The 70,544-nt window shown below is 48.9% G+C and overlaps 2 protein-coding genes and 1 long non-coding RNA gene across 3 annotated transcripts; 2 read left to right on the plus strand and 1 right to left on the minus strand.

The window, feature by feature from the left end:
• Positions 1-7,094: 7,094 nt before the first annotated feature.
• On the plus strand, positions 7,095-13,233 carry PTMS (parathymosin). The gene is made up of 5 exons (XM_074983604.1): positions 7,095-7,401; positions 10,396-10,467; positions 11,298-11,376; positions 11,522-11,592; positions 12,235-13,233. The coding sequence occupies exons 1-5, from the start codon at positions 7,354-7,356 to the stop codon at positions 12,283-12,285; spliced, it is 321 nt and encodes a 106-aa protein (XP_074839705.1). The 5' UTR covers positions 7,095-7,353; the 3' UTR covers positions 12,286-13,233.
• Positions 13,234-32,892: 19,659 nt separating this feature from the next.
• On the plus strand, positions 32,893-44,042 carry LAG3 (lymphocyte activating 3). The gene is made up of 8 exons (XM_074983605.1): positions 32,893-33,028; positions 33,293-33,446; positions 33,672-33,904; positions 34,211-34,468; positions 34,712-35,005; positions 35,417-35,707; positions 35,955-36,076; positions 43,853-44,042. Exons 1-8 carry the CDS (start codon positions 32,953-32,955, stop codon positions 43,961-43,963), a joined length of 1,539 nt encoding a protein of 512 aa, XP_074839706.1. The 5' UTR covers positions 32,893-32,952; the 3' UTR covers positions 43,964-44,042.
• On the minus strand, positions 32,968-36,149 carry LOC142007077 (uncharacterized). Its single transcript, XR_012643890.1, has 3 exons — positions 35,972-36,149; positions 34,097-34,236; positions 32,968-33,934 (listed from the first exon to the last, which is right to left on the minus strand). It is a non-coding gene; the product is annotated as an uncharacterized LOC142007077 (long non-coding RNA).
• Positions 44,043-70,544: the final 26,502 nt, after the last annotated feature.

Raw genomic sequence — 70,544 nt, forward strand, 5'->3', positions numbered from 1 at the left:
GCGGCAATTGAATCTCTCCTGAGCCGCTGCACGAGTGCGCAGCTCACAGGGGACACTGGGGTGAGCAGCTGGACCCGCATCAGCTACAGGAGATCAGGCTAAGCTGGACCCAGCCAGTGCTGCTCTTGCAGTTCCCGCGCCCCTCTGCTCTGAGGTCTGTTTGCCGCCTTTTCAAAGCCCTTGAGGCCGAGGGACCGCCAGAGCTTGGAGCACTCACTTTTGCTTCTGCCTCTTAGCCGTTCTCACATCTGGTGAAGGGCGGGTTGCGCACAATTACATTCATTTAACCTCTTCCCCAGCCTCTCACCCACCCAGAGCTACCGCAAGCCACATGTCCCGTCTCACAATTGCTGCTGTCTTCGCTCCACGTCTCGCCTCCTTTTGAATTGTGGACACCAGAGTTGGACACACTGTTGCAGTAATGGTTGTACAAGCCCGAAATACAGAGATAAGATAACCTGTCTGCTCCTACCGGAGATTTCCATTTGTGTTCTCTAACTGCCATTCTGCTATTCTCCATATGGGGCTGGCATGAACCCTGACTGCAACCCAACAATCCCGCCCTTCTTCCCCAATTCTTCGACCTTTCTCCCTACAATTAGCTGAATGTGACACACAGAAATGCACAAATATGTGTCCATTACCATACTTGACACATGCATATGTATATATGCCTATATCTACACATGCACACACAATACAGATGTAGGCAGGCAGGAAATACATGATACACATGCAAATACTCTGGCCCCAAAACGCACAGACAAAATACATGAAACAACACACATGCAACAAATGCACTTGTCCCCACTCAAACACACACATATCTATTAGAACTGTCAATTAATCGCAGTTAACTCATGCGATTAACTAAAAAAATTAATCACTATTTTAAAAAATTAAATTTGATTAATCAGTTTTATCACATTGCTACATAGACTACCAATTGAAATTTATTAAATATTTGTGGATTCTTTTTGCATTTTCAAATATATTGATTTCAAGTATAACACAGAATATAAAGAGTACACTGCTTACATTGTATTATAATTTAAATAGAAATATTTGCATTGTAAAATGATGAAAGACGTCACATTTTTCAAGTCACCCTCATACAAGTACTGTAGTGCAATCTCTTTTTCATGAAGGTACAACTTATAAATGTAGATATTTTTCTTACATAACTGCACCCAAAATGAAAACAAGGCAAAACTTCAGATGCCACAAGTGAACTCAGTCCTATTTCTTGTTCAGCCAAGTGCTTAGACAAATAAGTTTGCAACTTTTTGAGACAGCACTGCAAGGTATTTACATGCCAATATGTTAAACATTTGTATGCCCCTTCTTGCTTCTGCCACCATTCCAGAGAACATGCTTCCAGGCTGAGGATGCTTGTTAAATATAATGCATAAAATTTGTAACTAAACTCTTTGTCAGAAGACTTGTGTCTCTGGCTCTGTTTTACATGCGTTCTGCTGCATAGTTCACGTTAGAGTAATCTGGGATGATAACTCAGCACATCTTCATTTTAAGAACATGTTTGCTGCAGATTTGACAAAACAGAAAGAAGGTACCAATGTGAGCTTTTTAAAGGTACTTATAGCATTTGACCCAAAGTTTAAGGATCTGAAGAGTCATCCCAAATTTGAGAGAAATGAGGTGTGACGCATGCTTTCAATAGTTTTAAAGGAGCAACATGCCTTTTGAATTGTGGACACAGAAGTGGGCATCTTATTGCAGCAACAAAAAATTGACCTAAGTCCCTTAACTTTGAATTTATTCCCTAGTGTAGACCAGGCCTCACCATTGTCAACTACAAAGATAAAAACCATGAGAAATCCTGTAGCACCTTATTTTTGCTGAAACATACTAACATGGCTACTGCTTTGACACTTGTCACGATGAGTGGTAAAATAACCTCTTTTCTTACTTGAGATTCCCATTTATGTATCCAACTGTGCACTAGCCCTTTTGACCACAGTATTATACTGGGGGCTCCTGTTCAGCTGATTAACAACTACAACTCCCAAATCTTGTTCAGAGTCACTACTTCCCCGAAGTCCTGCATTGTTTGAGTGTGGCCCATAGTATTTGTTCCTGAAGATATACTTTTACATTTAGCCATTATAAAACACACTGTTTGCTTGCATCCAATTTATGAAGTGATTCCAGATCACTCTTTGAGTGACCTGTTTTCTTCATTATTTACAACTTCTCTTAATTTTTGTGTCACTTCAAACTTTATTGGTGATGATATTATGTCTGCCTCTAGGTTATTAATAAAAACGTTAAATAGTGGAGAGCCAAGAACTAACTGATCTTTGGGGGACCCCACTAGAAACACATGCGCTTGATGGTGATTCCTCATTTACAATTTTTTTATATTGATCAACTAGCCAGTTTTTAATCCATTTAATATTGGAGGTTTTGAATCAAAATGTCAAGCTGTACCAAGTCAAATGCCTTACAGAAATGTGTTATACCAGCACTATTACTCTGTCACACTTGTAATCTCATCAAAAATATATCAAGTTACTTTGACAAGGTTTAGTTTCCATAAACTCATATTGATTGACTTTAATTATATAATTGTCTTTTAATTCTTTGTTAATTGAGTCCCATATCACCTGCTCCATTATCTTGTCTGGGATCAATGTCAGACTAATAGGGTTAATTAGCCAGCTCATTCTCTTTATTTTTTTTAATATTAGCACATTAGCTTTCTTTCCCAGTGTTCCACAACTGATTGAAAATCAAAAATATTTTTCAGTTAGCTCCTCAGACAGCTCTTTTAAAACTCTTGAATAGAAGTTGCTCTGGACCTGCTAATTTAAAAATGACAAATTTTAGTAGTTTCTGTTTAACACCCTCCTGGTATACTAAGAGAATGGAAAGAGTGCTATACCGGATGACTACATCATCATTTTTTCCCCTCAATGCAGAACAAATATTGAACACATGTTTTGTTTTTCCATTACCATGGGCACTATCTCTGTGGGTGCTCCACAGCTGGTGCACCCATGGAAAAAATGTAGCAGATGCTTAGCACCCACGGGCAGCCAAGCACCCCTCTGCTTCTCTTCCTCACTGGCAGTCCCCAACAGTCAACTCCTTCCCCTCACTCTCATTGCCTCCTGCACACCATGAAATAGCAAGTGGGGGGAGGAGCAGGGATGGAGTACACTTATGGGGAGGGTGCAAGAGGATGTAAGGAAGTAGTGGGGATGGGAAGAGGTAGGACAGGGTGGGGCCTATGGGGAAGAGGTGGAGATGAAGCTGGTGGTGGAGCACGTGGAAGCATGCTGGGGGTGGAAGATGTGAGATGGGATGGGAGCTTGGGGAAGAGGTGGAATTGGAGAAGGGCCTGTGCTGACTACTACTGATAATTCCACCATTTCCATCTAATAACAGAGAAGTATCTTTGCATGGATTCTTTTTGTTCCTGGTATACTTAAAACTCATTTTTATTCTGAACACAGATTTCTCCACGTATTCCTTTGCTTCTTTTGTCAAATTTCTACAGTTCCTACCATCTGATTTATATTCATTGCTATCAACTTCCCCTTTCTTCCAATATTATTTTTCAAGCTGCCTTCCCTTCTCTGAGCCAGGTGAATTTTTTTAACCGATAAAGCCTTCTTCCCAGATTGGGGGAGTTTGTATTTGGAGCATTTAATAAAGTATTTTTTTAAAAATTCCCAAATATAATTCAAATTTTCTGGTGAAATTCTTCCACTTTATCTGATTCTTAAAGTGTTTTCAACTTTGTGGCATATACCTTTTACAAATGCTAAATATCTATATCATTGGTCTGGATTTCAATCTGTTTGCACATTATTAAGTCACAAGAATTCATACCCAAGTTACCATTAATTTTCAGTTCTTTAATTCCTCTTCATCTGTCAAGATGGTCTAGTTTACAATTCCCGCATATTGGGTATAACACTTCTTGAGACAGAGAATAAGGCATCCATTTTTAACGGTGAGGTTAATTAGCCATTTGAACACTTTACCTAGAGTCTTAGTGGGTTATCCATTAGTAACGACTTTAAAATCAAGATTGGATTTAAAAAAAATAAAACTATAGGATATATTTTGGGGAAAGTTCTGTGTCCTGAGTTATACAGGAAGTCAGACTAGATGATAACAGATGTTTCTTCTGGCCTGGGAATCTCTGAATGTGTGTGCAAGTGCATTCTGTTCATGCTTATGGGTGCACATGAATTTGTAGGCGTGTTTGGGGAACATGTGCATATGGTCTTGTGTGCTAGGCAATATGTGTGAGCATCCTCCAGCATGGGAAAGTGCACTGTTTGTGGCCACTCATCTTGCTTGATGAGAAAAGCAAACAAGGTCAAGTATAGCAATAGGGACATGTATTTCATGAGGAAGGCTCAGAAACCTCTCTCAGAGAAGCCCCCAAACTATAATCTTGGGACGACTTTCACTGAAGAGGGTTAGACTAAAGCCCTAGAAAGGAAAGGCTCCGTATCATCTTTGACCTAGTCTCTAGCGCCTTTCAGTGCACATTTGTTTTTCCATCTGTATCTGCAAACATGGTCCTGGCATGCCCACAGTTGTGGAGGGCTCTCACCTGAAACAGAGTCTCCTTGCCTGAGATTAGATTGAAACCACAGCCCTCAAAGTGCAAGATTCTGTATCTCAATCCCCAACACTACCCTTGAGCTGGGACCAAAATGGAACCGACACCCTGAGGCAACCAGCTCCCGGGAGGTCCGACATTTCTACTTCTGCTCTACCGGTTGGAAGGCCGCCAGCAAGTGTAACAAGCTCTGAGAGACAGCAGATGTCAGTGCTGCACACCTTATCCATGCTTGAGGAAATGTGTCTTTGACCACGAAAGCTTATGCTCCAAAATGTTAGTCTATAAGGTGCCACAGGACTTCTTGTTGTTTTTGAAGATACAGACTAACTCGGCTGATATTTGTCACCTTATCCAGACTCTTGCTGACGCTGTACCGTTTCATGCCTGCTTTCAGATCACTTCCAGCTCTGTTTTTTTTCCTTTTAAATTCTGCCCTTTAATGAACCACAAATATGATTGACCTGAATTTTCCACCTAGTCCCAGGTTCAGTGCCGTGCTGCTGCCTTTGGTAGCAAATAAATAGCGAACGCCATTCTGGCTTCACTGGGAGCAAGAAACTGGTCTGCCCCGCTGCAAATTGCATCAGAAATGAGACTGCTGAACTCCTTCTTCCAGCCACTGTCTGGCTTCATGTCTGTACAATGCCCCGCCAGCACGATGGGGCTGCACTTCAGACGGCTGTCACAGCAGGTGTGGTAAAGCTGAACTGGGGGGCTGTGAGTTCTAAGCCCCCCAATCCACAGTGGGGAGACACTGTATTGTCGCACCCCCTACTTCAACCCTGGTACGGCAGTAATAGGGCACACGCCCTTTCCCTTCCATCTCCACCCTGCACACCAGATGTCGGAGAACGACTGCCTGCGACCTCCCAGCTCTCCTCCCCTTACGCAGGCGGGGCCCTCACCGCCCCGGAAAGCCGAACCCCTCCCTAGTTGCCATAGTAACGCCCTCCCCCTCCGGCGGCCTCTTTCTCATACTCTTCTCCTTGACGCCTTTTCCCCATTGCCCAGAATTGTTTCCCGCAGCCAATGCGAAGCCTGTTGCCAGGCGAAGAGCTCATTTGAATTAGCCAATCAGAGGCCTGCCCATTTGTCCCTCCTTATATGGGGTGTTAGGCGCCTCGGCTCCCCTCCCCCACCCCGAGAACGCGGGAAAAACACCCCTTGCTCCGCTTGGTTCCCGCGCAGGAGGGCCGCTGCCCGGCTCCTCCCTGCCTGGACCCGGGCGGCGGGGGCGGAGCGAGCAGGGAAAGGGCTGGAAGGCCTGGGAATGGCGCCAGGGGGCGGGGCGGGGCGGCCGGAGAGCGCGGGCTGCTGGAGTGGAAAATTCCAGGCTGGAAGGGCGCGCTGCGTTAGCGCCCCGCCCCACCAGGCACGTCGCCCCCCTACCCCACGGAGCGCCTCCTGGTAGCCCGCCTCGCGCTCTTGCCCCCCTCCCCCCGCCAGCGCGCGGCCCGGCCCCGCCCCGTTCCCTGCACGGCCGCGTGGGAATGGCACACTGAGCCTGCAGGGCGGGGCGCCTGGTGTGAAGCGCCGGCTCGCGGCCGGGCCCGGGCAGCTGACTGGCCAGCGAGGGCGGCTTCGCCGTGGTGCGCTGGGCAGCCTCAGGCCCGGCTGTGGGTTGGGGTCATCGGGCAGATGTAAGAGAGAAGGCGGGAAAGCGAGTTCGGCCTCTGCGTGCGCCGACCACCATCTTCCCTTCCCCCAGCGCCCGCGGGCAGCCCCCCCGCCCGTGGGGCAGGCCGGGCGGGAGTGGTGGGCGGTGAGGCCATGTGTGCTGCGCAGATAGGGGCGGGGGCGAGACAGGGCCGGAGCGAGGCGCCTTGGACGCGCCCCTTGTAAGAACAATTTCAAAGAGCCGCGGGAGAAGTCTCTGCCTGCGACTTCAGGCAACCCTCGACCCCCTGCGCCTGCTCCAGCCGCGGCATCCGGGGGGCTACCCTGCGACAGAGTCTAGGGCCACGACGCCTGCGCTCTCCAGCTCTGGAGGCGGTGGGGTCCAGTGGTTAGAAAGCAGCGCGGCCCGGGCTTCGGGCTCTCCGCTTTGACTTGTGTCTTTCCCGCGCTGGGCCTCCAGCTGGCCCCCGCAAGGGGCGCGGAGCGGTGTTGCTCCGAGTGCCGTGGCGGCCCCGGCCCCGAGCCCTGCCCGCACCCAGCACGGCTCGTGCACCATCGCGCACTGAACACAAGTGACAAGGCGTCAGTCCCGCTGCAACGCCCGCGGGCAGCTCCAGCCGAACGGGGCCGTCCCTGAAAGCCACCCCGGGAGGCAGGGTCTCTGTCCCGCAGAGCACAGGGCGGGAGGCAGTCGCCCACAAGGGCACTGCGCGAGCGCGACCTGGCCCCGGGCTCCTAGCGCCTTCCCGCGCCCCGGGCTGGTGCCCCGGCTTGTGCGGGATCCGTTGGCAAAAGGGCGCGCACGTCGCTCCAAGGCTCGCCCCTCCAGCCTGGCTCGCTCTGCGGCGTGCCTCCCTCTCCTCTCCTCTCCCTCCCAGTCCTCTCCTCTCCCCTCCCCTCCCTTCCCCAGGTCCCTCCTTCCGTCGTCACCGAGCGGTGTATAAATCCCCTTCTCTGGCATATCCCTCAGCACGGCGGGACGGGAGACCCTGGCACTTTGGCCCCCGGGGCAAGAGCTGCAGCCACCGGCCTTTGGCTCGCAGGGACTTTGAGCTCCGCCGCCCGCTTGCTCCCCCAGGGCCCCCGGCCGTTTCGTGGTGGGCGACCCCGCTGCTGCTGCGCGAGCCAGGATGTCGGAGAAACGTGCGGAAGAGGCGCCGGCAGAAGTGGGAGCCAAGGTGAGCGTTCCTCCCTACCCCCGCGGGGTCGCTCGCCCCCCGTCCTCCTCAGGCAGCGCGGTGGAGCGGCCGGACCTCCTCGCTGGGCAGTGCCAGGCTGGCTGCTCGCTGCCCCCGACCCCGCTTCTCTCGCCTCCGCTGCGGGGCGCCGGGCCCCGCCAGTTCTTCGCGCTGGATCCGCCGCCGCGGGGAGCAGCGCGCAGCCCGGAGGGCAATGCCCACGTGAGAGCGGCGGGAGCATTGGTGGGACCGCTCGGCTCGGCTCGGCTCGGCTCGCTTTGTCTCACCCGCGCGCTGAGCGCCTCCCGGGCCGGTACCTGCCCCGCGCGCAGGCGGCGCCCCGGCGCCTTTCTTAGAAAGCCCCGGGATTCCCTTCCAGCCGCGGCAGCCGCATGCTTGGCAAGCGGCACTGACCTCCCGATCGCCCGCGGCTGTGCCAGTCTGTCTGGCCGGCTTGGTGCCCGCTGCGGAGGGGGCAAGTTCCGAGCCAGCGGGGGAGGGGGGCTCCGGGCTTTGTTATACTGACAAAGGTACAGCAGTGGACCAGGAGGCGGTGGGAGTACGGGAGTGAGTGCCTGTGCGGGCGCTTGCTGGCTGTGCACGAGTGGGTGCGGGTAGGCGGTGTGCTAATGCTAGCGCAGAGCTCCAGTGGCTCTGTTTATTTCTTGAGTGCCGTGGTACGGAGCATTGTTTGCTCTGACTGGTGTTTGCCTGCGCTGCGTTTGCGTGGTTGGAGCCTGGGACGTGCTGTGAGCGGGTTGGAAAGGGGCTCTTTGTACTGGAGGTGCCGGGGGCTGGACTATTGAGAGGGTTGTGTGTGCGTTAAGGATCTGAATATTTGCGTGATGTGGGGCACAGGGTGGTGGTGAAAAAGTCGCAGGCGCTGCATCCAAAACGTGGGCACGGAGACCTGTTTCTCTCCCTCCCACCCCACCCCGTCCAGCGCTGTAGCCTAAGCCAGGGGATCACTTTTAAAGGGTCCAGGGGCCAAAGCTGTTGTTTTAGAAATGTTTTTGCTCCTTTAGCTGATAATGGTTAATAGAGTTATGGAAGAAGAGGACTGAGGAAGAGTCAAGGAGGGAAGGTGAACAGAGAGAAGAGTGAGGCAGTGTGTAGGGAACAGATGGCATCACTATGACTTATTAGTCCTTGGGCAAATATAAACTCTCATTACCAGTTTGAACAAAGACAAGTCCCAAGTGGTAAAAGAATAAAATGCCCCTGAACCGGCCTTTCCACTGCTGCATTGTAGCGCTGGGTAGCACATTCAGCTACCCACACTTAGGGCAAAGCTAGACGGAACAGCTTTGGTGAGGTAAAGTGGAAAAGATCCTAAACAACATTTGGCGTATGGCACTGGGGCTTGCCCAACTGTTATATCATTTATTTATTTATTTATTTAACTAGCTGAGTGAGCTGAATACTGTGTTTCTCCGACCGCCTCCCAAATTCCCAGTTGCAGTTGGGGACATGGAGGTAAAGGTTAATGCTACAGGGACCAGTCTTTTCTCCTGTGGCTTCTTTTCATTATATGGAATAAGAATAAGATAAATACCTTTTAAAAAGTAGACATCAGAGCTCAGAAGAAAACCGCATCACCTCCCCCACTATATAAGGAAGGATTTTTCCCCTCACTCCAGTCCCAGGATGCCTAGCTTCCAGTTCAGCAGGGGCCAGGCATGTGAGTAGTGCCACTCAGGGTTTTAGTTCCCAGTGACCAGAGTAATGGGGTTCTTCCAGCCACTACTTTGGGGCAGTGGCTCCCTGGGTTCCCAGATCCGTGGGCACGGAGGGATGGTCACTGAACCATGGCTCAATCTCACTTCTTTCCCCTTAAACAATCCCCATCCAGGGTTCGTGCCCTTGAGGCACTAGCAGACAGTTGTCAGTCTCCCATTAGTTGTTGCTGAATGACTGAGATCTTTAAATTTCAACCCCTTCTGACCAGTCCTTAGGAACTGCTGTAGAGCATTGAGAGGCTGGTGAGTCTCGAGGGTCATTTTACCAAGGGCCCGGTCTCCTTTTGTTCAAGACATTGGGAACAAGGAGCCCCAGTGTACGGTCTGGAGGAAGTGATCTAGCTCTTGGGTCAGTGAGGATGGCTGTAGCTCTCCTGCCGGCGTTGTCTACACTGGAGCTTGTGTTGGTGTTAGGACACTCAGGGGATGGTTTATTCACACCCCTGCATGACATAGGTTATGCTGACATAAGACATACGGTAGATATAGCCTGAGACATCTTTTCCTGTCTTCAGTCATGGGTTGGAAGGACACTTTACAGCCATCCTCCTCCCAATCCTATATTAGGTAATATTAATAGAGTCCCAGCCTCTCCTGGGGAGAAGGGACTTCTGCAAATTTGTAACTGGAGTGAGGTTTTGTTCCTAGGGAGGAGGGGGTTGTTACTCTGCTAATGACAGACACTAGGATGACATAGAAATAGTCACTCTGGATCTGACCCAGGGTCCATCTAATCCCATATCCTGTCTCTGACGGTGGCCTGCACCAGCTGCCTCAGAGAAAGACTCAAGAAACCCCCTAGTGGACAATTATAGTACATACAAATTATACATGGGAAGTTTCTTTTTTAAATCATCTCAGTTAGTGGCTGGCTTATGCCTCCAGCATGAGGGTTTATCCCACTTACTTAAAAAGAATATTTCTTCCTGTCTTGTGTAGCTCTGGATCTTTTTCATTGTCCACATAAATGTGTAATCCCATTTTGAAATTTGCTAAACCTCAGATACCACGTGGCAGAGTTCTACATGCCAGTTGTGTGTTATGTGAAAAATATTTCCTTTTATGTTGAGCTTTGCTGCCTTTGTGAATTGAATTGACTATCCCTTTGAACTGAATGTCCCATTGTATAATTACCTGTTCTACCCCATTCATCATTTTGTCATGTCTTGTCTTATCCTTTTTCATTTAAACTATCCTAGTTATGTCATTCTCTCTGATGTGGGTCTCAGAATTATTTTTCTCATCCCATATCTAGGAACTGAAAGAAAAGAAGGAAAAACTGGAGGAGAAGAGTGTCTGCAAAGAAAAGAAGAAGGAGATAATTGAGGTGCGACCAAAGATATTCACCCTCCAGACAGGTTTAGAGGGGGTTAGGAGTGTTTTTGGCAATGGGAGAAGCCGTTGGCCTTGGGAATGCAGGTTGAGACAGAGAGAGGGAATCTGGGAGGTGGGACAGATGAGGAGTGCCTCCCAGTGGAGCCCATCAGGGAGTCAGGTGGCGGAATGTGAGATAGGGCCCAGGGGGAGGGAATTGTGAAGGTGAGCGGGATGGGAAGCTCAAGTCAGATAAGAGTGAGCCCCCTGGGAGGCAGACAGCACGGGGAACATGAGCCAGAGAGCAGTGAGAACACAGCTGGCAATGGAAAGTGAAGACCAGAGAAAATGGAATAAGCGGTCCGTGGTGGGGATTGGTGCATGGTGGAGGCAAGTGGCATAGGGTAAATCAATAGACGTGCACTTCTGGGAATACTGAAGGTGTGGGTGGTATAGGGAGTTGTGTGGGGGATTAAGGAGGTGGATGGCTGGGGAGGGGCTCAGTGTAGTGAGGAAAGGGTGGGATTGGGGTAGCAGATCTAGTGGGGGTAGACACAGACTAGGGTACTAGGCGAGGCAGGCATCATGAAGAGCACAGTCTAGAGGGTCATGTGGGTGACATGAGGAGCAGAGTCCAAGGGGAGTCTTGGAGGGTTTCTGGTGGAAGGAGGAGGCAGGTAGGGTGGGGCTGCTGTCTGGGGGAGTGGATGGAGATTGAGTTGTGTGGTACTAAGGTTGGAGCACAGGCTGGATGGGATGGGCCTAGTTTCTCGTAGCAGGAGCGGTGGGTGGCATGAAAAAGCAGGCCAGAGCTGATTGCTTCTGTGTGTTTGTCATACTCAGGATGAGGAGAATGGTGCAGAGGAGGAAGAGGAGAATCCTGATGATGTGGATGAAGAAGAGGCAGGAGAAGAGGATGAAGGTGGGAATGTGTGTGGGGAAGTTGTGGGAGCCAGGATTGCATTGCCATGGAAACTGAATCCCTGTGCGGGGCATCCCCAGCCGGGGCAGGCTCCCGTGAGCATTGCCTTTATTAACATGTGACTCGCTGTTTTGCTTCTGTCTAGATGGAGATGAAAATGGTCAGGAGCAGGATGGACATGCAGCAAAACGATCTGCAGAGGAAGAAGAGGAGGAGGTGGGTGACAGCATTGGGAGCTGAGGGAGTGACAGGGTACTGTCCTGCCTGTCTGGGAGTTGATGGATTCTATCACTTAGCAGTAACATCACCACCGTAGATCCTGTGTGACTGATGCGTACATCTGTGTAGCGAAGGGAAAAGAAATCCCTGTGGAGGCTGTGTATTACTGATCCAGATCCTTCCTCTTACCTATTACATGTAGGGGTCTTGAGATTGTATGGGGTCACACACATCTGCTATTTCTGTGACTTACAGAGGAGACTGGATACAGTGTGAAGTTGAGGTTTTTAATGCAGTCACTGGGGTCCAGTTTTGAGGGTGGATTAAAGGAGCCTGACTTGTGTTAGTGTGGATCCATGTGGCGTTTATGTATTGGAAATAATAGTGTTAATATCACATGGACAGATCTTTCCAGGTTTTTATGCCATGCCCATCACTGGCCTGTTTGAGCACCAGTCACCTGTAGCTTCTGTAGAGAAAAAGTGATTCCTGGGGGGACCAAACAGCAATGAAAATCATGTTCAGAGAGTGTGCTTTAAAATGTGAGATCACATACTGAGCTGAATCCTACATAACTTTGGGGGTGGGTGGTCAGACTGTGCTAATCACACCCTCTTTTCTCTCCCTAATCCTGGATAGGATGAAGTTGATCCAAAGAGACAGAAGACAGAAAATGGGTCTTCAGCCTGAGTTCTCTGTTCCCATACACTTCTGCTCCCTCCATCTCTCCTCCCTCCATTCCAGCCTGTGCTTGCACTGTCCATTTAGCCTCTGGCTTCATACAATCTCAGATGAGGAAGGATTAGAAATGCTCTCAGACAGGGAAGAGGGCATGGGACTAAGAGCTTCCCTTCCACCCCAATGACTCACCTTCCTACAGGGCTCCCAGTCTGAGGTTACCTACTCCCCCAGACCATCCCACTGCTGACTGTTCCTTCACCCCGCTCCCAAATAATCCTAAACATGATGTTGACCCCTCCTTCTCTTAACAAGCAACCTGACATATCCCAGCCTCCAGACTCATCCCACAACAAGCACCTCTAATCCCTTTTCTCTTGCCATCTCTCTCCATTAATTTGATCAGTATCCTCACCTGCCTCTGCTTCTGAGACGTGCCCTCTGACATCCTTTCTGGGGTACAGAAGGTTGAGGGCAGGGATCTCATTGTGATATTTCCCTATCCTAAGCATTCCTTAGCTGCTTTCCATCTGATTCCTCTGAAAGAGAAAGAAAGGGGTCAATTACATGAAAATAACTTTTTATTAAAGCACACACACACACACACAGGCAGAAATTTAGTTTAACATAAAAGTTTACACGACAGGCGAGGTGGCCCCATGATTTTTTGTCCAGAACATAAAGGTTGTTTTTATGTATAAATTAGTCTGTGTTGCAGTTTCACTCATTTTGGGGCACTTTTAAAAAAAAGAAAAAAAGAAAAAAAAAGAAAGAAAAAGAAATAATTAGGGACCAAATTTTGATTTTCATCCCCCTTTCAGACTACTGTGTTGCTGTTTTTGTAAATTAAAGCCGATCCAGTTGCGGTATTTTCTATGGAACAAACCATCACGGGGTGATAGATATAAATATATATATTGTTTTCAAGTAGCACTGTAAATAAATGCATTTAAAAACAGATGTTAAAGTGTACATTTGTCAGGTGGAGCTTGTAAATCTTAATTCAAAATGTCAACCAACTAACAGGTTAGTGTGTTGAAGAAAAATACCACATGGATTAACCTGAGCACTAATTACAGTAAAGAAGAACCATGGGTGGTGCCCTCTAGATCTGACTTGGAGACTCTTGAAAAGCAATCTCTTGTGCCAACATCTTCCTCCTTCCCTCCTTTGTTCTGCGCCACTGGCATGCCAGGACTGGCCAAAAACACAACAGGCCTATTTTACTGGTGACTGTTAGAAAGCACAGGTCTCTGCACAAGACGCATCAATGCCCAGTATGTCCAGGTTCAGAACGATGCCCAGAATGATCAGGGAGTCTATGCTGAGGCTGCTGGATGCAGATTCTGTGTGGTTTTATAGCTTCCATGCTGACCTAGGATCCCTAGACAAATCAGTCAGCCTGCAAGTGTTTCCCTACATTGCTCGATCCAGAATAAATCCTGCATATAAGGGTGAACAGAAGTGCTGGAAATAGATAGTTGTTTTAGTTCCTGGCTCAGTCACATGACGTGAGAACAGCACTCATTAAAATTATACATATGTCTAATTTTTAATAATTTTCATGTAGATTTTAAAATAGATTTTGATCACTTGTCTGTAACTGTTTTCCATGTAGGCCGATAATTTTTCCAAGTGGTAGGGATTATGAGCCACATACTCAGATGATTACTGTTACGTTTCCTTTTCACCGTATTTTTACAATCAAGTGGAAATAAAGCTGTATACCAGCCAAAATACAACAGCCACGGAGTAATAATATTAACTTGTCTGAACCTCATTCGCTTTCCGCTTGCTCAGCCACTTTTGTTCTCAGAGCAGTTCCTTCTGCAACTAGCTGTTCAGCTGCACAGATGGATCTGCCACTTGGAGCCTGTGTGTTTTCTCTCCCTAGTGTTTTCATTGTCATTGACTTAGTTTGGTCAGCACAAGAACGCTAGCATTCTGGGTGTCCTCTAGAAACAGGGAGCCAATGGCAATTCCTTGGCTTTGTCTAGATGTCTTCTGTTCTTCCTGTAGGACTGTCCTTCAGGAGAGGCTATGATGCAACTATTGATCAGGTTTCTGGGCCCTTCCTGTTGGCATTAACATTCTCTCCCACTGGCAATGGGGTGACAGTCTTGCCAGTTTTCCTCTGTTGCAATTAATGGTCTCTTGCTGTAAAAGTCTGTTAGCTGCTGCCAGTGTGTCTGAACTGGTGGGGAGAGAGGCTACATTGCTTCACCACTGCAGACTGCAAGTCACAATTTGTAAGGGAAACTGTTCTTTTCAGGGAGACAGAACCACAGTCTATAGCCCAGCACCCTTTGGATGGGGCAAACAGTACTTGACAGTCTATAAAGGAGCTTTGGCTCCCCAGGTGAGGCAGAGCACAGTCTATAACCCAGCACCTTTTGGTTTGGGCAAAGCATACAGCAAGCTGTCAGGCCTGGGCCCTTTGGGCAGGGGCAGAGGAGACAGCTGACAAAGCAATCTGGAGTCTGGCATCCTGGCTCAGGTGGATAGCCAACAAAGGCTGGCCTTTTGGGCCACAGGTGGGGAGGTTGCCACCCAAGGGGTAGGGTGACAGGTAGTAGGGGGAATTCAGCTCCCACCTCAGGAACCAGCAGTGGTGGAATGCTTCATCACGGCCAGTGGGCAAACCCACCACAACATGGTGACTCTCCCTCTGGCAGCAGAACTACATCAGTGTCTGGTTCCCCTTGGGCTACTTCATAGTGTGGTCTTGGGGTAGGGCTCTGCAGTGCAAAGGTCCTGTCTCCTCAAGGTGCTTTGTCACTGGCATTCCCCACAGCTCATCTGATCATTCATCTGAGGGCAGTGGGCAGCTCCTCCAGGTGCTCATCTGTCTCCTCCAGCCACAGGGCAAAGCTCCACGCAGGGCCTACTCCAGGATCCAACGGAGATCCTAGCTCCCTGGAAGAGCCATCTGGTCCCTCTGGTGCTCCAGGACTACCTGGGCACTAAGGTTCTCCTTTCACATTTCTTTTCCAATTCTGGGAATTCCAGTGAGGGAGACAGGGAAGATTTAGCACCACTCATCAAGAGGGGAATAGTGGTCCCTTACTCTCCTACCTTAAGGGAGGCCAGGCTACGCTGCCTCATTGTATGGTGACTTTAAGGACTATCCGGTGTGTTGTGATAGGTACACAAAGCTAAATAGGGATCCCATCAATCTGCCAGGACCCTTTTTATTTTAATTTTCTTTTCAGATTCTGCTATTTTTACCAACACTTCTGCTAAATGATCACGTCGGTGTGCACTGTGCACCTAAAAGCGTGGGACGCCATGCAGAAGTGACACATTACTGAAGAACAGAAATGAGCCACTCGTGAATTGTGGGCCATTCTGTGCTATCAAAACAGCTGGAATCCCCTGGGGAGGTCAGTGTTTTTAAAAAGCTGTGTACGGTGGCTTCGCTGACAACTCTTACTAATTCTCTTGCCAACAATCCCAGTGCCATTCTGTGGGCATCATCCTCAAGTAGCATACCGAGTGGATCACCTAGTAATAACAAACATTCATTTTTTTAGATGTGTTAGCAGGCCCAGGAATCGCTGTTAGGACTTCTTGTTTTAGGTTATTTCCATTTGTAAAAGTGCTTCCATCTTTCTTTTGACCTTCTTTGTGACTGAACTTGTTTCCTCCATGACAAATCTAATTTAGTGTGTTCTGGCATTAGTTCCTGTTCAGTTTAAGGTTTTTGAGTTTGGGATTCTTTTGGTTCACTGCAAAACTTTGTCATTTTTGCCCGAAAACAGGAAGTCATCAACAATATCTTCCATCTCATGTAGGTCTTCAGAGATCTGTGTTGTGATATTCAGGTGCTGAAACAATCATGAAGAGAAGTTGCTTAATCATGCAGAGGCAGTCAAAAAGGCCAAATGAATGTTGAGAATCATTAGGAAAGGGGAAAGTAATAAGACAGAAAATATATCATCTCTATATGAATCCACTAGCAAATTGACCCAGGGTTGCTCCAGTATTTAAGTATCAGAGAGGTAGCCATGTTAGTCTGTATCTTTGAGAACAAGAAGAAGTCCTGTGGCACCTTATAGACTAACAGCTATTTTGGAGCATAAGCTTTCATGGGCAAAGGCCCGCTTCATCAGATGCATGAGTGGGGAGGGGAGTGTTTCCAGAGGGGTATTTAAATAGTTGGGTCCCAGTAAAAGGGAGGGCCAGAGCTGACAAGGTCTATTCAGCAAGGTGGAAATAGCCTCTCCCCACTCATGCATCTGAGGAAGCGGGTCTATGCCCACGAAAGCTTATGCTCCAAAATAATCTGTTAGTCTATAAGGTGCCACAAGACTTCTTGTTCCGGTATTTAAGTTAAATAAGTTTTTTTTTTTCCTGTTTGGAAAATAAAAGGAAAAAGAATATGGTTTATGCACACGATTGGGCTGGGGGGACTAATGGTGAGGGGAGTCGTGGAGAGGCAGTCGACCAAACAGCAAAGGAGAGGTTTGAGGTCCAGGGGCACATACCTCTCCTGGCAGGGTGGAGAGCCTGGTCTTCACAAGATCACTGTTTTCCTGCTGTGGGTGCCTCCATTGGTCATTCTGCCATATCACTGTTCCCTGCACTCACTGCCCCAATGGGGAGTCTGAAGTATGTCATCCTTCCTGTTGTGTCCCCTCCCTTTCCATGTTCTGGCAAATCCTGGGATTTCAAGCATTTCCCAATTTTCCAGGCACAGCCAAACTCTAATCTTGGTTTAACTTAGGGTAAGAGGAAGCTAAATACCAAATTTCAGGGTCATAGCTCTTATGGTTTAAGAGGAGTTCTTGAATAAACATAGCACTGACAAACAGACACACTCTAAAATGTGTAGTGTTTATATATTAGAACTGGAAAAGGTTCAGAAAAGAGAAACAAAAATGATTGGGAGTATGGGACAGAATTCATATGAGGGGAGAGTAATAAGAATGGAACGTTTTAGCTTGGAAAAGAGGGGATATGGTAATTGTCTTAAAATCATGATTGTTGTGGAGTCGGTAAACAAGGAAGCGTAATTTACTTTTTCTCATAACACAGCAACTAAGGGTCGCTAAACAAAATTAATAGATAAGAGGTTTAACACAAACAAAAGGAAATATTCTTCACACTGCACACAGTCAACCTGTGGAACTCTTTGCCAAGGATGTTGTGAAGGCCAAGACTATATCAGGATTCAAAAAAGAATTAGCTAAGTTCATGAAGGCCATCAATGTCTATTACACAGAATGGGCAGGGATGCAAAACAATGTGCTAAAGTGTCCCTAGCTTCTGTTTCCCAGAAATTGGGAATGGGTGACGGGATGGATCACTTGATGATTACTTGTTTTGTTCTTTCCCTCTGGGGTACTTTCCCTGTTGGCCACTGTGAGAAGACAGGATACTGCACTAGACGGACCATTGGTCTGACCCATATACAGCTGTTCTTATATTCCACAGGAGAGTGAAACATGCAGGGTTTTTCATTTAATTGAGTCAGCTATGCCAGAGCATTTGGGTTGCATCCAAAATTAAAAATATTCTTGAATTTTTAAGTTGAGGTATAGTGGGCCTGATTATCTTCTCACTGCAATATAAATGAAGAGAATTTCACCAAAATCAATGGAGTTACATATGCATAAAACTGGTGTAAGAGGATAATTCATGACAGAGGGGCTACGTCTACACTAGCCCCAAACTTCGAAATTGACGTGGCTCGCCACTGTGCGGGTTGTCCCGATGGGGCTTCTTTTCAAAAGGACCCCGCCTACTTCGAAGTCCCCTTATTCCCATGAGCAGACAGGAATAAGGGGACTTTGAAGTAGGCGAGGTCCTTTAGAAAAGGAGCCCCATTGGGACGAGCCGTGCGGCAGCTAGCCGCATCAATTTCGAAGTGCCATGGCCGCCCGCATGCTAATGAGGCGCTGAATATGTATTTCAGCGCTTCATTAGTAAACTTCGAAATGGCCATGTAAATGGCCATTTTGAAGTTTGGGGCCAGTGTAGACACGGCCAGGATGTTTGGTAGATTCCCAAACCTGAGCCATTATATTTAGGTGACAAATCTGAGGAACTGTCACAGATGAGGTATCATTAGAGGAGAGGTTTTGGAACAGATTGATAAACTAAACATTAATAACTCACCAGAAACAGATGGTATTCACCCAAGAGTTCTGAAAGAACTCAAATGTGAAATTGCAGAACTACAAACTGTGGTTTGTAACCTATCATCTTCCGTAGCAAAAGACTGGAAGATAGCTAATGTGATGCCAATCTTTGAAGAGTGCTCTAGAGGTAATCCTGGTAATTATGAACCAGTAAGTCTAACATCAGTACTGGGCACATTAGTTGAAACTATGGTAAAGAAGAGAGTTGTCAGACACATGAATGAACATAATTTTTTGGGGAAAAGTGAAGATGGATTTTGTAAAGGGAAATCATGCCTTACTAATCTACTATAATTTTTGAGGGGGGTCAAAAAGTATGTGGATAAGGGGCATCCAGTGGATATAGAATACTTAGACTTCCACACTTTGACAAGTTCCCTCACCAAAGGGTCTTAAGTAAAATAAAATTGAGGAAACTTTATGAACAAGTCCTTAGCAGTGTTTCCTGTAAGCTGTGCACCTTGGCAGCCACCCAGGAGAGAGTCTGGTGCCACTCAGCTGATATACACAGCTCCCACAGTTGCCCACAGTGGGCAGCATGTGTTTCTACTGCTGGCAACATCTGCACATGCCTCAGTGCACATGACAAAATTAATTCTGCACATGAATGGAAACAACAGAGGGAACATTGGTCCTTAGCTTTCAGTAAGTTCTCAAGAGCATGCTGAATGGGCTTACCTGATAGCTAGTTTCATCTTTAAATAAAGTGCCTTGTCCAACTGACATTCTTCATCTAGGCAGAGCCCTGTGCAGATAAAAATTTTCTATTTGCTTTCACATCTACATCTGAAAAATGAGCCTCAGAGATCTGCACTGACACCCATGGATGCAGATACCTGTGGATATCCTCAAGTTTGCAGGATTCTAGTACAAAATTTATATCCACATCCATACCTAGATCCGCAAAAATGAGCCGTATCTGTTGACTCTAGAGACAGCTGTTACACCGGGGAATGGGGAAGGTGCTGCTGATCACATGTCTCGCAGCTTGCCTAATATGCTCAGCACCTTGCAGAATGGAGCCCTAAATCCATTAGTGTACTCTGAGAAGAGGTGAAAGGCAGAGAGGTGGAGTTGAAGAATGGTGGGCTGAGGGATGGAGGGGGTCAATTTTTATGCATTCGTAACTTCATGATAAATTTGATTATTTGGATTAAACTTTCCTGGCTGGTCACTTGTCTGTGCATTTTAAGCCAGGTTGAGCACATTTCTTGGCTCATTTTGAAGTTGAGTCTTCAAAAAAAGCTGTACTTTGAACTTTTAAGCCAACTGGTAGATAAAATTCACCCTCTTAGCTACAGTGGCACATTGGGAGCTCCTGTTCAGGTAGCTATCCACCATGATCTCCACATCTTTTCCAGCATACAGCTCCCCATCCTGTAAGTGTGTGCTACGGTTGTTGTTCCTAGACACATGACTTTCTGTTTTAACGCAGCCAAATGCTCTAGAGAAACAGTCTGGAAATTAACAAAATGTTATATCAAGCAAACACAGATAGTTTTGCAGTGTCTGAATTTCTAGAGAGATGTGGTGTTTTCACTTGTCAGCAGTTGTGTTAAATGCCAATAGCCAAAGGCTTAAGTTTCTTGTGTCCTTAAGGTGAGGATCGGCTCTTCAATCTTTCTTGTCCTAAGAGAGAAAAGGGGGAAAAACAAAACAAAAATCCAGTAACAAAAATCTTTGCTAAAGGGGAATTAAGTCTGCTTAGCAGTAATTTGTGTCTTTCCAGTTCACAGAAGTTGCTAGCTGGAAATGGAAACCTCCAAAAATGGAAGAAGTCACACATCCCTTATAAAACCAGGTAATGCACAGTTAAGGTCATGCTTTTCTGATTCAGCCTTAACTCTGACTCCCCTTGATCACTACCATAATGAGTCCTTCAGGCAGATCTCAGTGCTGTATACCTCACTGGGCACTTGGGGGATGGCAGGGGGAGTAAAGAAGAATTTTCATAGAATGCTAGAACTGGAAGGAACCTTGAGAGGCCTTCAAGTCCAGTTCTCTGTCCTCATGGCAGGACCAGGCACCATATCGATCTTCTGGAACACTGGTGTTCCGTGAACAACTGGCAGGTGTGCCACAAGCATCTGACACTTTTTTGATATCATAAACTGATGGTATGTGTTTTCTGTTATTAAAACCAGACGCAATGTTAATTTTTCATTGCTATGAGACCTTATGAAACTACTTCATTTTGGTTTTGCTGCATATTTTGCTGTTTGGTTTTGGTTTTTTTGGTCTGACAATTTTTTTTTTTAAATTTCATGAGTGTTCCGCATCCAAAACTATTGCTTGATGTTCTGTGGTTTCAAAAAGCTTAAGAAATACTGATCTAGACCATCCCTGATAGATGTTCATCTAACCTGCTCTTAAATATTTTCAATGCTGGAGATTCCACAGCCTCTCTAGGCAATTTATTCCAGCATTTAATCACCCTGACGATTGCAAAGAACCTGTGCGGGAGAACGTTTAAAGTGGCAAAGCCGTTGCACAGGGTCAGTTTCCACTCTCTCGACCTCAGAAGCCTGGTTCCAATGGTACAAAAAGTCATCATGGCTGGGACTTCCTAGGCCGCAGTGGATGGCCTTGCCGTCTTTGGTGCCTTGTCATGCCCTTCGCTCTCCACAGAGCGTTGCAGAACCGCCTTCCTGGTCGTTGGATCTTGCTGTTGATCTCATCCGCCCAGTCCGCCGGGGCCAACTTTGCATGCTGGGATAGGCAATTCCCTATCTCACCGCAGGCTTCAGACCTGCCGGCTACCCTCACCTGGTTTAGCCCACCTGTCGAAGCGGTTTAGCAGGGTGTGGCGGCTGCATGCTACAGCTTCTTGGAGCCACAGGTGAGAGCTGGGTGCCAGGTGGGGACCAAAGGTGCACAAACTGCCCCCGAAGAGACACAACAAGTCCTCACAATAGAGGTGCTACCCCTCCCTGGACACCCCGTACACCCCACCCTGACAATCGGGAGGCTTTTAGTGATGTCCAGCCTAAACCTTCCATGCTGCAACTTAAGCTCATTGTTTCTTGTACAATCATCAGAAGTCAGGAAGAACAATTTTTCTCCCTCCTCCTTGTAACACCCTTTTAGGTACTTGAAAACAGCTATCATGTACCCTCTCAGCCTTCTCTTTTCCAAAGAAAACAAATCCAGTTCTTTCCGTCTTCCCTCATAAGTTGTATTTTCTAGACTTTTAATCATTTTCGTTGCTCTTCTCTGGACCTTCTCTAATTTTTCCACATCTTCCCAGAAATGAGTTGCCCAGAACCGGACACTATACTCCAATTGAGGCCTAATCAGCGCAGACTAGAATGGAAGAATTACTTCTAATTTTTTTGCTTATGACACTCCTGTTAATTCATCCCAGAATGATGTTTGTTTTTGTTTTGCAAGTGTCATGCTGTTGGCTCATATTCAGCTTGGGGTCCGTTATGATCCCTGGGTCCCTTTCTGCAGTAGTCCTTCCTGGGCAGCCATTTCCCATTTTGTATGAGTGAAACTGATTTGTTACTTCCTAAGTGAAGTACTTTGCATTTAATAAAAAAGCAGCCCTGTAGCACTTTAACGACTAACAGAATAATTGATTAGGTGATGAGCTTTCGTGGGACAGACCCACTTCTTCAGTTTACTTGCATCAGAATTTTCCAGATCTGAAGAAGTGGGTCTGCCCCACAGACACTCATCACCTAATAATTCTTTTGATAGTTTTTAAAGTGCTACAAGACTGCTTTTTCGTTGTGTGAAGATACAGAATAACCCAGCTACCTCTCTGTGACTACTTTGAATTCGTCCTTATTAAACTTCATTCTGTTTATCTCAGACCATTTCTCCAACTTGTCTTGTTCTCCAGTTTGCCCATATATTTTTGAATGACAGCCCTGTTCTCCAAACTGCTTGCAACCTCTCCCAGCTTGGTATCATCTGCAATCTTTATAAGAGTACTCTCTATGCCATTATCTAAATTTTTGATATTGTACAGAGCCAGTCCCAAAACTGACCCCTTCCAACATAACAGTGAACCATAATAACCTCTCTCTGAGAACGGTTATCCAGCCAGTTTTGCACTCACCTTAAAATAGCCCCAACTGGGTTGCATATCCCTAGTTTATTGATAAGAAGGTCATGTGAGACCATACCATATGCTGTACTAAAGACTGTGTCTATCCTGCCTACCACTTCCCCTTTATCCACAAGACTTGTTGTCCTATCAAAAAGAGCTATCAAGTTGGTTTGACATGATGTGTTTTTTACAAATCCATGCTGGTTGTTACCTATCATCTTGTTATCTTCCAGATATTTGCAGATGAACTCATTATTTTCTCCATTATTTTTCCTGGCACAGAAGTTAAACTGCCTGATCTGTAGTTTTCTAGGTTGTTTTTATTCCCTTTTTTACAGATGAGCAGTATCTTTGACCTTTGCCAGCCTTCTGGAATCTCTCTTGACTTTCATGACTTTTCAAAGCTAATAGCTAATGCCTCAGGTAACTCCTCAGTCAGCTCCTTGAGTATTCTAAGATATATTTCACTGGGCCCTCGTGACTTGCAGACATCTAAGTTCTATAAGTAATTTTTAAAGTATTGTTTTCCTATTTTTACTTTGAAACCTATCCCATTTCCACTAGCATTTACTATGTTAGGCATCCAGTCACCTCTAAACTTCTTGGTGAAAACTGAAACAAAGTAGTTTTTGGGAAAACTAAAGATGTCATAAGTGTTTTAAACTCTCACATTCCTGCTTTCAGGAGTCCTTTGGGGGAGACTGCATCACTTACCCCTCAGACTGAGGCCTTGTCTACATTACAGAGTTTCGTCAATGCAAGTTACTCTGCTGATCAAAAACCAATATAATTATTTTGCTTGTGTATATTCACACAATGCTCCTACTCTGGGCAGAGTACGACCATAGTTAGTACTCTAGCATTGATAGTGACAGCAGTGAACTGTGGGTAGGTACTCACCAACCCCAGCTAGAGCAGCAGAATACATCACAGTGCCATTCTAAAAGGACCTGGAGGCCACCCTCAGTGGCACTTCTGTGGGGCTGGAGAGAGAAGAGGTTGAGTTGGAGGATGATGTGGTACACACAACATGGTGGTCTGAGGGCTCAGTGAGTCAGGGCCACCATTTCATTCCTGAGGGGTCTAGGCAATTCAGAAATCCATCTCTGACATGTGATACAGGAGAGGAGAGCTCTGGCATGGGTGGCAGGTGTAAGAGGCCAAGGAAGGTCTGCCTCCTCTGTTTCTGCTGGACCCCCATGGTAGGGTTTGATGAGCAAAGTTTTGCTTGATTATGTCCCGTGCAGGTACTTGGGTGGCTGAGGAGGTGGTATGTGCTATTCAACTTCCTGGGTTCATCAGTAATTGCTTTGGGCTTCAGAGAGATTACTGAGGAGCCCAGGAAGCTAAGTTGCACATACCACCTCCTCAGCCACCCCCAGTCTGTGCATGGGCATATCAACATCATCTTCAGAAAAAATCATTTTTCCCCAGGACAGGTTGGGACCTCAGGTCTTTTGCCAGCCTCTGGGTGTGGGGGCTTGGGAGTCGGAGCTCCAGCTGCAGAGGGGTGCATAGGTGGAAGGGGAAGACCCAGGGGTTAGTGTCCCTGAAGGAGCAGCTCCAGGCCATGCCAACAATTCAGGTGTGCGCCAGGCAAAAGAGCATTTGGTGTGTGGCTCTGCCCTGGGCATCTGTGAAGAAGGATGGCTCAGTGGTTTGAGCATTGGCCTGCTAAACCTGGGGTTGTGAGCTCCATTCTTACTGAGGCCATTTAGGGATTGGGGCAAACAGATGTCAGGGATGGTGCTTGGTCCTACCAAGAGGGCAGAGGACTGGACTAGATGAGGTCCCTTCCAGGTCTAGGAGGTGTGTGTGTGAGTGATATGAGCTCTTCACCCTGAGCAAACAGGAAGTGGAATTTCAAAGCTTTCCAGGGCCTTGAAAGGGGAGGGGCCATTGCCTGTGTACCTGGGTGCAGGGAACAGAGGCTGAACTGCTGATCTGAGCAGCCAGGATGGGCAATTGCATGTATACTTCCACAGATTTGTGGATGGAGGCCGACTTTGTCAACAACACTCTGCAGTGCAGGCAAGATGGAGGGCTAGCATACTGGCAGTTCAGGGGAGCGTATGAATGTAAGCGCAACCCTGGCGTCGGTGGGAGCACAGACAAAGTGGTAGGTGGTGAGAGGGGAGTGGTAGAGAGCTTTGTAAAAGTCCCAGTGCCCACAGCCATCTCCACAGGGGCCATGTGTGCGGGAAGCATGCCCAAACAAAACACACCCCTGGAAAACTAGGCAAAGTACAGGCAAGCGTTTTCCCCTGGTTCTCACAGGAGCTTGTCCGCAGCAGCCGCTGAAGCTAAGCAATCTGAACTCATTGATGCAGTTGTTCATAAAGGTCAATGATTCTTGTTTAGAAACGGGCGGTAGTGAGGAAGCATGACCGAAGCACCGAGAGTGGTAGCGAAGTGGCTTCCTTGGCACCCTGCTGCCTCTCACCTGCCAGCTCCCTCTTCCAGCCTCTCATTGCTCCAGTAGGGCTAGAGGGGTCACTAAGGTATGTCTATAGCAGAGTGTAATTTCCAGATCAGACAGACATCCCCACGCTAGCTTTGGTTGCGGCGGGGTGCTGAAAACAGCAGTTGCCAACACAGCAAAAGCAGTGCAAAGGGCTAGCTGCCTTGAGAACAATCTCGTTGGAGACCTCGATAGGTACTGAGCTAGTTCAGCCCACTGCTCGTGCCACCGCGGCAATTTTTAGTTTGCTAGCTTGATCAGAGCTAGCATGGGTCTGACCACTTGGCTGGAATTTACACCTCCAGCTCTAGGATAGCTATCCCCTGGGAAGAGGGAAGCTGATGTGGTCCTAGGCCATGAGGCGTTCTGGAGGCAACATCAGTAAGGAGTTTTAGATCCTCTACCTCACTGCAGGGCCCAGTGCACATGGAAAGGGCTCTGCATAACCTTGTATCCAGGAGTGGGTGCAAGGGAATCCCAGAGCCCCTTCCTCTGAGCAGGGAGAAGTGAGTGGGGAAGGAGTTCAGGGCTTTTCTTCCACCTGGGAAAGGGTATATCTTAGCCCCATGCTAACACTGCCTTGCTCAGAATCCCCAGGAGGTATGTACTGGCAGCTGCACAGTTCAGGGGACTGTGACCTGCCCCACTGGTCTCTCTGTGGACGGTTTTCTCTTTACTCTCAACCCTGCCTCAGCACTGCTTCTGTGACATGCACAGAGCCAGCGGTTAATAACTGGGTCTCTTGGGAGGCTATATGTCTCAGCCGCACTTTGACCGAATGACCTAAAATATGCAACACAGATTCTGCCCTGCACCTTGAACTGGCATATCAATGTTCCGGCCAATTGGACTATGTGTGGGTGTTAGATCACTGGAAGTTTGCAGAGGTGTGAAATGCCCCACTTATCTTAATCTGTTAGTTTTATAAGGTGCCACAGGAGTTCTTGTTGTCCTCAAAGATACAGACTAACACAGCTACCTCTCTGATACTTATCTTAATGGGTGTTTGTCTCCCTCCTTCTCAAGCCCAGCCCATCCCCAACCCCACCAGTCTCAGCACTGCAAGCTGTGGCATGCACCAAGCTCGCCCATTCTCAGCTCCCCAATCTCAGCACTGTGTTTGTGGCATACTCTACCTGTTCTCAGCTTCTCATGCTCTGGCGCTGTGTGCCTGTTGGATACACAGAGTCTATGTTCTACTCCATGTCTTAGCACTATGTATCTTTGGCATGCAATGAGCCTGTCCACTCTCTGCTCCTTCCAGTCTCACTATGGTGCGCTTGTGATATATAAAATGTCTGGAAGTCCTAGGTATACTCCCTAGTGACTAGTCTCAGTCATGAGTACCTACGGCATGTGCTGAGCCAGTATTTAAAAACAGGTGCAATAGAAGCTTGATTATCTGGCATCCCTGAGGAATGGGGGTTGCTGGATAATCAAGTTTTCTGGCCCCCCTCGGCTGACCCTGGCAGGGGGCTGACCCCATTCCCAAGGGCTGGTGGGCGGGGGGGTGGCACCCCACTGCCACCAGCCCTGGCAGTGCAGCTGCCCCAAACTACTGGCCCTGGCTGGGAAGCCGGCTCCATGGCAGCTGCCCAAGTACCAGTTAATAGAATGTGCCGGTTATCCAAGTGCCAAATAACACAGCTTGTACTGTCATTAGTTGGAGCTATATCTTGGGAACCTCTGCACCAAATGTCCTTAAATTTGCAGGAAAAAAAATCTACGGTGGCCCCATTGTAATGTGCTAATTTTTACACCAATTTGACTCTTCCTGTGAATTTTAGAACACTTTGAATTTTTGTCTCCAGTCTCTCTAGACCCAATTTGCCTTTGCAGCATGGCCCCTGTGTTCTTCTCTGGTTGCATAAAGGGGCCTTAAAATGGGAGTATATAGCCCTTTGCCCGGCCAGAATAGTGCAGAGTAGTATAGCGTAAAAGAGAATTGGGCACAATGCCAGTTGGAAGCCTCAGTAGCTGGTATCAGTCAGGCACATCTTGCAGGGAACCTGAAGGGCTGAAGGACTAATAACTCTTCAATTTAGTTCTGAAACTGGTTGGTGCTGGACATTACATGAGCCCAGGAGCTGTCCAGTGATTGGGTTTCTATGTGGCTATTTTACATCATTTTTGTCTCTAACTTTAGGCAAATGAGGTCTTGCTCACAGAGGGCAGGGGGGTCTGTATCTTGATAGCTCCCTTACCAACTGAGCTCAACCCTACATTGCTAACTCCAACTGGGCCCTTCGACTGCCAAGGCAATTTTTCAGGCCAATCTGAGGCTGCACATGTGAGAGCAGTTTGACAAACCAGTGCTAAAAATAACCTTTGCTCAACTTTAACAGTGGTGCTGTAAGGACCACCCTGTCAAGGGAAACTTAAACAAATAACCACCCCCCACACAGGATGTGCAGTGAGGAGCTGTGAGAACTCTACGCACAAATTCTGCTTTGTTAAACCTCAGCAAGACTATTGACGTAAATGGGAGTAAAATCTAGCTCTTTTGCTTTTATATTGCTGGATTTTTTAACCCTTTAACTATGCAACATTTATGTTCTATTTGTAAACCTTTTTAATTAACACCGTGGCTCTCAATCCTCTCAGAGTCTGATCTGCCTCAAGTACCCCAGATTTCACCTCACACAAAAACTACTAACTTATAAAATCAGACCAAGATACAAACGGGTCACAGACCACTAGCACTGAAAAAAACTGCTGACTTACTCAGTTTTACCATATAATTATGAAATAAATTCTTTGGGATATAAATATTGCATTCACGTTTCAGTGTATAGGCTACAGATCAATTTAAATAAGTCATATGAAATTTTACTTTGTACTGACTTTGCTAGCGCTTTTCAGGTAGCCTGTTATACAACTAGACCAATATTTAGATAATTCTTTGTACCTTCTGGAAGATGTCTGTGTGCCCCAGAGTAGACATACCCCTGGCTGAGAACTAGTGATTCAAGAGACCCACATTTTAAAAAGTCTCTGTTTAAAAAAAAATTGGCCCTCATTCAGCAAAGCCTTGAAATATGTATTTAAACTGGGATTTAAGCATGTAGTTAAGTTTACATACCTGAGTAAGTGTTGCACCGGGGAGATTTAATCCCTCAAGCAGTCATGAGTTGCAGGAGGGAAGTGAGGAACGCCTGGTTTCTATTCCAGCTTTATATGCCCACTGCATGGGCCTGTACACACTCCTCCAAACTCTGCCTTCGCTTACCTTAACAATCATCTACGTCCAGCATCTCAAAGTGATGTTCTGAGGTTGTTGAGGTCAATGCAAGTGAAGCTGAGTTAAACACTAGGTCCTGTGATAGACGACAGGTCAGACTAGATGACCTCATGGTGCTTACGAATCTAGAGAGGTACACATCCTTAATGCTTTTTTGTAATTTTCCAGTATATATTTTAAAGAAAGGATTAAAAGAAAGCTTGTCCCTGGTTTTTGCCTATAAACTTGTAAGATGGCCTTAACCAAAGTTCTGTTGTTTGCTTCTAATTTGACCTGTCTAGTTGAGGTCAGGAATTGCTGACAAGCGTTTGGGAAATGAGCGGCAGGTTTTATAATACAGTGCATTCTCCCCACTAGCAAGGTGGAAAGACCCCCACAACAGACCTTCTGGAATGGTCCTGACTTCATTGTGGCACTAGTGAATGCAGGGACGGGGAAGGCTAGAAACTGAACTTCCATGTGCACTGCATAAATAATCAACAAACAAACCCAAAAGGTAGTAAAGGGAATTCACCGCAATTGTCAGTAAAGCCTAGGACTGGATCAAAAGTAGTTAATGTCCAGGCCAATGGTATCAATACCCAATAAGCTCAGCTTCTTAACTTCAGCCTGTCTCCTAGTCTAATTCTTGCTCTCTGTGTCTTGCCCAACTCTGTTAATACCCCTCAGTCCTCACATTCAACCCCAGCCCCCGCTGCCCCTGAGCTGCTGCCATCCTGGCCTAGCCATACATGCAGTTCCACCAACGCACCTCAGTGCTGACCTCACTCCAGGCACTGTTATTTGTTGTGCCTGTGGGGTTTTGTGCTGGGAGATGACGAAGTTGCCATTCGAGGGAGTCAGCATTTAAAATGGGTCGTTACAACGAAACACCAGCGACATCACTTCTAAAGATAGAGCCCCGTGCTGAGTAAAACAGAGCCTCCAAAGCCATCATTTCAGAACACGCTCTCTCATCACAATAACCCCTGGACCATGCCCATCCCCTGGTGCAGGAGAGGCCTGTCATTGCCCTCAGCTCCAGCTGGGGGAAGGCTCGCTCAGAGGTTAGAGCACTGACCTTGTAAACCCGGGGCAGTGCGTTTAACCCTTAAAGGATCGGCGGCAGGTTAGGTAAAAAAAAAGTCTGTCAGGGATGGTGATAGGTCCTGCTGCGAAGACAGGGGACTGGACTCTTGAGGTCTCGCCCAGCTCTGTGAGATAGGTGTATCTCCATGTTTAGCCCCTCAGTTCTCCCGTCCTGAGCCTTAGCGATACTTTCCCAGGCAGTGGCAGACAGGCCAGAATTTAGCCACACCCTTTTTTAAGGGCGAGGTGGGAAATAAACTTTTTCATTGGAAGGTTCCCCCTTTCAAAGCTGTGAGTGTGGAGTTCACACCCAGGCCAACATTAAGGATTGCATGGGGCTGATGCAGGGGGGAGTACGGTGAGGAGCAGATGGCTGGAAATGCAGAACACGGTCCTGTGTGTATCCCTGGAGCGGGGCCGGGGAGAAGGCCAGTGTTCCCTGGAAGTTGGGCTCTTGTGTGGCCGCTCAGGAGAGGCTCAAATGCTGTCCAGCTGAGGAGCAGTGCCCACAGCTAGGTTTTGGTGCTCGAGGTGGTGCACATTCACAAGTGCCTTGGTGCACAGAAAAATTATTCTTCACCCAGATGGGCATGAGTAGAGGGAATATTGGAGAGGGGTAGGACAGATGCGGCCTGAGAGTCAGGTCCAGCCTGAGGGGTGGGCCACCCAGGCAGCCCCCCCCCCCCCCGGGTGCTGTTGCCAAAGGAGCACCATGCAGCAGAGAGAGGCACGCTGCTGGCGTAGAGCCAGAAACAGCTCCTGGCTGGCAGGGAGGTGCCGTGTGGGGAGGAGCCCAGATGTCCTGGCAGAGGAGAGGGGCACAGCCGTGATGTACGGATACTGGTCGCTTCCCCGCAGCGGGCCGGGGGTGGGAGTGAGGAGCAGCACCAAGTACTCCCTGCACGCCGGTCGCCTGCTCCCCTCTGGCTGCACGGTGAGGTGCGCGTGCTGCTGTCTTCCAGGCCCTCAGGCAGCCCAGGCCAGGAAAGGGGCTTGGACTATGGCTACACATGCACTTGGCTGACAAAACTTCCATCATTCACAGGTGTGTAAGTGTGCACACGTGCACGCGCGCACACACACACACACACACATATGCACACACACCCCTGTGAACAACAACACATTGTGCTGTGGCAAGTGCAAATGTGAGCGCTGCTTTGCTGGGGGGGGGCGGCTTACTGGCCCCCAAAGCGAAAGCTGCCTGCCACAGCCTTGTTGCTGAAAGCTGCATGGCATGGGCATACCTTGGCTGCAGGGAGCCCTGAATTCAGCCACCCTCAGAGCCCCCAGGGGTGTGTGGAGGAGCCGCGTTTGAGATGGAGCGAGCAGCCATAGGCACAGGAAGAAGGGGTGCAGGGGAAGCTGCAGCACCCCCCAGGTTTTGCACCTGGCTTCCCCACGCCCAGGGGCTAGCCCTGCTGTTGGTGCCAGCAGCCCTGGTTGCTGGCCTTCAGGGGCAGCCCTGCCAGGGTCCTCTTGGCTTTGCTACCCCCGGAGTGGCACTGCCCACTGTCCCTATGGGCTCTGCAGCCCACCATCCCTAGAGTCCAGGTCTCCAGCCCTGGAGGCTCCACTGCTGTTTGGAGTCCCACCGCTAGCCCGGGCACTGCAGCTGCCGCTGGCTGTGCTAGGTTGCCAGCTCACCCAGACCAGACATAGGGGATGCCATTTGCAGCAGCGGTGTCCAGTCCATCTGGGCGGGGAGAGTGGGCACCGTAAGTGTGGTCCCAGCCTGGGGAGGTGAGAGGCACAAACAGGTGGAGGAGGCAGCTCAGCTCCTCACCCTAAAAATGGTTCCAGCACCAGTGGGAGCAGCAGTGCCAGGCGCTTTGTGCGTCCAAGTCTGTTTCCCTGCCCGGGTGCCGGAGGGGTGTGTGTGCAGTGGTTAGGGGCACAGGGTGGGGCGCAGTGCAGGGGTTGGCAGTGCAGGAGGTGGAGCGCCTCAGGAGCCCACAGGGGCCAGGACAATGGGGAAGCAGGTACCACACCCTTGGGGAATCAGGGAGACCAAAATACTAGTTTGCCTGGGATGCCAAAATAAGCATATGCCCAGGGTGCCCTGTTCCCTCAGGCCAGCCCAGCTGTGCTGCGAGTGAAGCCTCACGTGCGGCAGATCTCTCGCTCTTTCACTCTCCTGCGCTGTTGCTCCTCCACACACGCACTCATGCCACCTCTTTGATGCTGACTCAGTGGAATGGAAAGTCTATACCCTTTGCTGAGACCGGACACCACCAGGGACTGTTTCTGCTGAGCAGGAGGAAAAAATACCCTGTGCTTTGACTGTAACGTGTTTTCCAGTCTCTCCTGGTCTCTCTCTGTTCCCCGCTTCTCTGTGTTCCCTGGTCCCCACTCTTTATGACTCCGCTGAAGAACACCAGAGAGAAAGAGATCCTGCACCAGAGGAGAAAGTGTGCCCCTGAGTCACCCGGTGCTCCCTCCACCCCAGGGGGAGCTCCCACCTGCTGCAGAGAGTGAGGGAGGTGTGCGTAGAAGGGGCCACAGCAGTCACCAGGGAGGGCAAATGAGTGATTAAGTGAGAAAGAGCCAAAACTAGTGGGTGCTGGAAAGTGTGAGCCACGAAAGGCGGGATTCCCAGAGGCGGCAAGGGGGCCCATGTGCAAAGGGGATGGGAGGAATCGATGAATCGCATTATGCAAAGTTCAGTTCTGATCTCCCTGAACTTCCCGGCACTGCCATGGCAACTGGGAGAAGCCCCTGCTTGTGAAGTGGGCTGTCCCCAAAGCTGGATAAAGAGGGATCATTCCCTCCCGGCTGAGGGATGCAATGTCTTGCCATGCTGCCTTCCTCGCACAGTAACCTTTTCTGCAGCCACTACGTAGTCTGTTCTCCTGCCCATCTCCCCTCCAGTGTGGTTCTGAGTTTAGGATCCACTAGTCACATTTGTCCCGGCTGAAATTCACTTTATTTCCTTGTCCTATCCCTCAGAAGCGCTGGAACAATGTGTATTGTGATGGGGTGGAAGGGGCGTCTGAGACCATCTACCCAAACTCTAAACTCTTGTGTAAGATGGAAATCACTTCAAGCCTTGGGGTGCAGCTGCACCCACAGTTCCAGCTGCAATGCTATCTCTAGTGACTCTTAGTTGCTTTGGGTTATTTGCCTATCAGTCCTATTGTCTGCAGCTCCTCCTTATTTAGTGTCCCCCATGAATTGGAAAAACAGAAAAAGAAAGCACACCTTTGAGAAAGTAAAAGAAAAAATGGAAAGAGGAACAACATATTTTGAAAAGACTAAAGCAATTAATTGAAAGAAACAGTGAGAGGCGGAAAGATCAAACCAAAAAAGGTAAGAGATGAAAGAAAAACATGAAGGGCACTTGCTGGGAAGCGTCCTACAAATTTTCCGCTGTCTGGGTAGAAGCGAAACTGTGAAGAAAACAAAAGACCCAAAGAGAGAATTTCCACTAAAAGATGCTTAGAACATCTCTAACTCCTTCCTCCTTTGTCTCCAGCTTTCTACATGTGCCTTAGTCTGAGGCTGGTTTCTTATTTGTGACGCATCTTCTTGTGAGGAAATTAGCTGCCCACCTGCATTATAAGGGCATCTGGGCAAAGGCTGAGATCAGAGCGAGCGAGAGAGCGAGTGAGCGAACCGGAGAGGCTCACCGACCCACTCACCTGCCCCTCCTTTGTCCGGCCCGTTGCCTTCTTCTGACTTGTCCTTTTGACATTTTGGACCCCTTCTGATGGTGATCCTTTATGCCACCATGACACTGGCATTCATGCCCCTGTCTCTCGCACTCCTGCTGCTGGTGACCAATGGTAAGGCTGCCTGACGATTTTTGATGGTGAAGGGTGATTGCACTGGGGAGCTTTGGGGTTTGCTTTGTTCCTTTGGTTTTTGGCAAGTCAAAGCCAAATGCTTGGCGGATCTTGTTATCTTCCTGCCCCACTCTTCAGCCTTCCCCTTGCCCCCATATTCCTCCTCCATTTTCCTTGGCAGGGGCCTCTCCAGACAGCAATGGCATTTCCCCAATCCCCATTTCTAACCTTTCCTCTCCTGCTCTGTTCTCTATGTTGTTGTAGCCACCAGTAGTTTCCCTGGAGCAGCACCGAAGCAGAGGGTGTGGGCCAAAGCGGGGGACCTGGCTGTGCTCCCCTGTCACCTGAGTCCTCAGCAGCTGCAGAGCCACTGGAAGCAGCTGTACGAGAAGACGGCTGTCCACTGGGAGAGACGTGGGTCAAGGTAATGCAGGCAGAGGTGTGTGTGTGTGTGTGTGTGTTTTGAGTCCTTTTATATTTCTTCACCTTTCCCACTTTCCTTTTTCCCCTCTTCCACAGCCTGATTCCCATCCCCTCACTCTGACAGGCTTTCTCCATCCATCTGCCTTTCCTCTCCTCTCTTCCTCTGCTCCTCTCCCCATCCGCTCCTGTGCCAAGCCCTAACACGTTCCCCTTCCCTTAGCCCCGACTCCCAGACAAAGCCCCACATGGTGCTGGAGGTGGACTACAGTGGTCTCCTGAAGAGGGCCCGATCCATGACGCTCCGAGCCTCAGTCAGGGAACCCAACTTCCGCCAAGGAGATTTCTCCCTCCGGATCAAGCCGCTGCTGCATGACGATGCTGGCCACTATGAGGCACTGGTGACATATGGCCAGGAGACCCTGCGGTGTCAGTTGGAGCTGGGCATGGTGACAGGTACGAGAAGTCGGAGCCCGACAGGGATCCCTGGAACAGCAGGACACTGTCACTTAGGACCAAAACAGCAGGTTAGAAAGTGAGAAGCAGCCTTCCAAGGTTAGGCAACTCCCCTGTCTTCATCCCGTGGGCTGAGAGCTCCAGCAAGGGAAATTTCTGAGGGAGAAACACAAGGAAAACAGGGAGACCTACCTCAGGTTGATTGTCCCTTCGATGCCCTGCAGAGAGGGGCCTGGAGAACCAAAGAGGGAACGGTTTTAGGGCTCCTCCGTGCCACTAACTTCTCTCTTCCCATCTTCCTCGCAGTGACTGTCAATCCCCCAGGCATCCTGCTGGAAATGGAGCCTCTCTGGATAATCTGTAACTCCAGTCATCCCGCTAAGCTTGTGGGGACACGCTGGTTCCACAATGGCAGCCTGGTGCCCATCTCAGGCAGGGTCCAGTCCCACCATGGGGTTCTGTACATCTCCAAGCCACTTGTGAGCGACTCAGGACCCTGGCTCTGTGAACTCACGTACTCAGATGATGAGAAAGTTTCTGCCACTTTTGACCTTCAAATCCTAGGTAAGTCTGGCCTCTGACTCACCCTCCTCAGCTCCCAGAGGTCCCTGGCCTCTCACAGGAGCTTACTCCTGCCCTAGCAAGTGTAGCCTCCTGGGAGCTCTTTCCTTCCCTCCCTGCTCTCTAGGTCATGTCTCTCCTCTGTCGCAGCAGCCCTTCCCCACAGGGGCTGGTAATCTACTCTTCGGCTGCAGATCTGTGGCCCTCACACCACCTAATGTTACCCTATACACTTTTTCCCCCCAGGTTTTGCTGGCCCAGCCTCTCCTGTGGTCTACGCTGCAGCAGGATCTGCTGCCAACCTTCCCTGCTTGCTGAATCGAGACCCCAGGGATTCCGGCGTTCTAGCCGTGTCAGCCCACTGGAGCCATCTTGCAGGAGGGGATCTGGAGACATGGAGCCTCTTCAGGAATGGAAGCCACAGGAGCTTCACCCTCCATCTCCCCGAGGTGGGGCCAGGGGATGCAGGGCAGTACCGCTGTGCTGTCTCTATCTATGCCACGACCATCACTAAGGACGTGACCTTGACAGTGATAACAGGTGAGCATGGCAAGCCCAGAGGATGCCAAGGGGATTCTCCCCCTCCAGTGGCTTTCACTGGTTTGGAGACAATCTCCTTGCACACCAGCGTGGCAAGTTTGGGCGGTTCTCAGCCTGTGCAGCCTGCCCAGGGGTAGAGTGCCTACGTCCCAGCTCAGCTGCACAGGAGTGGAGTCTCTTTCCATAGGGCACCGTGCCACAGGGAGGTCTCTCATGGTGGGTCAGCTATTTTTCTTTACAAAATCTGCCTGAAAGCAGGGAAATGAAAGAGGAAAGAGGGAGTCAGCGAGCGAAGGTGTTTGTGAGAGAGCGTGAAGAAGGGAGCAGAGAGAGGAAGGAGGTGAGGAAGGGGTGAGGCAGGAAGAGGCTCTGCTCTCTTTGCTGAGGGTATTCTGTTTTCCTTCCTCGCAGTCACCCCAAGCATCAAAGGGCCAGTTGCTGAAGGCTCTCATCTGCTGCTTATCTGCAGCCTCACCCACCCCTGGGGGCAAGAGCGCTTCCAGTGGAGGCAGCTGAGCTCAGGCCTCAGCAATGGGAGCTCATCTGAGGCCATTCCTAGGAGCCCAGAGGCCCAGCACTTCTACCAGGGTGCCACCTTGGAGCTGACCCCTGTGTCACAGGAGAACATTGGCACCTGGGAGTGCAGTGTCCATGGTCCAGAAGGGAGGCTGGGAGCTGTGGAATATGAGCTGTACATTACAGGTACTGTCTCCCCTGTGCCCCACTCCCTCCACTCCATCCCACTGCTGTCTCCCTGTGCCCCAGGCTTCCCTGCCACCTGAGCAGCCAACATTTCCCAAGCCCCATCCCCACCTAGTTCCAACACCTGATTTCCCACCCCACCCTCCCGGTCCAACCCCCCTATTCCCTTTCCAATGTCAGCCCCTCTGCGCAGTCCCACCCCCTCCTGCTCCAAACCCTCCCGTCTAATGGTAACTTGCCCTCACAGGTACCCAGCATGCTGACCCTCATCCCATCCTGGATGGGCAGATCTCTTTGGGCCTTATCCTCCTCCTCTTCCTCCTCCTGCTTGTGGCCTCCACCCTGGCTTTGGTCACGCGGAACCGAAGGGTGAGTCAATCCACAGCCCTGCCTCTGGGCCCGTCTTCTCTCTCACAGACCACTTTCGTTCCTCCTTGGCAGAGATGTGTCTGAGGGGTGTGACAAAAGGAGAATGAATGGGAGAGCTAAGAGGGAAGGACGTGGGGGGAAAGGGCTTTACCTGAGCCCCCCCTCCACCTTACCAACAACTGTAGGACTTGTTTGGGGTTGGGGCTGCATGTGTGGGACAAAGAGGCTACACTGGGTAGTCTGTCAGCTCTGCCCTGGTGTGTACTGGGAATGTAAGAACTGCCCAGCTACATCAGCCCAGTGATCCTGTTAGCCCAGTGTCTGGTGTCTGACAGTGGCCATGTGCCAGCTGCTTCAGAGAAAGGGGCAAAAAACCTGCTACTGCACCATTACAGATGGGGCCTTACCAAAACAACAGTCATGAAAAGCATGTCACGGACAGCGGAATTTGGTCTCCCACTGTAAAATGTGGGCTCTTGTGTGCTTTTCCCTAAACAGTTTTCACCGGGGGAGACCAATGTTTCTCAGACTGGGGGTTCCGACCCAAAAGTTGCGGGGAGGTCGCAAGTTATTTTGAGGGCTGGGGGGCGGTATTGCCATCTTTACATCTGTACTGCCTTCAAAGGTGGGTGACCAGAGAGCAGCGCCAGGTGGCCAGGGACCCACCTCTGAAGGCAGAGCCGTTCCCACCAGCAGCACAGAAGTAAGGATGGCATGGTATAATACTGCCACTTTTATTTCTGCACTGCTGCCTGCAGAGCTGGGTTCTCAGTCAGCATCGGCCGCTCTCTGGTTGCCCAGCTCTGAAGGCAGCAGCGTAGAAATAAATGTGGCAATACCGTACCATGCCATCCTTATCTTTGTGCTGCTGGTGGTGGCAGCTCTGCCCTCAGAGCTGTGCTCCTGGCTAGCAGCTGCAGTCCTCCAGCTGCCGAGCTCTGAAGGCACCAGCTCCATCTGCAGCAGTGCAGAAGTAAGGATAGCAGTACTGCAACTCCCAACGCAACAACCTTGCGATCCCAGCACAATCTCAACACTGTGAACTTTCAGATTTAGAGAGCTGAAATACTGACATTTACAATGTTAAGAATCCTGTCCCTGTGAAATGGACTTGAATGGCCAGTGAATTTGATAGGCCTTGAATTATAAACTACCTTGCCCTTGGGGGGGAAAGTTTCCTCATAACTCCGGTCGGTTTGAGGTTCCTTCTGCCTTGAAGGATGAGAGTTTATATCCCTTCCAAACTATTGTAGGTATACTTTTTCAAAATCTGATCTAATGCAACCATAGACGTTCTCGATTGCCCAATAGCTTCACAGAAGCCAAGGTCAGTAGGGACCATTCTGATCATTTAGTCTGACTCCTATATAAAACAGGCCAGAGAACTCCCCCAAAGTAATTCCTAAAGCGTCTTTTAGAGAAAAAACATCCAGTCTTGATTTAAAATAGTCACTGCTGGGGAATCCACCACGACCTCTAGTGAATTATTCCAAGGGGGGTAAATGTCCAATCTTTTTTGAATTCTGTTGAGCTTTTGGCCTCCCCATTCCCCTGGGGCAGTGAGTTCCACAGATGCATTCTGAAGTGTGTAAAAAGCATCCCCTTTTATCTATTTGGAATGTGTAGCCTTTCAACTTTACTAACCAGCTCTTTGTGCTGTGTAATGACTAAGGTGACCATCCGTCCTGTATTCACCAGGACAGTCCCATATTTTAGGCAGGCGTCCCACCTTTTTTTAAACAAAAAAGCTAATTGTCCGGTATAGTCACTCTGCCTGCTGAGCTACCCTTTCCACAAGTCAGTGCAGCTGCAAAATTATGCAGGTAAAATCAGTCAGAAGTGGGCTAGACAGCAAGTCCAGCACATACTGACTGGCCAGTAAAGGCAGCAGCAGGATATGGAGCGAGGGGCCCTGCCACAGGGGTAAGGCAGGGTATGCTGCAGGTAGGTAGTGTGTTTTGCCTCCCTCTAAGATTTTAAGGGCGACCTGATGCCCCAGCAGTGCTGGGCAGCCCTTCCGTGGGGCAGCTGTCCCTGCAGCCTGGGAGAACACAGTGTGTGTGGGGGGGCGGGGCGGGGCAATACCCACTGCAGGGCAGCCATCTCTGTAGCAGGGAACCTCCACAGCTGGGGAGCTCTCCCTCAGGGTGGCAGCACCATTGCCAGCACCCTGAGGCAGCCACTGCAGGAGCCGGGGAGCACCCCTGCAGCACTCCCAGAGCCCGGCAGCATGGGGCAGCCAGCGTACCTCCCCGGCTTCCACAGGGCAACCACCCCTGCAACCAAGGAGCTCCCCCATGGGGCGGCAGCCCTGTTCTGGCACCCTGTGACATGGGGCAGCCTGGGAGCTGCACTTGCCTGGCAGCTGCAGTCAGGGAGCTGCACCCCCTATCCCCACATCCCATATTTGGCATGGGGATATATGGTCCCCCTAGTTATGATAAATTCATCCTGACGGACCTTCTTGCCCAGTCATAATATTGCTTAACTCTAGCATACCCCTTATTATGTCTCTTGTCCCTAAACAATACACACCCTCTCTCTGTCCATATGGCAATCTTGCAAGGCCTTACATCATTTTCATCTCTCACATCTGAGTCCCCTCTGTTTTACTTCGACTTGTTATAGAGAGGGTGACCAGAGATGAACACATTGTTCCAGATGAGGTTATCGCACTGATTCACATAGGCTGTGTCTAAACTTGCATTCCTCTCTTGAAAGAGGAATGTAAATGAGGGAAACTGAAAATGCAAATGAGGCACAGATTTGCATACCTGGTGCCTCATTTGCATATTCTTCTTTTGAAAGAAGAAAAGCAGGGTAGACACGGCTCTTTGAAAGGTAAACCCCATCTTCGAAAGAACCCTTCTTCCCATAAAAAAAGGAAAGAAGGGTTCTTTCGAAGAGGAGGTTTACTTTCGAAAGCTGCGTCTACACTGCTTTTCTTCTTTTGAAAGAAGATCTTTTGAAAGAATATGCAAATGAGGTGTCAGATATGTAAATCTGCTCCTCATTTGTGTTTTTGATTTCCCTCATTTGCATGCCTCTTTCAAAAGAGGAATGCAAGTGTAAACTCAGCCATAGTGGCATAGGAATAGCTCCATCCCACTCCTGTTCAGCCGAACACTTTGTTGGCCTTTTGCCTACTGCTACCTGAGGAGAAAAGATTGCCAGTTATACAGAAACATCAGGGTCTTTTGCCAAGAGTGGTGATGGTTCATTTAGAACCTAATAATTTATTGGTGTTCAGATGATTCCTTTCAATGTGCCTTATCTTGCATTTATCTCCACCAGCAGTTCCCAAATTATTGAGTCTCACTCGCGCACACCCCCACACCCCCCCACACACCATACCCTGTCTGTGCCCCCTGCGTCTGAGGATCTGGGGCTGGGAGTGGGGCCATGACTTGTGTGGGAGATGAGGGATGTGGCCTGGGCTAAGGGTGTCATGGACGAGGCCAAAGCTGGTGGTGGGTCTGAGGCCAGGAATGGCAATGTGACCAGGGCCAATGCAGGAGGTGGGGTGGGGCTGGGAGCAGAGCCACACTGAGGCTGGGACTGGAGCCAGGCACAGGGCTGGGAGCAGAGACACAGCTGAGGATGGGGCCAGAGCAAGCTGTAGGTGGGGAAGGGCTGTGTGGTGCTCTCTCTTCACCCCTGTGGGGGCTTGGCCCACACTTTCAGGATCTCTTGTCCACACTGAGTTTCATCTGCCATTGCTATGACAATTCACCTAGCTTGATTCGTAAATTCATAGATTCCAAAGCCAGAAGGGGCCACTGCCATTATCTAGTCTGAGCTCCTCTACAGCACAGCCTAATTACTGTTTGGATTAGAGCAGATCTATTAGAAAAAAATCCAATACTGATTTAAAAATTGCCCAAGATGGAGAACTGACTACAGCTCTTTCTCTCAGTCTTCTCCAGTGTTGTTTAACTTAACTATTGTGGTGCTATATTCACATTTTGCTACTCCACTGCTTATCCCCCTTTGTTAATTTTTTAAATCCCAGGAGACTTGGGAGCCTAAGTCCCATTTTCAAAAGTGACATAGCTACTTAGGAAACCAAAGCTTATTGCATGCCAGTGGGACTCCAGCACATACAAACGGCCAAGCTGTTCTCACAATGAGACTCCCAGGCTCCAAAGTAAGATTCACTGAATCACTAAATCCATTTTTTTGCAAAATGGTCCTTTTTCAGAAACTTTTGATGTGTCACTGAGAACCTAAGAATGCAAAATTTGGGTTTGGAAGTACCACAACTCTGCCTCACGAGAGTTGTTGTTCGGGTAGGTCACGCCCCCGTCCTTCCGTGCGGGCCAAATTCTGCAACCAGACTACATCTTGCATGATGCACCATGGCCCTGGAACTCCCGTGAGATACCATGGTGGCACAGCATGACAGGCGCTGTAGTCTGCTTAGAGTGCCTGGCCAATTCAGAATGAGTCACTGTGGAAGAATTTAGTGGAAAGTTTTGGTGTTTGGCTGAAAATGTTCAGGTTTTGAATTTCTACCAAAAAGTCAAAATTTCACCCCCATTTTATGGCCAGTGCCACGAAGTCATTTAGGTACTTCCATATGGCACACCTCTATTAATCTGTGGCCATTATGAAAGTGTTTCACTTATTCCTACTTTTTCTCTGTTAGCCGGTTTCTGATCCAGGATACAATTTTACCTTTTACTCCATGCTACTTTCACTTTATCTGCCTTTCAGGAGGGACTTTGTCAAAGTCTTCTGAATCCAACCCACGGCAAATCATGACAACTGGTTAATTCACAATATTGCTGATGCAGTCAGAGAATTCTAACAGATCGAAGTGACACGATTTTCCTTTGCAGGCACTAGCTTGTAGCTGTCAGGTGACCTCCTCCTAAGGGTTTCATAGCTCTAATTGATACTTCAACCAATTTTTCTATCTAAGGTAATTTTCAGGGTACAGTTTTTCTGGGGCTGGGAAGACTCACTGGGGTGTAATTATCAGGATCAATATATAACATTTGCACCCTCCAGAAACTTGCTAATTTTCATGAGGCAGCTTCAGCCCTACCCCCATTCACTCCTGGTGTCTTGTCACTCTTTTAATTTATTACTTTGTCCCAGGATGCCCTCTTTTCAGCGCTCAGCCTCTGGCAGTGCCTCAGCTTTGTTACTACAAAAGGGCAGGTCTTTGCCATGTATCACACCAACATTTTCAGTGGCAAAAACTCTTGCAAGGAAATCACATGGCTGCTTGGCAAATTACTTAAATTGCTAATTCCTCGAGCCCTGCAAATCTGTGGATATCTGATTTATATCCACAGGTAGCGGCATCTGCAGCTCATTTTTGTGGATACAGATGCAGGTACAAATTTTGTATCTGGAACCTCAGCACATTTGTGGATCTCCACTTTATGTCTGGGGGCATCTGCATCTGCAGATGTCACTGCAGATATCCACAGCTCATTTCTGCAGATACAGATACGAGTGCGGATACCAATTTCGTATCTGTGAAGGGAGATACTAATTCCTCCTTTAATTGCTCCCCCTGGTGGCTTCGCGGACCCAGTTATGCTCTCATAGGCTTCGTGCTTTTAATATAATTTACTGTTTCTCATACATTTTGATACCAGGATCTCTTTTTCTCTAATGGGGACTGCTTCCATCCAGCAGGGATCTCCTACCCATATTCCAATATAGAAAGGACAAGCCTTTGCCCCCAGTTCATCACCCACCTGCAGGTCACAAACCTTAAACGGAGAATCCCTGGTACACTTGAAGAATAACACACTAGAGCATTCTTCAATAGAGGTGATGCCAGGCAGCCAACCCGTCCACACTATGAGTGCTACGTATCCCCACGATAGTGCTCCTGAGTGTATTTTGAATTATTCGAGAGCTGGAAAGTCTGTCTCATGATTACAGATTCAAAGAATTTCAATCTACTTAGTTTATCCAAGAGAAGGTTAAGAAGTAAACTGATCACAGGTTACATGTGTCTACACAGGGAAGACACTTCTGACAGCAGACAGCTCTTGAATCTAGTGAAAAAGGCACAGTGAGGTCCATTATCTAGGAGACGAAACTAGACAAATACAGACTAGAAATAAAGTGCAAACATTTGGCAGCAAGTGTAATTAAACATTGGAAGAACTTCCCAAAGGCTTCAAGGGATTCTTTGTCACTTGGAGCCTTTCAGTCAAGACTGGATGGCTTTCTGAAAATTATGCTTTAACTCATCCGGAAGTTATGAGCTTGATACAGAAATTCCTGGGTGGGTTCCTCAGGTGGGTTTACACTGGAGGTTGTACTAGATCCTGAGGTCTCTTCCAGTCCTAATCTATAATTCTATGATCATAAAGGCTCTTTGTTGCTAGAAGATCTGAGAAAGGAACCACTTTAAAGGCACAATTCAAGTGCACACAGCTTAATATCAAGCTAGGGTGACCATATTGCCCTAGGCTAAATATGGACACACTGGGGGTGGCGGGTGTCCCAGCTAAAATGGGAGATGGTCACCTTGCATCAGGCAATGGCTGCACCTTTCTTCCTACCCAGACCTCTCACTCCAGCCTGCTCCTGAGCCCCCCCACCCACTGCTGCATTTACCCTCTCACCCCAACACCCAAACCCCAGCCCATTCCTGTGCCCTCCCACCCAGCCACAGCCCACACACCCATCCCTGGCCCACTGGAGCTGGGGTGGCAAACACGCCTGCAGCAGGTTCTTCAGAGCTTGGTGCTGTGGACTCCAGGGGGGCTCTGGCCCTAGCCCCATGCCGCACAGGGCTCCAGCGTGTCGGGGGGCTCCGGCTCTGTAGGACATCCAGGGGTTCCTCGGCCTCACACGGTACAAGGCTCCAGCCCTGGCCCTGTGACGTGGTGAGGACTGGGGTAGGGTGGCTCCACCCTCACACCACACAGGGCTGGCCCCAGGTCTGCAGCAGGGGCTGCCCTGGTAAGGACTGTGGCGGGACTCCAGGAGCAGGGCTCTGGCCCCGTGGGAGGTCCCAGGGGGCCTTGGCCCCACACCATACAGAGCTCCAGCCCTGCCCCTGTGATGTGGTGGGGGGTGGGGGGGGCTCTGCCCCCGGTGACGTGAAGGGCTCCAGTCGCGGTAGGGCTCTAGCGCCACCCCAGCCCTGTGGCAGGGACTGGAGGTGGAGGGGGGCTCCAGCGATCGCCCCAGCCCTGGACTGCAATGGCCCCAGCTCCAGGCCCCACTTTTCCATCCCCAGCTCTGTCCTCAGCCCAACCAGGCATCTGAGCAAGGCTGGGGCTGGCAGTGGCATCCCAGTGGTGCAGCAGGCGGGGAGCTGCATTTTAAAATGCTGGTGGTTGGAGAAAAAAACCCTGCGAGTCTCCGGCCAGCACAGGGCAAGGTCAGTGGGGGAGGGCCAAATACGGGACAATGGGTCCCATTTGAAAAATAAGTCAGGACGCCTTTTCAGCTCCCTAAATACAGGACTGTCCCTCCAAATACGGGATGAATGGTCACCCAAACCAGTCAGCATTCTCCACAGGAGAGGAAGGGTGATGGTGGAGCATGAGTTCTGGGGTCTTCTCTCGGCTTCAGGAGATGACAGAGATATAGTAGGTACAGCAAGGGAAACTGGGAGTCAGGTTTCCTGGCTGTGAGAGAGAAGTGTGTAGTGGGTTAGAGCAGGGTTCTCCTGGGGTTATTTCTGTGACCACCTAGGCCTCTGAGGACCTATTCAGACCCAGGGGCCAGATGCTAGGGCAGGATGGAGTCCATGCTAGGTCCATTGCCCAATCATCTCTTCTTTTCCCCTTTCAGATATCCTCCCCAGGTTTTCCAGCACTGGAGCGGGTGGTCACTGCCCCAGCACCAGGGAATGCAAAGAACAGTGAAGGCCAGGAAAGGGACAGCCAGCAGACGGCGTGTTGATGGAAGAGGAGACACCCTGGTCAATTGGAATGGCAAGAACTTCAGTGGGAAAACAAGACTGTGCTACACAGCTGGGGGATGGGAACCATGCAGACTTGTCCAGAAAGCAGGGGGTCACATGGACAGAGCCTGTGGGCCATACCACTGCTGCAGAGCAGGAGTCATATGACAGAGGATGTGGGAGTCACCTGGCTGCAGGGAGGTCAGGTGGGGGCAGGGGTTGTACAGGCTTTTAAGCTTCCTTTTGGAGATAAAGGACTCCAGCGTTTACAGCGTGTCACTCCCATTTGCTCCACTTCCACTCTGGCTCCCTTGCTTTTCTCTCACACCCTCTGCCCTTCTCCGTCCTTGCAAGGTGTGAATGGCCTTTAGCAGGGGGAGAGATTGGCAGAGACCTGGTTCCCCTTTGCCCACAGGGCATTTATATCTCCTCTGCCAATTCCCCTTTCCACAGGGGAGCCAACGGCCTCGGCAAGTTCTTGGACAAGGAGTGTGGCGGGGCTGGCTCTGCGCTACCAGAAGGGGTGGGGCCTCAGGCAGAAGGGGTGGGGCTGGGGACAGCCGTCCTTCCATGCTGCCTGGAGCATGGCATGCCCCGTCCCACCAGCCCTCAGAGCCACAAGCAGTGCAGAGCCTGGTGCTCCGGCAGTGATTTCAAGGGACTTTGCCAGCACCACCCAGGAGCCCTAGGCCCCTTTGAATTGCTGGGCCTGGGGGCAACTGCCCCCATTGCCCCCCCCACCCCACACATTGGCGGTCCTGCTCCCCTGTACCCCATAAGCACACTGCTCAAGCACTCGTTTGCTGGTGCGGCAGATCCCGCAGCCAGCAATGTTGCACAGTGGCATTTGTTAGCATTTATTAGCATTCTGAAAAAAAAAAAATCCTGCAATAAACCTTCCCACCCCCACTGGAAACACTTTGGCCTCGCTGTGCGTATGGGTGAATCGGAACAGGCCTATCTACCACCCAGTTTACTAGCGGTTATCTGTGTGAAGCAGCTTCCCTGAGATCTGCCCCCTCCTGTGGGTTTCACTTTTATTCTTGCTGTGGAGTGTTGAGTTTCTGACCTTTCAAGAGGGGAAATGAAATGGCCCCAGAAAACAAAAAAGCGACACATCTGTCCCTTTCTTGCAGCTTCAGGGCTCTCTCTCTCGCTCTCTCTCTCTGGGCAATTCACTTTCTTTCATTCTTGCTCTCTCCCTACTCTGTCTAAGGGAACATCAATTCATGAGATCTTGGCCACTTGTGCTCATGAAAGATCCCATTGAATGCCCAAGTCAGGGAGTGTCCTGGATAAATCGCTGCCAGGTGTCTTCATTCCACCACCAAAAGGGCAGGTCTCCACTAGACCTGAAAGTCAATCCTAGATACACAATTCCAGCTATGACAATTGCATAGCTTGAGTCAACTTATCTAGGATCGGCTTATCTGGTCAACCTCCCTTACTCTTCACGAGTCTGAGGAGTACAGGGGTCAACTGTTGAGCCCTGATTTTTCAATTTTGTTCACCCCACCTAGGTGTGCGAAATCGAACCCCAGAAGATTGACCCTGACCTGGTTGATCTCCCGATACGTGTAGATGTACCCTACATCCCCCTGTGGTTTTTCTGTACATAGATCTGCCTTCTGCGTCCCATCTCAAATTATTATGTAGTGCTGCTGTGTGGCTGTTAAACATCTGCAGTGTCTTACCCCAGAGGTAGCTGCAATATTATTACTAAAGGCTTGCACATTTTGTAGCTTGTGTAGGCTGACTTCACTGCACACACCAGGGGTCTTTGCATCCCCTATTCCCCAATCCCAGTTCCCTGTGTGTCACTGTCCCATCCCACTTTATTTCATAAAACCCTCCCCCTGCTTCATGCCAAAGGCTCTGTTTGGCCCCATACCTCCTACAAGGATCCCCCATTTTCTCCCATGCCCGGGCTTCTATGTGTCCCCTCACCTCCCTCCACTGTCCCCACTTCTCCCTATCACACAGAGTGTTGTGTGCCCCATATTGTCCCTTCCTTTGAATATGACATGAAAGTGAGGCTTTTGATACAACCCCTGTGTTATTGTCACAGGCAAACAAGGGAATGTGGTCTAGATGGAATCACTATGAGGTGGACATAAAACTGGTCCTAAGACTGTACCCACAGAGTACTTGTAAGTGTGGTTTGGTGTCTAACTGGGAGGGCATATATAGTGGGGTGCCACAGAGGTCAGTCCTGGCTTCAGCATGATTCAATATTCAGTGGAGAGCATGCCTATAGAATCTGGGGGTAACACCAACCTGGGGGGATTGCAAGCACTTAAGTGAGCAGCATTAGAATTCAAAGCGGCCTTAACTAATCAAAGACTTGGTAAGAATTTAACAAGATGAAATTCAGTCAAGACATGTGGGAAGAAAAATCAAATGCTGTAAAATGGGGAGAATCTGGCTTGCTGCTCGTACTGCTGAAAAGGATCCAGGGCTTGTAGCGAATAACAAACTGAAGAGCTGACAGTAGAATGCAGTTGGAGGCGGGGGAAAAGCAAGCTAATATAAATCTGGAGTGTTGTATGTTAGACACAGGAGGTAACTGTCCTGCTCTGCTCAGCGTTGGTGAGGCTGAATCTGGAGTCCTATGCCCAGTTCTCCTCTTCATGCCCTTAGGAAAGATGTGTTCAAATTGGAGCGAGTCCAGAGTACATAAACGAGGCTAAGGGCATCTTGCAGCATTTCCAGCTGATCTAGAGAAGTTATTATTCCCCTCTATTTGGCACTGGTGAAGTCACATCTGGAGTACTCCATCCCCTTCTGGGGCACCCAGAATAGAAAGGATGTGGATGCATTTCAACTGGTCCAGCGGAGGGCAACAAAAATGATGAGGGGGCTGGAGCACATGACCTATGAGGAGAGGCTGAGGGATTTGTAGTTATCTAATATGCAGAAGAGAAGAGTGAGGGGGGATTTGACAGCAGCCTTCAACTTCCTGAAGGGGGGGCCCTAAAGAGGATGGAGAGAGACTGTTCTCAGTCGTGACGGATGACAGAACAAGGAGCAATGGGCTGAAGTTGCAGAGGGAGAGGTGTAGGTGGGATATTAGGAAAAACTATTTCACCAGGAGGGGTGAAGCACTGGAATGGGTTCCCTAGAGAGGTGGCGGAATCTCCATCCCTATGGACAAAACTGACAAAAGGTTTCAAAAACTGATCTATATGAGGAAAAATTAAAAAACTGGGGATATTTAGTCTTGAGCAAGGAAGACTGAGAGGGAACCTGAGAACTGTTGCGATAAAGAGGGTAGCAATAAATTGTTCTCCACCTTCACTGAAGGCAGGACATGAAACAATGAGGTTAATCTGCAGCAAGGCGAATTTATGTTAGATACTAGCAAATTGATTTTGTTTTGTTTTTTTTCTGTTTGGAAAATAAAAGGAAAAAGTATATGGCTTTTGCAAATGATTGGAAAATGAAGGAAAAGAAGTTTTATTAATACAAAGTCTGAGAGTGATTCTAAGATTACATACAGCTTATTCGCAGGCAACATTTGCAGTCTGTCTTTTGCTAGGATATATAGAGGGGTAGGCAAGGGCCTGGGTGTGGGAGAGCTAACGGGAGGGGGTGGGTGGCATAGAAGTGTGAGCAGGGGGCTGGGAGAGTTTCAGGGGGCCGGGGCAGGACTGGAGGGTGCTACAGTGAGGACATGAGGTAGGGGCAAGGGCAGAGAACTTGTGCGGTGGGACCGAGGGGTGGGGTGGAGAAGTGAAGGGAAGGGGTTTGGACATACGGGGCTCAGGACAGGCAGCGGGGCGGGGCGGGGCTAGAATGAGAGTAGGGTGCTGGGGGACTCAGAGCACATTGTTTGGTGTGAGTGGAGGGGTCTGGGCAGGGGATGTAGGTGTAGATGTCACAGAAGGAGTTTGGGTGTTGGGTGACTTAGGATGAGGTGGAGTGTGATACAGTGAGGGCAGGAGCTGGTGGGGCTGAGGATTTGGTGGGAGGGCTTAGCAGTGGTGTTGGGGCATGGGGACGGGCTGTGGCCAGGGGGTGAGGGTGGAGGAATGGAGGGGCTGTGGGGGGTAGTGGCATGGGTGGGATTAGTGTAGTGAGGGTAGGGGATGGAGGCAGAGGGGCAGCAGGACTCCCCCAGCACAGTGCTGTGGCTAAGCACCTGGGCAGGGGTTCAGGTAGAGGGGCACTTACCTCTCCTGGCAGGGGGAGAGCCTGTCCCCATGGGGCCACTATTTTCCTGCTGTGACTCTTCCCAGTGGTCACTTTGCAGCGTGTCTGTTCCCTGCACTCCCTGCCCTCAGCGGTGAGTCTGAAGTATGTTGTCCCTCCTGTTGGCGTCCCTCCCTTTCCATGGGCTGGGAAATCCTGGGATTTCAGGCACTTCCCAATTTTCCAGGCACAACCAAATCAGGACCCTGGTTTAATTTAGAGTAAGAGGAAGCTGAATACCAAATGTCATGGTCATAGCACTTATGATCTAAGAGGAGTTCTTGAACAAACATAGCACTGACAGACAGATGCACTATGGTACCAACACATGGTATATTTGGAAAATCTTTCTATCCATAAAGCTAGTGAAACTCCGGAACAGGTTTCCAAAGATTGTGGACTCCCTTCCCTGGGAGGTTTCTAAGAACAGGTTGGACAAATACCTGTTGAGTTTTATTTTGTCCTGTCTCAGTCCACAGGGCTGGATGTGAGGACTTCTCAAGGTCCCTTTCAGCCTCCATTTCTGTGACTCTGGGATTCTTCTTTCTTGTTGGGAGACAAATCAGTCAGAGTTTCAACACGAAAGTTCACTGGGGGGATAGGCAGAGCTGAGCGACTGGTATTGTTATATTGGATGGTGTTGATGGCTCCATCAAGTGGTTCTTTAATACACAGACAATGATAGAAGTTACTGTGTTACAGGCAGACAGAGAAATACCCTCACACTGAGTGCAGGGCCTTGCTTTGCCCAGCCAATTATTTTATTACTTCAGTGAGCTAAGGAAGACACCCTCCCCTGAGTATTCCTTTCCTACCTCCTGGGGAGTCTGAATGCTTCACACACGTAAACACATTGAGATCCTCAGACTGAAGTTATTAATAAAGAGACAAGGTACGGATTTAATGAGTCACAAGCAGTTGCCCCCAAAACTCCCAAATGACATATCTCAAAGACCACAGCCTGCACATAATACAGTACAAACGTGGGCAAATCAGCCATTTTACTGTTCAACTGTTCTCAGCTTTGCCAAAAACGTGGTTATTGCTCCACTAAGGGGTATCCCAGGCTGCAGAGGTTTGTTACGGGCTCCAGGTTAAGCTCCACGTAGAGTGTCCCATACAGTTTTGCAAGTCACTTTCAAACAGACACTAATTATGTTTAGGTTGGTCTTGAGGCAAAGCAAACATGATATGAAGAAGCGGAGTACATCTTAGAGCTAGAAGTTCACCTAGGAATTTTATGGGGCCATAGGAATTACCAGGCTGGGTTTGCCCCAGGGCCCATCTGCCCCAGTGTCCTGTCTCCGACACCGGTCAGCACCAGATGTTTCAGAGGAAGTGGCAGCTATGCCAGAGTAGGGCATTGTTGGATAATCTGACATTCATGAAGGTCCCATTCTACTCCCCAAGAATTAAGAGGTTTAAGTAAACGGCTTCATATCCCTTCCAATAAGCTTTTTTAGCATTAACCATAACCCTAGCTGTTCCTGTTACCCAAATACATGTATGCAGCTGTCATGAACCTTGATATGTTCTCGGCCTCAACAACATCTGGTAGCAAAGAGTTGCCATAGTCTGATTATCCTACAATATTCCCTCAGCTCTAATTTCCCACTTTTCTGTGTCACTGACTGTCCCTTTGTTCTGGTGTTAGGCAATAGGAACAACTGAGGTTCCTGATCGTTTTTCTCTAGACTAGTCATTATTGTGTAGACATTCATTATGTCCCAGTTTCCCCCCCCACCACCTTTCTAAGTAACAATCCCAGTGATCTCAAACTTTTCCCGCTCTCATTCTGGAAGAGTTTTTCCAGGCTCTTTCTTGTCATTTTCTCTGCGCCCCCTCTAGTTCTTTGGAGATGAGGTGACTGGGAAGTACACAATGTACAGACGAGGCAGTGACTGACAGCAAGGCAATACAACATTCTCCATCCCATTCCTTATGTATCCTTGCACCTTGTTTTCTTTTCTGACTGTAGGTCCACATGGAAGAGGTCATCATCACTGAACTGTCTGTAACACCTGAGCTGATACACTTAGTTAAAAACCCAGCATGGTGTACAAGCAGTTAAATTTCTCTCTCTTACATGCATTACTTTACACTCACTGACGCTGAATTTCATTTGCCATCATGTTGGTCGGTCTCCTAGTGTGTTTAGGCCACTCTGAAGTTCCTCCCAGTCCCCACTGGTCCTGAATATCCCAAATAACATGGTGTCATCTGCAGTTTGCTTCCTTGCTGCTTACATGGGTCTTTTCCAGATAATTAATAAATAAATAACACAGGATCTAGTACAGATCCTTGAGCCCTCTGTACTTAACATTCAGATAGGATGAAAAGAGGAGCAATGGTTTGATGCTACAGAGGGGGGGGTCTAGGTTGGATATTAGGAAAAACTATTTCACCAGGAGGGAGGTGAAGCACTGGAATGGGTTCCCTAGTGAGGTGGTGGAATCTCCATCCCTAGAGGTTTTTAAGTCCCGGCTTGACAAAGCCCTGGCTGGGATGATGGGGTTGATCCAGCTTTACGCAGGGGGCTGGACTAGATGACCTCCTGAGGTCCCTTCCAGCCGTAAGATTCTATGATTCTATGAAAACTGACCAGTTGTTCCAACGTTTGCTGTCTGTCCTGTTGTCATTTTTTATTTCATGATAACACTTTGCCTCTCACACCTAAGACAACTTAGCTTCTTTAATAGCCTCTTGTGTGGGTCCTTATCAAGGCCTTTTGTAAGTCTAAATAAATTATGTCAGCTGGTTCTCCTTTAGCCACTACTTTACTGGTATGTTCAAATTGCTAAGAAATCAGGAAGGCAAGATTATCCTTTGCAGAATCTATGCTGGCTATCAGATCGCAAGCTTCCAGGTGTTTTATTATTCTATTGTTGATCATAATTTCAACCAATTTGCCAGGGACAGGTGTAAGGTTCACTGAAAACGCTTCAACAGCCTTTTTCAACATTGTATATACAAGTACTATCCACTCCTCCAGCATCGTAGCTGTTGTTATATATAACATGTCTTTCCTAGCAACTCTGCAAATTCATATTTGAATGTTCCAGAATTCTTGGGTGTAACCATCTGGGCCTGGTTATCAATTTTCTCCAGCAGCTCTTTTTCTAACACCTCAGTCTTTGATAGCACCTCATCTTTCTTACCAGAGGAGGTTAGATATGAGCCAGATGTCTTCCTAGCATCCTCTGATGCAAATAAATCATTTAACTTTTCACCAATGTCCTCTTCACCCAAAACTGATCCCTGTAATCTCTAAAGATCCAGTAGACTTCTTGATTCTTTTGCAGGTTACAGCTTTGGACAGACTTACAGAACTTCTTGTTTGTTTTTAAATCCTTCATCTATTACCTCTTCCAGTTCCATTCTTGCCTGCTTTGTTTGTCTCTTACATATTGCCTGTGTATTTTATGCTCCTGTCTGTTCACGTCTCTTAGTTTAATTTCCAAATGTTGTGTTCTTGGTGAATAGACTCTCAACCCTTGCTGCTCAGCTATAGCAGTTTGCTGCTTGCCTTCCCGGAACCCTGTGCATTCAGAGGCACTTCTTTTCTCATTTGTGAAGACAGAGAGACAGCCGTGTTAGTCTGTATTCTATCAAAACACAAAAGCAGTGAAGTAGCACTTTAAGGGCTAACAAAATAATTTAGTAGGTGATGAGCTTTCGTGGGACAGACCCACTTCTTCAGATCATAGCCACACCAGAACAGACTCAATATATAAAGCACAGAGATCCAAAAATTGTTATCAAGCTTGGCAAATCAGAAGAGCAGAGGGGTGGCAGGAGCGGGGCATGTGGTGGGGAAGTCAAGAGTTAGATAAAACAAAGTATGTGAAAGAGTCCTCATAATGGGCCAGGTAGCTGCTGTCCCGGTTCAAACCACATGTTAATGTGTCGAATCTGAATATAAATGAGAGTTCTGAGCACTCTCTGTAGACAACCTCCCAACCTTATGAGGATTCTCACCAGCAGCCACAGGCTACACCACAACAATACCAATCCTAGAACTCTTCCTGGCAATAAGCCCTGTTGCCAGCTTTGTCCACGTGTCTATTCTGGAGATACCATCACTGGACCTAACCACGTTATTCACAGAATCACGGGCACATTCTCCTGTTCCTCAACTAACATCATATATGCCAAAATGTGCCAACAATGCCCACATATGTACAGAGCACAGACTGTAAACACTCTTCGAGAAAGAATGAATGGACACAAAACAGACATCAAAAAACTCCTAACTCACAAACCTGTCAGCCAGCAGTTTAATGGAGTGGGCCATTCTGTTAAAGGAACTTTAAGGATCATTTACAGAGAGAGTCCTCAGACCTCTCATTTATATTCAAATTCGACACATTAACACGTGGTTTCAACCGGGACAGCAATTACCCGGTGCATTATAAGGATTCTTTTACATACTTTGTTTTATCTAACTCTTGACTTCCCCACCCCATATCCCCTCCTGTCACCCCTCTGCTCTTCTGATTTGCCAACCTTGACAACAATTTTTGGATCTCTGTGCTTTATATATCCAGTCTGTTCTGGTACAGCTATGATCTGAAGAAGTGTCTGGCCCATGAAAGCTCATCACCTAATAAATCATTTTGTTAGTCTTTAAAGTGCTACTTGACTATTTCTCCTCAGTGATGTATTTGTTTAAAGTATAGCATTTTATGAAACAAAGTGAAAGTTTTCTGTGATTTACATCACTACTTTTTTACATGTGAAAGTAGGATTTTTTATAATTTTCCCATGTTTGCACAATAAAACAGCTAGCTGGGTTGCATGTGCTACTTTTGTGGAACCTGTTCTTTATCAGTAATGTTTATCAGAGCTGCATGCTTTGCCTCTAAAAAGGGAGAGTTGAGAACATCTGCAATGCTTCAGATGTGGTTCTCAGTTCTCCAGCACCAGCAGAATTTGTATTCCGCATAAGCACAACTCAGAGGCTTTGCATTAAGTGTTGCTGCTATAACCTAAATAGCGCACCACTGCTCTTTCTAGGGGCACAATCTCCTTCCACACACAGAACACCTGCAAGGCTTCTCACAGGAGCTAGAACATCTGTGGAAACAGTCACCTCACTCACAGGCGCCCTAAAATTTGATTCTCATTAACTAAGAACATACGTATTTCAGCCTATTCAAAACTGCTCTGTGCGCTACAGCTTGTGTTGCAGATGTAGGCAGAAAGCAAGTTTGAAGTGTATGAGCCTATTACTCTCATAGGACTTCTGTTCCTCTGGTACGTGCTGCCTGACTTCAGCTATAGCCTACCCATGTCTCCAAAGAGCTATCTTCAAAAAGCGAAGATTCGGCACATTTGCCAAGCCACATAGCTTGCATATGGCTCACCTGATTGTTCTTAAACTCCCGCGTCCCCGATCCTCCTGTAGGCTTAGGCTCCCCATGCAAAATTCCAGGCAAAAGCTTTTTTTAAGAGAAAAAAGGGGGTGTCAAAACCAGGTTTTGCCTGGGAACTGTCTCTCAGCCATGACTATGTATAACTGATGTTCCTAGACCAACAAGAAGTCTTGTGGCACCTTATAGACTAACAGATATTTTGGAGCATAAGCTTTCCTGGGCAAAGACCCGCTTCATCAGAGGCATGAGTGGGAGGGTGGTTTCAGAGGGGTATTTAAAGAGTGGGGTCCCAGTAAGAGGGAGGACCAGAGCTGACAAGGTCTATTCAGCAAGGTGGAAATGGTCCAGTATCAACAGCACTTGTCAAAAGAGGAAAAAACAAGTCAGATCAGATACTGGGCCATTTCCACCTTGCTGAATAGACCTTGTCAGCTCTGGTCCTCCCTCTTACCGGGACCCCACTCTTTAAATACCCCTCTGAAACCCCGCCCCCCCATGCCTCTGATGAAGCGGGTCTTTGCCCACGAAAGCTTATGCTCCAAAATAGCTGTTGGTCTATAAGGTGCCACAGGACTTCTTGTTGTTCTCGAAGCTACAGACTAACTCTCTGATACTGATGTTCCTAGTACTACAAAGGGGGTGCAATACAGTTTTCTGCACCCTTAGAGCTGCATGAAGGGTGTGGATAATGGTTCTGAAACAGCCTTCTGGTTGTTGCCTGCCTCAAATTCTCTGTTTTGTCCCAAGTATTAAAGTCCAGCACAGCAGGTGTAGTCTTTGCAGGGTGCTTGATCCTGGTGTGGCAAAGGAATTCTGCTGTTGGCCGTGTATATTCTGCTGAATTGACACTGCCTGGGGAGCTTCACTTCTCTCAGACTTTTCATTGTGCACACACCCATGAAACAGCAGAGGTGCCCCCAGAATAGTGCCTCTGGGTTGGAGAAGATAGGGGTGGGTGTCCTATCAATGGATATGGGGCTGCAAAGCAGGAGGTATCTAGGCTGTCTTTCCCGGGAATGATGGGCATGCTGTCTGCCATCTGTCATGACGCGTGGATGACACCAACCTGGAATGGACTGCAAGTTGTCCACTGGGGGACAAGATTAGAATTCAAAACAGCCATGACAAAGTGGAGAATTTGGCTGAAATCAAGACAAAATACAATAAAGACAAGTGCAAAGTACTTAAATCAGGCCTGGTCTACACTAGGGATCAAAGTCGATCCCAGATATGCAATTCTAGCCATGACATTTGTGTAACTAGAATTGACGTATCAGGATTGACTTGCTTCCCTGGTGTAGATCTTCAGGCTCGTGCCGATGTCCCTTACTCCGTGCACTAGCCGGGAGCAGGGATGAGCAAACTTTTTAGGCTGCTATCCCCTTTTCGGCCCTACAATCAGCTGGGCACCCCAGCCAGCACTCCCCTCCCCCCAACCCTTGGGAGGACCATGGGAATGGATGCGGGTGGTGGTGCGCACTGGCCAGGGCTCAGGAACGGGGTGAGCAGTGGCTCCTCCCAGGGGAGGGACAAAGTGTTATAGGGCTGGGCCAGCTGAGATGCCATGAGGGGAGCCCGAATGCTGGGCTGGGACACTTCCCCAGCTAGCCCAGCCCCCGTTGCCGGGACCCAGCCGCCTTAGCCCGGCAGCAGGACAGTCACCACAGGTGCATCCACCCCCTCTCCCTGACTGGCCCAGCGCAATTGGCTCTCCCCATCCCCCACAGCTTGCGCTGCATTGCCAGTCCTTTGATGTGGTGGCAAAGGGCTGGTGATGCAGCAGAAGCTGTGAGAGAATGGGGGGATGATCGCGCTGCGCCCCCCAGATGTGTTGCACACCCCCAGTTAGCGCACCCGTGGCCTGGAGTACCAGAGTCGACGGTTGAGCCCATAGAGATCTATTTTGCCGCATCTTCACGCACTTAGCAAAATTGATCCCCAGAATATCGATCACGGCACACCAACCCTCCGGTAAGTATAGACGTACCCGCTGGAAGTAAAATCAAATGCACAGTGTGGAACAGTTGCTGACAAGGGTCTGTGAGCTGATGCCCAGATGCCAGCTAAAGGTCTGGTGAAGCAAAAAGGGGTGAGGGGGGTGATGCTACACCAGCAGCTACGCTAAGCAGCCAGGGCAGGCTGGGTTCTTTGGTTTGTGTTTAGTTCGGGTACAGCAGCAAGAGGAAAATTACACTTAGAGAGGCTTTAACAGTTACTTTTTATTTATACAAAGATAGAAACAATTTAACTAAGACAAATGATTAAAGTACAAGTTAGTACTCATGGTTCTTAAAGGGGAAACAACACAATTTAACTTAAGAAAAGTTTTAGACAAACCAGCTGGCTTAAACTAATACAATTAATGTGTACACAAGAAAGGCCCGTTGCAGGTGTGATTTTCACCCCTGCCTCTTAGACCTGGTGGAACCAGAGTCTTTCCCTCAACTCCTATAGGAAAGAAGTGTAATACAGGTGTAATTCTTACCCCTGCCTCCTAGATCCAGTGTGACCCAGATTCTCTCAATCCCTCGGGAAGAAGTAGATACGAACCAGGCGTCCCCAGTCACAGGAGTTAATTCCAGAGCTGACCAGCAGGTGTAGGTGATTGAAACTCAAAGCGGGGGGGTGGTCTGCCAAGCCCCTTTATACCCCTTGTGGCACGCAGGCTTCTTCCTGGTCTCAAATGGCCAATTAGGAGGAGAGTGTTTGAACCCCAGGTTTCCCAGGGAAGATGCAAGGCTCAATTTGCACCTGTGAATTGTGGACAATTGGGCACCTTTGGAGGTGATGGGCGGGGTTCCCCAATCTTCCTGGGGAAGTGATCAAGGCTGGGGAAGTGATCAAGGCGTGCCAATTACTGAGATCAGCCAGAAGGGCGGCCATTAGCTAGCCCATCCACTGTCTGTTTTTTGTGTATAGTAGAGAGGCTGGGCGAGACAGCACACCTGCGTTCCCAGGACATCAAAGGCCGCCTGTCTCCCCTGCTTATTTCTCTCTCTGTCTCTCCCAGTGCGGGGGGAGAGGAAGAAAAGGCCAAATGGGGGGTTCATGTCTGGCTACAGGGTCTAAGGGGTTACAGTGGGTCACACATTGAATATGAATTAACAATGTGATGCAGCTGTAAAAATGGCCAGTATCACTTTTGGGTGTATTAACAGGAGCATCATAATTGTTCTGCTCTACTCAATACTGGTAAGGCCTCAGCGGGAGTCCTGTGTCTAGTTCTAGACACCACTCTTTAGGAAGAATGTGGACTAATTACTCAATGAAGAGGGAAAAACAATCACAAAAAATTGAGGAAAGGGCAGAGGTGCTTAATGACTTATTTGTTTCCATTTTCACCAGGAAGGTTGGTGGTGATTGGACATCTAGCGCAGTGAGGCTGTGGCTATACTACATTCCCCTTTCGGAGGAGGAATACAAATACGTGAGATTGAAAATGCAAATGAAGTGCTGATTAACAAATCTTGTGCCTAATTTGCATAATCTCACGCAATCTCATTTCAGGAAGAGACTTTTCCAAAAGCAAAAACAGCCGTGTAGATGGGGTTCCTTTGGAAAAAAATTCCTGTTTTCGAAAGAACCCTTCTTCCTATTTTGTTTTCAATCTCCCCCATTTGCATTCCTCCTCCGAAAGGGGAATGTAGTGTAGCTTAAGCCTGAATGTTGGAGAAAAGAAGGTAGGTTCAGAAGTTAAAATATGAGAAGAACAAGTTAAATATTACTTAGAAAAATTAGATGCCTCTTTGTCACCAGGGCCTGATAAAATACATCCTAGAATTCTCAAGGAGATGATAGAGGAGACATGTGACCCTTAGCTATCATCTTTGAAAAGTCACGGAGGATGAGAGGGATTCCAAAAGACTGGAAAAAGGCACATATAGTGCTCATGTATAAAAACAGAAATAAGGACAACCCAGGCATCTACGAACCCAGTCAGTTTAACTTCTGTGTCCGGAAAGATAATGAAACAAATAATTAAGGAATCCATTTGCAAACATCTGGAAGATAAAAAGGTGACAGGTAACAGCCAGCATGTATTTATAGAGAACAAATCATGTCAGACCAACCTGATAGCCTTTTTTGATAGAATAACAAACCTGGTGGACAAGGGGGAAGCAGTAGGTGTGGTATGGCTAGACTTTAGTAAAGGGTTTGGTACAGTTTTGCATTACATTTTTATAAATAAACTGGGGAAATGAAACCTAGATGGGGTTGGAAAACCATTCCCAAAGAGTAATTTTCAATGGCTCACAGTCATGACAGAAGGGCATAAAAAGGGGGGTTCAGCAGGGATTAGTTTTGGGACCAGTTTTGTTCGATATCCTCATCAATCATTTAGATAATGACATATATAAAGTTTGTGGATGATATTAAGCTTGTTGCAAGATGCAAGGTTGCAATTGATTTGGAGGTTAGGATTATAATTCAAAATGATCTGAACAAACTGGAGAAATGGTCTGAAGTAAACAGGAGGAAATTCAAGAAGGACAAATGCAAAGTACTCCATTTAGGAAAGAACAATGAATTTCACACATGCAAAATAGGAAATGACTGTCTAGGAAGGAGTACTGCAGACAAGGATCTTGGGATCATACTGGATCACAGGCTAAACATGCGTTAACAGTGTGACACTGTTACAAAAAAGGCAAACTTCATTCTGGAGTGTACTACCAGGAGTGTCGTAAGCAAAACATGAGAAGTAATTCTTCCAGTCTACTCTATGCTGATCAGATCTCAGCTGGAGTATTGTGTCCAGTTCTGGGCACCACATTTCAGGAACAACATGGACAAACTGGAAAAGGTACAGTGAAGAGGCACAAAAAATGATTAAAGGTCTAGAAAACACAGCCTATAAGAGTGTAAGAGTTAGGCTTGTTTACTATAGAAAATAGAAGCCTGAGAGGGAACATAACAGCTTTCAAGTACCTAAAAGATTGTTACAAGAAGGGAAAAAAGTTGTCCTCCTTAACCTCTGATGATAGGACAAGAAGCAATGGACTTTAATTACAGCAAGGAAGGTTTAGGTTGGACCTTAGGAAAAACTTCCTAACTGTTAAACACCGGAATAAATTGCCTAAAGATGTTGTGGAATCTCCATCATTAGAGATTTTTAAGAGCAGGATGGAGAAGCGCCTGTCAGAGATTGCCTGGATGGTGCTTGATCCTGTCATGAGTGCAGGGGACTCAATGACCTCTTGAGGCTCCTTCCAGTTCTAGTATTCTATGATTGTTGTGATAATTGGTGAGAGTACAAGGAAGAGCAACAGAAAAGATAACAGATTTAGAAACTCTGACCTATGAGGAAAGTTTAAAAAAACTGGGGATGTTTTGTCTGGCAGAAAGACAGGTAAGTCTTTAGATACATTATGGTTGTTATGAAAAGTGGTACTGATTAATTATTCTTCGTGTCCACTAGAGACAGGTCAAGAAACAGTGAGTTTAATCTGCAGTAAGGGAGATTTAGCTTAGCCAGTGAGAAAAACTTTCTAGCTAACATGTAAGGCTGAAATAGGCTTTCAAGGGAGAGGGTGGATTCCCCACCACTGGAGGTTTTTAAGAACAAATTGAACATATACCCACCAGGGGTGGACTAGATTTATTTTTCCCTGCCGCAGCATGGAGGGGACTGCACCTGATCAGAGCCATGCCTATCAGTGCTCATGCCCTATGCAGCCTAGCACTGGCAAATTGCACACACGCACCCTGTAGGGAGAGCAGCTACTCTGCCGAGTGGGACTGTGGTGGGCAGGGAGTTGCCAACTCTCCTGGACCAGACAGACCAGATGTCATTTGCTGCAGTGGTATCCAATCTGTCCAGTCCATGAGAATTAGCAACCCTGGGGCAGGGCAGGACAGGGAGGGAGACTCACCTGCAGCCTCAGGGCAGCACAAGCTGTGTGGTGCACCGGCCACAGTAACAGGGGGCAGCCATGCTGCCAACAGGAGAGAAGCAGCATTTTGAAGGGGAAACCGTTGCTCCTCTCCAGCTGCCAGCTGTGCAGCTGTCCCTGCTCTGTCTGAGTCCTTGGGCCCACAATCATACCACTTGCCACCAGAGGTGAGCAGGGCTGGGTGCTGCCTGCAGGGGGTGGCCTGGAGATAGAGCAGGGGGCTGCCAGAGCCCCAGCACTGAGCCTGTGGGGCAGGGGCCTTCCGTTCGGAGGCACACACATTATAGGCCACTACTAAAATTGGGACACCACATAGGACACCAGGTGCCCCAAATTAGTGGCATTCTGTGCAGTTGGGTATGTCTAAGGACAACCCTGGACTTGTTCAGCTATGGAGAGCCCTTCCAGCCCTACCCTTTTATGCTTCTATGCAAGGCAGCCCATTTGCACATGAAATCTGCAAAAGATAAAGGTGCTCAAGGCGTGGATGTTTTATTAGCCCCTATCTTTTCTGTAATGACTTCGCTGTTCCCGTTTCATTCCCATGTCTTTCGCCTTCCCTTGGAAAAGAAACAAGCAAACCAGCACCCCTGTAGCACTTTAAAGACTCACGAAGTGATTTAGTAGGTGATGAGTTTTCCTGGGGCAGACCCACTTCTTCAGATCCCTTGCAACACACACAGCCTCTCCCGCTCATCCCCCGCTTTTGCTACTTGCTCTACAGACGTGCAGGAAGCCAGGTAAAGAACTTACCTAAGCCAGCAGCGGCCTACGGGGACATGAGGAGCTGGGGGGTCTCCCGGAAGGAGTCAGGCCGTCAGAGGCTCGCAGCTGGAGCTCACACGCTGCACAGCGGATGATCCCCGATGGGGAATCTTGCAGGACCCCAACTAGCCGGCCAGGCTCGTGCAGGGGCTCGGCATTGGTTGCAGAGTGTCCGCGATCCCCCGCAGCCGGGCTTTCCGCAGAGCCCCGGCCAGGACTTGCCCTGCTGGGGGCTGCAAAGGCACGTCGCACGGGGCGCTGAAGAGCTGAACGGAGCGTGGCGTGGGCAGCCTGTCCTACTTCGGGCGCACGCCTGTGCCCCTAGCGCGCCCCGCGCCGAAGCTCAGCCGGCCGGCCACGCACAGCTGTGCGGCGGTGCCTCAGGCAATCGGGCCCATTAGCGCCGTGGGGAGCCGGCGGGGGGGTCCTGGCTGCGCCCCTACCATGACCCCCACCCGCCCCCAGCACTTTGCAGCTCCGGCTCATCTCAGCCTGAGCTTGCACCGCCCCCCAGCGTCCGCGCGCACGGCTGCAGCGAGCCTGGCGGGGCGAGGCGCGCGGCGGGGAGTGGGGAGAGGCGGGGGCCGGGGCTGAGCACGAGGCCGGCAGGGAGCAGCGCGGGCACACGCACGCCCACGGCGCGAGATGAGGCGGCCTAAGCCGCGTGCTGTCCCCCCGCCCCCCTCCCCCGGGGATTTTGTAGTTCGCCTTGGGGACCCCCGCGCAGAGCGAGCGCCGCAGCCGCAGCCGCCTCCCGCTCCAGCCCCGCCGCGGTTCGGTGCCCGGGTCCCACTCGGCGCTAGCTGGATGAGGAAAGCAGCCGCGGCTGACACAGCCCAGCCGGGGCACGCTGCTCTAGGCACGAGCCGCAGTCTGCGACTCGCCCCACTAGGGGGCAGGCTGCCCTCGCTTCTGGGAAACTCTTGAGTCCGAGCAACCGTGGGGAGAGAGCGTCAGCAGCCCGCCCAAGCCTGGGCTCCACCCTCAGTGCCAGAGGCCTCGTGGTAGAGCCGGAGGCAGCTTCCCATCTCTTGATGTTCGCACCTCTACATTAGCTGCTGATAATGGGACCACGTCCTCCCTGACTGAACTGACCTTGTCAACTCTGGCCCTCCTCTTCACTGGGACTGCCTCCTTTTCAGCAGCCCGTATATTTAAGCTCTCCTCTAGAGCTCCCTACTCATGCATCTGAGGAAGAGGATCTTTGCCTGCAAAAGTTTATGTTCCAAAATATCTGTTTCTCATTTCTTGTCCTGAAAGAACCTGTACAATACTTCCAAAAGGCGAGCCTGGGAGAGTAAATTCATAACTTTACTAGATACTAAAATTCATTGACTTAATAAAGACACCGGATTTATCTCTCATTACAGAAATCGGAAACTAAATAGCCTTTCTTTTTGTCCTATGACTGGAGTAGTGTTAATGGACCACTTCATCTTGAATGGGCTCTTAGGCTACATCTACACTAGAGAGTTTTGTTGACAAAAGGTGTTTTGTTGACAAAACTCGCGGAGCATCCACCTTACAAATGTCACCAGTAAATCGACAGAACACAACACTTTTGTCAGCAGCGGTCTGCCGTTCTCCCCTGAGGCAAAATGCCTCTGCTGAGGGAATCTGTTGACAGAAAGCAAGTGTGGATATTCTGAGTTTCCACAAATAGAATTTTATGTTGTGCCAAGAAACAGGATGACAAAAGCAAAGTGTAAATGAACGTCTGTGGTAAAACAGTGCACCACCAGGAACCACACTGAATGAAACCCCAAGTTCAAAATAAGTGACTAGGAATTGTGTCTGGGCCTGTGGTTTGGCAAGCTGGGGTATGTGTAGCTCTGATTCCCCTTGGGTTTTCCCTGGCACAGTGGTGGGATAAAGAGGCATGCCATGTTGCCTGTACTTTCTGGGTATATATGGTGCCCAGGGAGTTCTGCAAGGCTAGGAAAGGCTGCTGGCACAGGTGTTTTGTCATGTGGGGCAGCAGTGCCCAGCTCTGCACTTCCTCCATTAATGTTGTAGAAAAGTACGGCCTGTGACCACTTACCAAATTTTTGGTGTGGTCCCCATCAAAAATTATTGCCCACCCCTGCTTGAGGGTCTGACAAAGCCCAGCTACCGCTGTTGTCCCTAAGTCACCCAGGCTCAGGTGCTGCCAGCCTGGGTCCTGCACTAGTACCAGCCAAACTCATGGCAAATGGGTGTAGGAAAGTCCTTCGTGCGGGGGAGGAAACATGGCCACCATCCCTCCGAATGCTTGGGAGAGGTTTGCAGAGCTTTTCCTGCAACCTTTCTAAGATCTCTGAAGAGGATAAGAGGATGATAAACCAAGTTCTCTGCATGATGCCTCCCCCATGTAGCCCAAACCAACCAAAGGGTAGACTGCCTCCCGCTCTGCTCATACTACTGTAACCGGAGAAAAGGGAGAAGTGAGTAGAACAAGAGTGTGGAATGTACAACCCACATCTGGCTCCGCTTCATTGCTATGAAACAAACGCCCCCCGGCATTGCTATGAAACAAAGGGCCTCCGGCTTCGCTTCATTGCTATGAAACAAACAAGATGTAACCAAGGGTAACCTTTGAATTTCGGGGCCTGGGTCTCCTGTCTAAAACGACCACCAGAGGACCCTCAGAGACTCCCGCGCCTGCGTAGTACGAGGAGATTGTATAATGGGAAGGCGGAGTGTATCACCTGTGTGGGGAGTGACTTTCACTGAACAGCTGTATATATGTGCTATCACCCAGATGCTGGGTGCGCAGGCTTTGAGGAGAGATCCCCCTGCGCCTTACTTGGCATGCCAAATAATGATTCTTCTTCTACTCTCGGTGTGATGAATTAGCTTTTCGCACTGGGCATGAACTACCCCACCGCCATCTCTGGTGGCAACAGTTTTTGGCGTCCCTCGGTGGGCGATCCTAAATTAAAGCCTTGCCCGGACCGGCTCTCTGAAGGAGGCAGCGGAGAACGGTATCTGATTTCCAGCGCGCACTGGTGAGCTTACCGGGGAACTCGGTATCCGGAGTCCGTGGCCCTCTGACGAGAGACGGCACAAAGGTTCAACGCTAAAACGTAGAAGAAGAAAAAGGGACATAAGGGGCGGCGGTGTAGAACCGGACCTCTAAGGGGCGATGGTGTAGAACCGGTCCTCTAACGACTTCTAAGGGGTGACGGTGTAGAACCGGTCCTCTAACAAGTTAAGACCCAGTTCCTTTTTTTGGACGGAAGGAACTTGCGGGACGCCGGACAGATATTGTGATCTGGGGCATGATAGAGAATGGGTCAAGGACAGGGTACCCTTAAAGATAACACCCCTTTGGGTTGTGTACTGAAGCATTGGAAGATCATAGGTGGGGACCCCATGAATAAGTCTAAAATGAAAAAGCTGTGCACAGTAGAGTGGCCACAGTATACCTTAGAGGGACAAGAGCAGTGGCCACCGGAGGGATCCCTGAATTATAACACCATATTGCAATTGCTTTTGTTTTTACAACGTACCGGTAAATGGGAGGAACATATGTATAGACAGTGTTTTGAATATCTTAGAAATAGATTAGATCTACAGGGTGAGTGTAAGATGGACAATAGGAGTGTAAGAAGTTAAATTTAGTATTAACTTCTCTGTAAGCCCGGACCAGGAAACCCCTTCGGCCCCACCATCCAAGCCCCCACCTTACAATACAGGGGCTGGGAAGTCAGCCCCTTCAGCTGGCCTGAACCCCCTGACATGAAAGAAAAGGGGTGGCCCAAGGAATACTAGCTCAAAAGGTGGGAAATTGGAAACGACTGGTAGTATATTTTGCCAAACAACTAGATACTGTAGCAAAAGGATGGCCGGCATGTCTTCGAGCAGTAGCAGCTACCGCCATCATATTGGAGAAAGCAGGAAAACTTACTCTGAGAGGGGAAGTTGAAGTTAATACCCCCCATTTAGTTCAGGCCCTGCTGGAGGCAAAGGGGAGGGGCTGTGGCTTACCCAGTCACGGCTCACTAAATATCAAGCCCACTTATTGGAAAACACAGAAATTAAGTTGGTAACTAGTCCTATTTTGAATCCTGCTACCCTTTTACCAGAGACTGCAGCAGAAGAAATTGAGCACAATTGTTTAGGGACTGTTGACGCTCAATATGTGAGCCACCCGGGTCTAAAGGATCAGCCACTTCCCGATGCCGACTTAGAGTGGTTCACGGATGGTAGTTCCCAAATAATAGAGGGTCAGAGACGAGCTGGATATGCGGTGGTTAGCCAGCATGAAGTAATTGAGGCTCAGCCATTACCAACAGGTACCTCGGCTCAATTGGCTGAGCTCATAGCCCTCACTCAAGCCTTGGAGAGGGCAAAGGGCTTGCGTGTCACAATCTGGACAGATTCTAAGTATGTGTTTGGAGTAGCTCACGCTCATGCAGGCATCTGGAGGGAAAGGGGAATGTTAACAGCTCAAGGAGAACCTGTGAAATATGGAAAACAAATTCAGGCTTTCCTACAGGCCATACAGGAACCAAAAGAGGTAGCTATTGTGCACTGTAGGGCACACCAGAAAGAAGACAGAGAGGCAATACGGGGTAATGCCCGAGCAGATCGTGAAGCCAAGCGAGTGGCAAGCACAGAAAGGGTTAACCTTTTGCCCTTGTTTCCCTCCATTCCGATCCCACTAGAGAAGCCACCTTATTCTAGCTCGGAAAAGCAATTGGCCGAACAATTACACCTGAATTTAAAAGAAGGGTGGTATGTTAGTAGAGAAGGACAAGTACTCCTTCCTGAATCCTTGGTGTGAGAAGTGGTCCTGCATTTCCATCAAGGGACACATGCAGGTCAGGAGGCCCTAACACAGCTAATGGAGCAGAAAAACAACCCCCGAGCAGGGAAGCCCGTAGTATCATCCCTGCTACTGTCCTCCCCGGGACCAGGATTTGTGTGGCAAATTGACTTTACTGAACTACCACGTACCGCGGGATTTCGGTATCTTTTGGTACTTGTGGACCACTTCACAGGATGGATTGAAGCATTCCCATGCAGAAATTGCACAGCCAAAACAGTCATCACAAAAATCCTAAAGGAAATTGTTCCCTGGTTCAGAGTACCGGAATGGATTGGATCAGATCAGGGAACTCACTTCGCTGCTCGATGCGTGCAGAAGGACTTAAACTCCCATGGAAATATCATACCCAGTATAGACCACAAGCCAGCGGGGTAGTTGAGAGAGGGAATCAGACCTTGAAGAGACATTTGTCTCAACTGTGTCAAGAGACTAAACTCAAATGGCCTGAGGCCTTACACCTCGCTCTTTTAAGAACCCGAATATTACCTAAAGGGAAATTGGAGCTCAGCCCATTTGAAATTATGTTTGGGAGACCATGGCCAATGAATGGGATTCCTGGTACGGGTATAGAATGAGGAATAGGTGAAGGGTATCTCAAAGAATATTTGCTGTCATTGTCGTTTGTTTTGTCTTCAGTCCACAGGTTTGTTCGCGATCATCAGCCCATCCTGTTGGACCAGCCGCTTCACGACATCCAGCCGGGAGACAGCATGCTGGTCCACACGTGGAAGGAAGAGCCTCTCCAAGAGAAGTGGAAGGGACCCCATCTTGTCTTGTTGACCAATAAGACTGCTGCCAAATTACAAGGGATTAAGCCTTGGTTCCATTTCACGCATTTAAAGAAGGTTAACGCATCTGAGGACTCAGAGGGGACTGTGAGCCACGTCATGCCAGAGGAAGGAGAGGACTTGGGACTAAAATTGTTCTTTAGACGAAAGTAGTGTTTTGAGGTAATTGACTATGTGGTATTATCCATTACTATGCATTTGAATATCCGGGATCATCAGTACTGAAACATGGGCGGCACCTCTATCTCTCCACCCGATAGAGAGCAATTGGTGGGCCCTTTTAGCCACTACTGCAACTAATAGTACACATTTTTGTATGGGAAACAGCTATACCTTAGGGTCAGCAATGACTACCTGTTTTATCGGGATACCCACCCCCCTACAGGCCATACAGAATGATACTTCCTTTCGAAATTTCAATATTATGTAATGCCAGGACTCCAATGTTCTTGCCAAAAGGATGGTTTACGATATGCGGCCTTAGAGCTTATACTTATGTACCCACTAATAGTACTGGAGGGCCTTGTGCTATAGGCAGGCTTACAATAGGAGCAATACCGGGTGTTCAGTTCAGCTCCTCCCATAGAGCTAGGCGTAGCCTAGAAACAATCAGTGACTTCTACTTTGATTGAAGATCTAGCAGAGGAATTAGCTGAAGTACGAGAGGGAGTATTACAGAACCGAACGACCATTGATTATCTCCTCTTACGCCATAATCATGGTTGTAAAGATTTCGAGGGACTTTGTTGTTTCAACTTGTCTGATAAGAGCCAAACGATTGAGAATCAGTTGTCTAAGCTCCGAGAGCTGGCTACACATATTAAACAAGATTCAGGAGATGACTGTTGGTGGAGATGGGGTCTGGGAGGATGGATGAGTTGGATCAAGAGTATGTTTTCCTCTTTAGTAGTCATAGTGGTAGTTTTTCTGCTAGCTTGTTGTTGCATTCAGATAGGTCTCCCTTTCCTTAGAGGAGGTGTTAACCTCCTTCATCCTCCAGTAGGGATTCACTTGTTGAACAGTGTAACTACGAGAAGGTCAAAGATGCAACCCATGAATCAGGTTTTGAGCAAGGAGTATGAGAAAACTCAATATGGAACGTCTTGAGTATTCTCAAAGAGGGGAACTGTAACCGGAGAAAACGGAGAAGTGAGTAGAACAAGAACGAGGAACGTACAACCCACATGCGGCTCCACTTCATTGCTATGAAACAAACGGCCCCCAGCATTGCTATGAAACAAACAGCCTCCGGCTTCGCTTCATTGCTATGAAACAAACAAGATGTAACCAAGGGTAACCTTTGAATTTCGGGGCCTGGGTCTCCTGTCTAAAACGACCACCAGAGGAGCCCCAGAGACCCCTGTGCCTGTGTAGTACGAGGAGATTGTATAATGGGAAGGCGGAGTGTATCACCTGTGTGGGGAGTGACTTTCACTGAACAGCTGTATATATGTGCTATCACCCAGACGCTGGGTGCACAGGCTTTGAGGAGAGATCCCCCTGCGCCTTACTTGGCATGCCAAATAATGATTCTTCTTCTGCTCTCGGTGTGATGAATTAGCTTTGCACACCAGGCATGAACTACCCCACTGCCATCTCTGGTGGCAACACTACTTCCGGCTGAGCGCAGGCCACTGATCGGTTGGGCAGTGGGTAATCAGACAGTGATGTGATTTTCATATTCTGCATTTTACTTATAACATTAGCCAGTGGGATACTGTGCCTTGTTCTGTGAGCTGGCGGGTGGAATGGATGCCCAAGGGTGGAAGGAGGGCAATGAGAAACGGAAAAAGAGATGATAAGGAATAATGCGTGTGCAGACTTACCAGTGGCTCCTTCCCCAGTGAGCTCAATGGCATTTCCCTCTCTTGAGTACAGTAGAGTTTCAAACAAGTCATGGTTTGCAGTATGGTTTGGGTCCCCCACAGGGGTGACTGGTGTTTGCAGGGGGCAGGGGATGCAGGGAGAACCTCCCAGAGGAGAATGGAGGGGGACTTGTGGGGGCACCCCATTTAGCAGGAGCACAGGGGGCAGTGCACCTCTGGAGTGCAAAACCACAAGTCACCTATAGTCTGTCACCACGTTGCCTTCCTCATACTCTTCCTCACTGCTCGTGGCAGGGGTCTGTGCCTTGGGCTCCTGGGATGTGTCCACTGTCCAATGTGGGGTGCCATGGGGTCCCTGCTATGTCCAGCGTGCCATCTGTCATATAGGCCTGCAGGGTAGACCAAATTTCTTGTTACCCCCCCTCAGATGCTGCCAGTACCCTGACGGGCACACGTCCTGCATATTCACACCCTGCTGCTGCTGAGCCCTGCTGCCCTTTCACCACCCGTGGTGCGATCCACACCTAGGTGGTGGTGGTGCTTCCATGGCTGTTCCATAGCAAAGGTGCAGGAGACTTCCCAAAAATGTGGGGGCTGGAGACCTCCCCCTTCTCAGATCCCCATCCATGACAAGGCCCCAGTGTGGGTGTGGGGACCCTGCCTGCCCTTTTGAGGCAGAGGGGCAAAACCAGCCCCATCCCAGGGGTGGGTGGAGGGACCCGGGCTCCCCAGAGCCACCTGTGCCATTCTCCCCAGTCTGGCTCTAACGGGGGTGGGACGTTGGAGCCACAGCCTGGCCATGATAAGAGCCACGCAGGCAGCTGTGAGAAGCTGCCACAGACCCTCCCACCTGCCCCTGGTGTGGGAAACCCAAGCAACTCCCCACCTGTGTCCCTGTTTCCTATGGCCCCTGCCCAGGGCGGGTGGAGGGTCTGTGGCTCTACTGCCTGTGAAGCTCTTCCCATGGCCAGACCAAGGCTCTGAGCTAGGTCAGGGACAGAACCACACAGGCACCTACGGGGAGCCAGCATGGAGACATGGACTCTCCAGCTCCTCCTGCCTTGAGCTAGGTGGGGACCCCCAGCGGCAGGAACACGGGCCAGGGGTTGCTTTCAGCCTCCCCACAGTGTGGGCAGATGGAGGCTCTCTGTGGCTGCCCAGCCAGGCTCCATGCTGCTGTGACTGGGGATGTGAGACGCGGGGTGAGTGGAAGAGGAGGGAAGGCCCTGGTTCCCCCAGTTCCAGTACCACTCTTCCATAGCTGTTGATTTCACAGCCTCTTCTCATCTCAGGCCAGTTTGATCCCAGGTTTCTTGCCTGCTCTGCGAGGAGCCAGCACGGTTGGCTGGTCGGATCCACACAACAGTGGAGAGTGACTAGGGGCATTTGCCAAGGGGGGCAATCAGGAAAAGGCATTCCAGAAACACACAGAGGGGTAAGGGGGGGTGGCTTCTGTGAGCCTTGGGGAGTCAAGTGCAAAACTGTGACAAAATAACCACTGTCTGGGGACCTGGGGGCTTGTGAGACAGTTGCTGAGTGCTGTCAGGGGCGACACAGGTCATGCAGCATCTGTGCGTTCACTGAAACAGCCTAAGTAGGTCAGTCCTGGCTCTGTGTTGCTCAGGGAGATGATTTTACTGCATCACCGTAACAAGTTGGTTACGTCAGCCAGAGGCTTTGGTGCGTACACGTGCACAAGTGGGTCAAAGCAAGTCAACTTGGGCTGACTTAACTGGGCTTACTTCACAGTTCCCATGAATTCTACCTGACACAGTGGCTCTGGGTCTTGTTCCTGGCAGTCGCTGATGCATGGAGAGAAGAACCTGCTACTGCTCCTAGAGTAATTCTTTAGCTCAAGGGACAGAGCCTTGTACTTAGGAACTCAGACACCACTGGTTTCCATCCCTACTCATGAACCTGGGGAGCTATTCCAAGGAGCTGTCTGGGGCACGCTGTGGGTGAGGTCATCTCTGAGGTAGCTTGTTACTATAGGTTTTGCTACATCCATGTCTGGTAAAAGCACCTCATAAACATGAATTTAACCTTATAATGCCCCTGGAAAGCAATTAAGTATTATTATCCCATTGTACAGCTAGGGAAACTGAGGCATGGAGCAATGAAATGACTTGTCCAAGGTCATACAAGAACATCAGTGGCAGCGCTTTTAGCTTTCTAGCATTTCAGCCCAGTGGCTTAACATGGCCACTTTTCCCTCTGCCTTTAGCACAGCTAAGTCTCAGACCAGAGGAACTGAAAGTAGGAATTTGAAGTCTGCTTTTGAATGAATGGAGAGCTCAGGTGAGATGTATTTGCTGTGGCTGTTAATGTTAATGAGGCTAGCGTTCCAGCATTCACAGGCCAGCCTTAATCTAGCAGTGTCCATAACCAAGGGTTACCATGTTAACTTGTTTATATTTTAAAGGCCTTCTCTGTAGTGGCTGTTGCTGGAATCCCCTTGGAGGGTCAAAAAAATATCAGTCCTCAGTAAGAGTGCCCAGATTTTCTTTGTGATTCCAAATGATCATGAAGTCATCCTGATTCTGAGGAGAGGGGCTGCCCTACGCTGATCTCTGTGTGTATTCTCACAGGGGTTTGGCCTGGTTTCTCTGTCAGCTTAACATCAATGGGAGGAAGTGACGAAAGTCTCATTAGTAAAGGGCTCCTCAGAAGCCTATGTCTGTCTGTGTCTGGCAGCTGCAACTCCCCTCTGGAAGCTGCAACAGGTGTCAGCTCTTCTACCACAAAGAGAAATATTCTGGTCTTTGACGTTATTGACATTATGTGGCTCAAAGATGTAAGTTTTGAGCTATCATTGTTGACTGGGTATTCTTCCTCCTCATTGTGGCTTGTGGGCATATCTGCAGCCTCCATTATGTCTCTGGGCATTCATTTAGTTCCCAATTAAATCTATGGGCGATGGGGTTCTTC

The sequence above is a fragment of the Carettochelys insculpta genome, chromosome 1 (genome assembly GCF_033958435.1).
Source record: "Carettochelys insculpta isolate YL-2023 chromosome 1, ASM3395843v1, whole genome shotgun sequence".
NCBI classification, from domain to species: domain Eukaryota; kingdom Metazoa; phylum Chordata; order Testudines; family Carettochelyidae; genus Carettochelys; species Carettochelys insculpta.

What these genes read in the sequence shown, in the direction of transcription:
- PTMS (XM_074983604.1), top strand. Translation starts at nt 7,354, where the DNA reads ATGTCGGAGAAACGTGCGGAAGAGGCGCCGGCAGAAGTGGGAGCCAAG. An exon ending in CGGCAGAAGTGGGAGCCAAG is followed by an intron (nt 7,402 to 10,395) that starts GTGAGCGTTCCT and finishes TCCCATATCTAG; the next exon opens with GAACTGAAAGAAAAGAAGGA. An exon ending in AGAAGAAGGAGATAATTGAG is followed by an intron (nt 10,468 to 11,297) that starts GTGCGACCAAAG and finishes TGTCATACTCAG; the next exon opens with GATGAGGAGAATGGTGCAGA.
- LAG3 (XM_074983605.1), top strand. Translation starts at nt 32,953, where the DNA reads ATGGTGATCCTTTATGCCACCATGACACTGGCATTCATGCCCCTGTCT. An exon ending in GTCCACTGGGAGAGACGTGG is followed by an intron (nt 33,447 to 33,671) that starts GTCAAGGTAATG and finishes CCCTTCCCTTAG; the next exon opens with CCCCGACTCCCAGACAAAGC. An exon ending in ATATGAGCTGTACATTACAG is followed by an intron (nt 35,708 to 35,954) that starts GTACTGTCTCCC and finishes TTGCCCTCACAG; the next exon opens with GTACCCAGCATGCTGACCCT.